We start from the raw sequence: 72089 nt of genomic DNA, 5'->3' as shown, positions 1-72089 counted from the left end.
CTATTTAATAATAGAATGAAGTTTGAACCCTTCATCTTCCAAATGGCACGATGAGACTTTTAAAAAAAAAAATGTTTACTTAGGAAAAATCATATTCAGCTTAAAATTCATATGTTCTACCCTTATGTCTCTAAGATTCTATTTTGCTTCGAGGCTTGGTGGATTTATGATATATTATTCAACTCAGGTACCACATTTGCCATCATTTGCAGTTCAGAATAGTAACACATGGATTGTAATAGCAACCATGTGATTCAAATCTCAAACCCTTTAAATAGTGCTCATAATCATTCATATATATATATATATATATATATATATATATAGTGTGTGTATGTGTGAATTCAATGTTTTCGTGTGTCTAATGTTATTGGATTATTAAAATTTAAAAATTTATCATTAAAAAAAGTACTAACTTGGCAGTTGCTACAGTTTATGATGCAACAACTAATTATGGTGGCTTTAGTGACGATTTAATGGTTTTTCAATGAGAAACTTTTAAATTTTAGTAATTCAGCAACTATTTGGCATGCCATAACACACACATATACATAAGAGAGAGAGAGAGAGAGAGTAAAATTGAAATAAGCCGACTATCTCCTTTGCGATATGGTTATTTTTTTATTTTATGCTAAATTATCATAAAATATGTATTCTGTTGTTAAAAAATATGGTAAAATAACTGACCGTCTCAAATGCACTCTTTTGCAACAATTTTTAATTATACGAAATAAAAAATGAACAATCCGGATATATAAGTAGCCAACTTATTTTAATATATACATATATATTATTTATACACACTTCTGTGTATAGAAACTTGAATTTGTATTATTACTTGAGTTACTCATGGAGAGCCATGCACATGGAGTGGTTCAGATGTGATGCGCGCAAAAGGAGAAAACCAGGAGAAACGATGGTTCAGCAAACCCTTCCAGCAGGAGAAACGATGGTTCAGCAAACCCTTCCAGTTTTCTTGCTATCGTTAGAAATACTGCAGGGCGATGGTTGTTGAATGGTGAGGCAGGATCAAACAGAACGATATTGATTGATGTTGAAGACCGTGAGGATGATGCTCTTGATGACGACAATGCTACGTGAAAATTAATGATCATCAGCAGTTGAGCTGGTACAGCAGCGTTCGTATTAAATTATTAGTTGATCTCTGATGTTCATGTCAAAATCACTATCTATATCACCTCATATGCAGCAGAGAAATCAAAATAAGTAGATCATATATAGAGTTTTGACGCAAGCCAAATCCATTGGTTTTCAATTATAAAGTGGATGTTGTCAAATATCCCAAATATCCTCAATGGGAACAGAAACCAGTAGGCGAGTGGTTTTTGTTTAGAATCAATGGTGGCATCAACCTTTTGTGTTGCAAAAAGATGGTCGCCGACATGCAAACTGAAACACAATAAAGGTGACACCGGAGACATTGAAAACATGGTTGTACACTAAAAGAATAATACACTAAAAGAATGTAATTGGGTTAAAGCTTGAGTGAAAAATCCCGCTCCCACAAAAGAAACGAACTTAGAAAGAACAGTGCATTATCATAAAACTTAGAAGACGAGGATTTGTTTTGAACTTAAATGATTTTTCAACCAAATAACAGGTCCAATGAATGTATTAAATTGATCGAGCTCTTATTCAGCGTTTTTAAAAAAAAGACTTACAAGGTTTTTATCTAAAACAAAGTAAAGAACAATTTCAAACTGAAAAATACACTTTTATTTTTCTTCCTCTTCTTGGAACCCTCGTGACTGCTTCTAAAAAATCTTTAATTTCGCGTTAAATTCGTCCCTACTCTTCCCGCCGAGTTGCAGTTAAACCCGCGGCGTCACAGAAACTGCTCCCGCCTTTTCGGGCCTCCCACGTGCAGGCTCAGGAGGGTGGGGCCCACTCTCCCACCGGAATCCAAGGGAAGGGCCCTTCTCTCAACTCGTGTTGGCGGTGCCACAAGCGTTTGACCATCGCCACGTGGCAAGCTCGCAGAGCCTCTGGTCTTGTAGGCCCCACACTCGAAGGTGGACAGATTTTTTTTTTCTCGCAAGGGCAGAATCTAACGAAAACGCGGATGACGAATTTGGCCCTAGTCTGCGGCGCCGGCGGAGGAGCCGGAGCCGGAGCCGTCTGCTCTGCTCCGGTTGGCACAGGGTCTTAATCACGAGTTGATGGACAGTATTTTGAAGACTATTATTACAAGTTATTTTTTGATGTTTTGTTTTTATAAATGTGACTTTGTTTGATAAGAATCGTTTTTTTTATTAGGATGAATGGTTATTTTTTCACAATTTAGAAGAAAGGCTGGGTTGTAACAAAAATAATGAGTTTAGTGACACAAGTTCGCTTAGAAGTATAGTACCAATTTTATTGCATCTCTAACGCTACGGTCCTCACGATTAATAAGCACCAACCATTGTCTGATCAAAATATCATCAAAATAATAATCTAAACTGTGCACATTTAAAAACAGAAGTTCTGTCTGAAAACAGAAGTCACTTACAGGCAGGTCTTACTTGGATAAATTTGTTGGATCATTTGGCCCAGTCGAACGACCGTTCGGCTCACCTTCTCTCCCCCTGCTTATAGAAAGTAATCGAACTATTCTTCCAACTTAAAAGCCTTAGAAAGTCAATCTGCTAGAACAGTACATAACATTTACATTAAAAAAACAAAAGAAAAAAAAGAAAAAGAAAAACAGTACATGGATAAAGGATTCCTTGTAGAGTAATTAGTTAGTGCTTCTGATAAGAGAAAGTAACGAGAAAGTAACTTGTACATTGTAATTATACTCACCAAGAAAGATTCTTCGTATTCTTGCTCACCACATGCCCTGCCCAAAAGGAAGAAAACCCAAATTCCAAGCACAGATATGTAACTGTGCAGAAAATTTGTCAGTAGTGTTTGGAACTCCTTCAACCATATATGGAAATCAAACAACCAAGTAGCTAACGATGAAGACAACCAACTTTCATGGTGAATTGTAGTTGTTAGCATCACCCATTAGTACTGCAGAAAAGAAAAACACTGTAAGTGGCTGTCAAAATTAAAAGTGCACTGAAAGGCCGGAGTTTGTTTGATGATGAGGTAATTAAGTAGTGGTGTATATGAAGTTGGCAGTGGAAATAACCATGCAAAAACACATATAAGTTTACTTGCCAGCGCCGACGGTGAAGGTTAATTTGAATAAACCGGAAGCTAACATGATACAGACAGTGACTTTGACAGGAAACCTAACAATTGACAAGCAAGATGAAATTTGGAATCACTCTGGATGGCGATACGTGCAATGCCAACTTTATCATCCATCAATTATATTTGTGATTATAGGAAATTTTTCTATGGTTGATCTTGCATCAAAATGAACTAGAAATGGACCTGTGCATTTTTTAGTCCTTTGTACTGGTCGTGGCATATACTGGTATGCGTAGGCAAGCGAAAGCGAAGAAGTAAACATTTTGAAACATGATGAAATTTGGAAAAACGCCGCAAAGGGCATAGCTCAAAACAAGTTGAAGCACATCGACTTCTCATCTTCTGCAACTACTGATGAAGGAGGAGAGCTTCATCTCTCGCTCGAGCAGTGGGATTAATCCACTTACTCACCTGAAATCCGGAAAAGCAGTGTGAATCAGAAATTAAGCAAAACAAATTGGGAGAATGAACTTTGAGAAGGAAGGAAAGTGGGTTTTCTGTATCCATACGAAAACTATGAAGATTATGCATTTTGCTGGATTCTGCAACTAAATATTACTATTTTATTTGGATCTGAACATCTCTGATACAAAATGTTAAGTTATAATAAATGAGTAATATTTGCACATTGATCAGCACCGGGTAACAACCTGACTTTCATCCCAATGACTACCATTTCGTCAATAATGACAAATGCAACCTGAAGGTGAAGCCAATTGCATCAGTCGTCTGACATGTCATGAACAAATTTTCTTTGCAGATGCTCTTGGTTAAGACAAATCCAAACATTTTTTGGTAGTTTGCTGATGATTGAAGTTTAAAGAAGAGCTAGCTTTCTACAGATAGGTCCCTGTCTTATGGGCCTTTTTGCACCACAGTCTTTAGCTTACACAGTTTTTGCAAATTAATCCTCATTTTTCGAGTTGTCAGCGCATAGATATAAGTTCTTCGCCTAGTGTCAAAAATATTTAATCCTTTGTAGTGGTTCTAACTTGAGCAAAAATATTTTAACGTTACTTTTCAAGGAGATTAGACTGGACTTGGTAACGCACGAGTCCAAACCGTCGGAGGGAGCCGGCCGGAATCTCTATTTTTCCGGCGAGAGATTGATGCTTTTAGCCCGGCTTCTGTCATTTAATGGAGGACAGCTCTTTCTATTCATGGGAGTCAGCTCGCCAATTAGTGGACGTCAGCTCTTGAATAAGCAAAATAATTATTAACTTGATATTAGGTCAAAAGGCCAAACCACTCAACGAGCTTCATCTTTTCCTTATGTTTGGTCTTTCTTAAGCATTGAAGGATATGAATTTGAGTTCTCCATGCAACGCGGTTGCTTGTTGGGTTCAAGCTGGATTTGGGTTGTCAAACTCTCACCTAAATGTGAACTCAATTAATAACATAAACAGATCTATCGGATGCAGCGATTATCATATGAACAGCCAACCCAAATCTAACCTGTTGGTCTTTACTTGAACAAGACATGACTTGAAGATCCAAATCCAATGTAAAGCTACATTTTTAGTTCGATATTCATATTAGCTTCGAATGGATGTAGGTCCTGTATTGAATTGATTGAGAAGTTCTTACCAAGAGCCAAGGAGCCCAGTGTTCGTGTTCGAGGGCACATCCCGTTCGACCCCGCCCCTCTATGGGACGAGACCCCGTCGGCTCACTTGCAAGGGTTCATGATATGTAGACCCGGATGTGCGTAACATGAAAACAAGGGTGAAATATCTTTGTTGCATTCAGTAATTGAGTCATGTGACTGTTGTGGGTAATTGCCGACACTAGCCTATAAGATTTATTTTATTTATACATTGGTACTTTATAATATTTTTACTTGTTTACATAAAAATATCGTTCAAAATTTAAAATATAGTGCTTCTTAGCTAAAAATTTCTGACTCCAATTACATTGATCCAATCCGGATCTCACTTAACAATCCAAAACGTTGACCTGGAGTTGAATCTGGATTGAAGATGGATGCGGCTGTGCAGGGTCCGAATTAGAAGAATCCAAGACAAAGATCCCAAACAACGAGAAGGTTTTGTCTTTGTTTTGGTCATTGGATGTAGAGATTGTAATCTCGAACTTGTATATGGATTTTTGCCTTAAAAAGATCCATTATCATCGAGAAAATTGTCGGATTCAGATCAGGAGTACGATCAGACCCGATCCATATGGTACTGTCCAGTAATCGGGGCATGGACGTACGGCGCTTCTTCGGTGGGGGAAAGGTTCATGGTAGGGGCGTTTCGGTCATTTTAGTATTGGGCATTGAAGGCGTAAAGGGGGAAAAAGGTTGGAGGGAAGGGCTTTATGCTGTCCAGCTTTCCCTTAATAAACGACACCTCAGCCCCACTAATATTTTAGTTCTCTCTCTCTCTCCTCCTCTCTCTTACTGTGGCTGCTCGGACGCATACTTTCCTTCTCTGTCTCCCTCTGCTTCCTCCTCTGCGGAAGTACCCTTCCTTCTCCAGTTCTCCTTCCCCTCATTTCTCTCTCTTGTTTGGATTCTGTTTCCAGGTATGGTCTTTCGTTCTCCTCTGTTTTCCGATTTTCCCCCACGCTTCCATTTTTGCAGCGTAGCTGGAGGAAATGCTTCCGCCATTGTCCTTTGATTCTTTTCTTTTTCCCTACATTTGGTTTTGTTTCTTTGTTTTTTATGACGTCCGGAGTTTCGCTTTGTTTTCATGAGGATAATGGTTTTGTGACTGACGCTCTATCTTTATGAGGATAATGATTAGTTTCGTTTTTCCGCGTGGTTTGTTTTTCTGTGAGTAGGCTCTCGTGGTTGTGTGCTTTATGTGCATTTTTCTATGTTTCTTGAGGTTTGGAAGAGGTTGAGATGTTTCTGCTTCATCCTTTTTACGGGATGATGTACGGAGCGTTAGCTTTCAGTGTTAGCAAAAATAGGCTTATCTACGGTTATTTGTAGGAAGCTGGAGTAGAGGATTTTCGATGTATGCGATGATGTTTTGCGATGAGTTGCTTGTCGGAAAGTGGACATCTGTCTTCATCTGTATTTCCGAGCGCAAACTGGATAATATTCGTATTCACGTAGTTCAGTTTCTGGGGGAAATTCCACCAGAAAATTGACTCCTTATCGGTCACGTTTCACGAAGCTGTTAAAATCTGATGTTTTTGGCGTAATTGTTGCTTATTGACGTTTTCCGCATAAAGCAAATGTGGGTTCCTTTTGTGAAGCTGATGCCCAATGTAACTTGACACATCAATGTGGTAGGTGGCAAGTGATGAGACATGGGCAATCATTAGGCCTCTAAGGCTGATGATGCACGTGTACACTTGCAGCCCGATGTAGATGATCAAACAGGAGTAAAGAACCTGCCATAGCTATCCGCTTCTCTCTCTCTCTCTCTCTCTCTGCCTCTCGCATGAAAGAGGGCAATCTGCACCGTCCACCTCTAGTCCCTCCCTTCCGACTAATTCCCTCCATCTTCCTGTTTAAGGTTCTTCCTCCAGCAAAGAGCTGGGAAGAGGAGATGACATGGAGAGAGAGAGAGAGAGGGGGGGGGGAGAGAGAGAGAGATGCACATTGAGCTAAAAACAGAAAGAAGCTGGCCTCACCTAACGGAACCCCATCATCACAGCTACTTGATACTCAATACTGATTTTCTTTCTTGCCTTTTCCTCAAAATCTGTGTCTTCTTAATTCCTAAGATTGGACCTCTATGCATTTTTAGCTCTAACAACAGATGGCGGCCTTAATATACACATACAGGACAGCTTAACATATCCAGTATTTCTTGAGTTAGAAGAAAGATAAACTTAAGGCATCATTAAAATTTGTATGTCATCATATTAGGAGAAGTTACTTGATTTTCTGTGTGAGTTTAATTAGCTGCTACTGAATTTTTATCGTGCTAATTTGCTTTTCAGTTGATAGTTAATGGTGTCCTTCTTCACTGGCTATGTATGGCTGGATTATGCAAATGTGGTGGGTTTGTGTTTATGTGTATTTACAGGACCCAATTCATCATGGATCGCCGTAGTTGGCCTTGGAGGAAGAAAAGCTCTGAAAAGGCCGCAGCTGCGATGGACTCTAACATTTCATCTTTTGCAAACTCAGGCAGTCGGCATGAGGATCAGGTAACCCAATACCTTAAATTCCTTTCTGAAGGTTAATGCAGTTCTAGGATAGCCTATGAATTATGGAAGAAAATTTTGAGTCTCATCTCTTTCTCTTTCTCATATTCTTCTGTACAGTTTAATACTCTAAGCTACAATATTTTACGAGTTTTATCTAAGATTTATGTTTTTTCTCATATACGTCAATCTACAAATCCATTGATCACCATCATGTAGGACTACCTTTTCAAATTTTTGATTTTAGTTGGTCATCAATACATTAAAATAACAATAATCAGAAAAGAATACTTCCAAAGCTTCTGCTAGAGAGGATTTGACAATTGGTCTGGTGGTACAAATATTCATGTTTAACTTCTTCCTTTTTTATAGTATGAACTATGAATGCTATGAGTTATCATATAAAACTATAAAGTACAAATGTGGAAGAGATCATCTGGTGAAAGATCCATGTTTGCTCCCACATCCCCAACTATGCTGATCTTGTTTTACCTTTATTGTTTGTACTGGGATTGTGATCTTTCCTTTGCAGGAGGCTTCAAAGAAAGCAAACTTTGTCCAGGTCTCTTTAGAAACATATGCAAAATTGGCTGAATCAGAAGAGCAGGTGAACATATTGAATCAAAAGCTTTCATCTGCATTCTTGGATATGGCCACCAAGGACAATCTTGTAAAGCAGCAAGCTAAGGTTGCCGAAGAAGCTGTGTCAGGTGCGAGCATATGAAATTTTTTCATTGAAAAATTTGCTGGTTTTTTTCTTGTCTGAAAAAAAAATGCAGCTGATTTGATAGAAAATTAGGTACTTAGGTGCTCTTTGTTCTCTTCCATAATCATCCATTATGTCGTGTGGCATGATGTTGTCCAATCTTCAGGCTGGGAAAAGGCTGAAGCAGAAGCTCTGGGATTAAAACAACAACTTGAGGCTCTAACTCTGCAAAAGCTTGCGGCTGATGATAGGTCTTCCCATCTGGATGGGGCTCTTAAAGAGTGCATGAGGCAGATTAGGCATATCAAAGAAGAAAGTGAACAAAAAATGCAAGAATTGGTCATGAACAAAAACGAACAGTGGGAAAAGATCAAGCATGCATTTGAAGCAAAAATATCAACCTTAGAACAAGAGCTCCTCAGGGCGTCAGCTGAAAATGATGCACTTGCCAGATCATTGGAAGAACGTGGTAATTTGATAGTGAAGATGAAAGAAGAAAAATCTCATGCTGATGCAGAAATTGAAATTCTTAAAGGCAATATTCAGTCTTGTGAAAGAGAAATAAGTTCCATGAGATATGAGCTTCATGTCCTGTCTAAAGAGCTTGAAATTCGCAATGAGGAGAAAAATATGAGTGTTAAAACCGCTGAAGCAGCAAATAAACAGCATTTAGAGAGTGTAAAAAGAATAACAAAACTAGAAGCCGAGTGCCAAAGATTACGTGGCCTTGTGCGGAAGAAATTGCCTGGCCCTGCAGCATTGGCTCAGATGAAACTTGAGGTTGAGAATTTAGGCAGGGACCATGGAGAATATAGATTGCGAAGATCACCTATCAGAAATTCAGTTCCATATCCACCTCCAGTGGCTGAATTGCCTTTTGATGTATCTCAGCAGGACCATAAGGAGGCTGAGTTCCTCAAAGCACGTCTAGCAGCAATGGAGGAAGAAACAGAGATGTTAAAGGAGGCTCTAGCAAAATGTAACAACGAGCTTCATTCTGCTAGAAACATGCATTCCAGGACAGCAAGTAAACTGCATGCTATTGAAGCCCAGAGGCAGTCACTCAGCCACAGAAAGACTTTGCAAAAGCCAAATACTGAGATCCCTGTTGAAGGATCTTTGGATCACAACAGTGGCACTCCTCCAAGCTTGACATCAGTGTCTGAGGATGGAATTGATGATGAGGCAAGCTGTGCTGAATCCTGGGCAACAGCTTTGATTTCAGAACTATCCCAGTTCAAAAAAGAGACAGCTTCTGATGAAGGCAGCAAACTGAACAACTCTACAAATTTGGACCTTATGGATGACTTTCTTGAGATGGAGAAGTTGGCTTACATGTCAACAGAGTCAAACGGAATCACGTACATGCCTAATGACTTGGGTGTTCAGAGAACTGATGAAAGTAGTCCTACATCATTTGCTTCTGCTCCTAAGGATGAAGCTTCTATGGGCTCTGAGATTCCATCTTCTGCTGAAGATTCATCCACCTTAGAATGTGCATCTAATGCAGGCAAAGCAACAGTTTCACAACTTCAGAAAAGACTCTCATTCATTCTTTCATCAGAGGTTAGAGACACTGACCTAGAGAGGATTTTAGATGATATTAGATGCGTTTTACAGGAGATGCGAAATTCATTGCCTCGGCCTTCAGTAAGTTCCTCTGGGGAACAACTGTCAGAAACTGCTTCTGGTGGGGAGTCTGCACCTCAGACTGCAGATAGGGCCACAAATGGTGGGGATTGTTCTGTTCCATGCTTGGGCGGCATGGAAATTGATTTAACAGATGCTGTATCAAAGATTCATGATTTTGTTTTAAGACTGGCAAAGGAAGCTAAGGGCATATGGAAAGAACACAACTCTGTTAACAATTATTCAGTTAACATAAATAAGTTCTCTGGATCTGTTAACAAACTTTTAGAGGGCAAAATAGTTATGCCAGAATTTATTCTTGACCTTTCACATACATTGGCTGAGGCTAGTGAACTATACTTTGTTGTTCCAAGCACTTATGCCTCTCAGGAAGAAAGCAGTAAAGCTGGCAACTCAAGCAACCCTCAGAGCAAGGTACTAGAAAATTCTTCTGGAAAGAATACAGCCTCCAATGAAGCTACTTGTGGTTCTCACTCTAGTTCCGATGAGTGTATGGAAGAAAAAAGTTCAAGTGTTGGCCCAGATGTCAAGGATTCCTCCAGTAAATTGCTTGAAGAAGTTTCTCAGTTGAAAATAGAGAAGGATAGTCTGCAAGCAGATTTGGCTAGGTGTAAGGAAAGTTTGGAGCAAACAAAATCTACATTAACAGATACAGAGAGCCAGTTGTCTGAACTCAAGATTGTGTTTGCCTCTTCTCAGAAGTCCAATAGCTTAGCAGAGACACAGCTGAAATGCATGACAGAATCTTACAAGCTGCTTGAGTTACGTTTTACAGAAACAGAAGGTGAAGTGAGCCAACTAAAGGCAAAAATGGAGAAGTTAGCTGCGGAGCTTCAAGTGGAGAAGCATGGTCACCAGGAAGCTGTAGCCAAATGTAATGATCTTGAGGAGAAGCTTCAAAGGTTCGCTGGCATTAATGTTGGTTAAAACGTATTTTGTGATAGGAAAAACAAGTGAAATCATAAAAAAAAAGCCAATTCTATTTGTTTTATTGGAAAAAGACAGTAAATCCCCTACAAAACCTAAGTTATATAGCATCAAGGTATTTATCTAATTACATGTTTTTCACAAACTTTTCCCTCCCTAAAATAAATGTGTCTAGCAAATATGGCTGCGTATTCTCATGAGCTTGCTTCTGTTCTCATTATGCCTATGTATGCATTTGTGTGGTTGTGCATGTAGGAATGGGGGTTGCACACTCTGTTCTTCAACTCATGGTGCTGATGTAGAACTAAAAACCAAGCAGGTAAGAATTACAAGTCATTATGAGCTGATTCGGCCTTCCAAAATCATAAACTAAAGCAAGTCTGTGTACTGAAGTTGCTTTAACTTTTTTATTGTGGCCTCAAAATAATTTTCAAGTAAGAGACACCTTTTAGATAGGAAAATTTGGTTGCTTTATTCGCACAGGCACACACATGGATCATGTGTTTCTGGGCATATGTGTCTATGCGTGCAGGCATGTGTCGTCTTAAAGCGAAATTTTTCTATTGTTCTGTTGTTTGGAAGCTTGAGCAATTCAATTAGAAAACATTTAGAAGTGTGCATAATAATGTTTCCTTCTTGATGACTGTGTGTAGAGGGTGTTCTCGGCTCCTTTATGTCACTGTAGGTCCATAGCTGTAGGAAAAGTATCTGAATATTTTCTTTCTTTGAAAAAAATGAATGTTAAGAAAGATATAAATAAAGAATAAGATGTAATGTTTGGAATGAGAAAGGAAATAAACAGTTCCGTCTGCAGATTAAGTACTTGTATTTGCAGGTACTGACTAGTTTAGCAAGCTCGCCATTTATCAAATAATTAGTTTATGTAAAGACTGGAAAAGGCAATTACGTATCTCTTAAAGTTTGACTCCTTTAACCTTTGCTAGCAAGGTGTTATCATGTCTAGTGTCCACCTTGCACAATCATTTTGTTCGGTGACACACTCTGGATTAGATCACACAAATGTTTCTTTTAGGTAGATGACTTTCTTTGACCTAGAAATTAGAATGTCTATCGCAGGAGGCTGGTTCCAAGTTGCAGTAATGTTCTCTGTAGAAGACAGGACGATCATCTTCTATATCAAATGTTTTAACATTTCTTCAACCGTTGAATTTCCTTTTCCGTCATTTTGCTTTCTACCAATGCAGACCTGTGATAAAAATGTCAAATTAGTAAACTGCCACTGCTACGGGTTCGGTATACGAATATATCTCATAAAAATAGTTTGGCCTTTTATGGCTATTCCCTTGTATAATGGTGAATATCTAAACTAGTGGCGTATACCTGTTTATATTCCCAACAAAAGTGGTTCATGATTCTGCAGCTGGTGGATCGAGTGCTTAATGTGATAATGCATTTTACTAGTCTCACCAATAAATTTTTGCCTGACCATTTATCTCATAAACTGATCTTCCAACTTTGCTTGCAGGAAAGGGAGATAGCAGCCGCAGCAGAAAAACTAGCCGAATGCCAAGAAACCATCTTTCTCCTTGGAAAGCATCTTAAAGAATTGCAATCTCCTCCAGTAAATGTAGGCAACCCAATTATTGGTAGACGTGCAGACAATGGTGCATTCGTAGAAGACGAAATTGATGTCCTTGAACTTCATGGCATGCATGATTCCCCTGAATGTGAGCCTGCTGAGACAGGATTGGCCGCTTCCATTATGCCCAAAACTGGCCGTAAATCCGATATGGATGCGTATCATGTCCCATTGATTTCTTCAGACACAGAAGCAAGTCCAATTACAAGGTCGCCCCTCAGTTCGAAGCGCCCAAAACACAGGCCTTCCAAATCGTCTTCTTCCCCATCGTCATTCCTAACACCTGAGAAACCGGCACGTGGCATTGGTAGATTTTTTTCTAGAGGGAAGATCAGCCTGTAGTGTCTTCATAATAAGTTTGATGTTCAGAGTTGAAGGGAAACGTGTGGAGTTGATCGTGTGGTATTATTCTTGAGTTCTACTACTTCACTGGGTTGATGCCGTTCCTTCTGGTGACTCCATGTCAGTACTGCGGGGTGCCTACAACAAAGATTGTTTGGATAGTGCATTTCTAGGCAGGATTATGAGGTGGTTTTTGTCTCTTCCAGAACAACATGAAAATTTCATGGAAGCGAGATTTCTCCAGACGCCTTCCCTTTTATTGCTAAGATAAGAGAACTGCTTTTATGTTTCTGCAAAATTAAGGGACACGATGTATCTGAAATATGATATGCATCCCATGTAATTGCAGAACTGAGCTCGTTAGGTCCGAGGGAAGGGTTGTTTGTAAATACATGTTTGATATGTAGGGATGCAGTCCCTTTTTTCATTCTTTCTCAAGTCCCATCATTTCTTTTCCCTGACAAAGTTTTAACTGGTACCCTACCTGCATGTGGCATTGATCTTAATCTTTTGGGGTATCTTGAATAACAACGCTGAACAGGTACTTCCTGCAGATATCTTTCAGCTTCCCTTTGTGGGAGAGCTTCTTTAGATTGGTTGTGTTCAAACTCTTTAGTGTTCCTCTCGATTTATTTAGAAGGTGTTATCAAGCTTCGCCCAGGTGAAGGTGATAAATGAGCACTGGGCTTAGTGCAACAGTCAATGTTGGCAGGTGTTCATGAAAAAAAGAGGAGAAAGGAGAAGAAGATGACTCAAAAATTAACGTGGTTTGGAAAAAAATCTTACTCCACGACTAGGTCATCAATTGTTTGGTTTCCTTTGTAAATTACTATTTGATACACGGTATTGATGAATTCGGCTCAACAATTTTTATCGATTTACAACGTGAGTCCTTGAGTTTCGCCTCCTTGACATTCTCTTTTGGTTTTAAACAAGAGAAACCAACGCCATCCTACTCCATTTTTGTTGCTCGTCTAATTTGATTTGTTTCCATTTTGATTGCTCCTGTTTCGCTTGAATGGTGAGCTGTTGCTAGAGTCTCTCAGCTGATTTGATTTCCTTTTAAATTGGTGATGCCTGAATTGTTGAAGTTATGAACCGTTGAAGTTGAGTCATTGTTTATGCCTGATTTGGTGGAATTGTGAATCGCTAAAGGTGGTGCTGTGTTATCAGTTCAGTTTTCGAATTTGAACCTTCATTGCGTCAACTTTTTCTATTACAAAAGGGGGAGCCATTGATGTGCAAGTTGAAGCACGGAGGGGGCAAGACCTTGAGACATGAAGACAGATCCGTAAACTTTAAAGAGACAAAGGGTTGGGTAGAGTTTATCTTTTTTTGAGTGACATGATGAAATATTCTCCCCCCTTACCCAGAATTAAAGATAAACTTTTCTAAAAAAACTGAAGGCATTGTTTTAGACCTTTGTCCACCATGGGAATTCATCGAGAAAACTTTATGCACTGGAAATAAAAAAGGTTTTCATCCAGAAAACTTTATGCACTGGAAATAAAAAAGGTTTGTGTTTGAATAGGAGTTGTAAAAAAGAATCCTTTATAATTTTGCAAATAAATCTTTGACACACAAAATGGAAGGAAGAAAGACCACCTTATAATACAGAATTGAGAATGGAAAAAGAATCTCTCCTTTTTTCTTCTCCATGTTTCATATTATCCATAATAGTTGATAGCAAATTCTCTCTCAGTTGTTACATTCCGATCGGTGTAAAAAGCTAAGCGATGAAGGAGACATCCTATGGACTTTCAGGATGGCTGGGGTTGTGGTTGTACATATTGCTCAAGTGTTTGACATCGTCCTCCGACCTTTCCCTCGTCCTTCCCTTCCAAGTGGTTCAAAGGAATTCGAGGTCGTAATATCAGCAACATTCCCTTGGTTTTAACTTCGTAAATGTGACAGCTCTTTTTAACCGCAAAAAAGGTTCTTCCAAAGAATAGTCCTGTATCTAAAATTTTTAAGAAAAGAACAATCTTTTAAAAGGCGGCAGGTGAAACGTCAAATCAATCCGGGGCGCGGGATGGAGTGCGCTGGTCAATTTATTTTTCTGACTGAGGAAAGTCCCCGGGCCACTTCTGCAGAAATTGCAGCCTTGGAACAAGGGACTGCCGTGTTCGGTCGCCCTCCCTGTCCAGGGACAGGCAGAGACGTGTGTGGGGCCTGAGTTTGTGACGGATCCACCCGGCAATATTTGGCCGTTGTACAGTTATACCACTCGGTCTAACATCGTTTGGACTAACTAAACGGGGCTTACACTCCCGTGATCCCCTCCTCTTTTTTTCATTTCACGTTGGTTCAGATTCAAGTCCCGTTCTGGTATAGCATGCAAGTCTGAAGCTAATCTGAAATGGACGGCTTGTTGGCCGGCCGACTTTGAACTAATGAAACCCAGGGAACATTTGTGAAAGGAGCCACAAAGAATGAATTGGGATCAATTAACATTATAACAGTTTAGAGCAAGACAGTTGTCATTAATCTGATCCGTTGGGACGAAGAAGAGCGCGTAGCATGGAGAACGTTCGATCTTCAAAAGAAGTGCTAAAGATCAATATTCATCAACTATGCTAAGAGACAGCAAAAAGGGGCCATTTTATCGCTGGTCAATTAATTGATCACCAAATTTGTCAGTTCCTTTATGCAAAATTTGTTCCCTTGCTAACTCCCAATATCTCTAATCCACCTCCCCCTCTCTCTCTCTTTATATATATATATAAGAGAAAGAGAGATTGCTTATGAGGTGCTGCCAACTTTCCAAATTTGCTAAATAAAGGTCGTGTGGCTACTTTAACCATTTTTCTGGGAACTACACGGATGGATTCTGGGTTTATATTCGAAAAAAAAAAAAAAACAAAGAAGCCTTGTTTTCGTCATCATACTTCTTAACTTTCTCAGCTCATAGAATTAAATTTACACATCGTTTTTTCTAATTTTGTATCGAACAACCTGGTCAACCAGCACAGTTTGTTTCAGAGAAATGCTTAAAGGCAAATCTTACAGAATACCTCCTAAACACAACCTGCCTCCCTCTCCCTCTCTCTCGACAGACGAATATAAACTAAAAATTAGTAAGTTAATTTATATATGCGACCATAATTTATATATACGATGTTCTTGCTTTTTCATACATGTATGATAAGAATTTATCAACAGTCCAAGTGTGCCTCTTTCATTTGACAGAGAGAGAAAGAAATCTTTTGAGTTTTCCGGTCTTGTCAGGGAAACATGAGGCATTGCATGCAGCAGCGTGCCATTACTGAAAACAAGAGCGGGGAACAACTGTAGGATAATGGTCATCATACAAAAGAGAGAGAGAGAGAGAGAGAGAGAGCTTGTACATGTTCTCATTATTATGCGGCGTGCACTATAGCAGAAGAACATACATATTGAGCTGTAATGGTGTTTGTTTGGTGATCGGTTCAGGCATCACATGTGCCCATCCCTTCCTGCTCGCCCTGCATCTTCATCCCACTCCATATCCAGATGCCTTACAAGTTCTCTACCTCACAAAAAATCATTAGAAAGCGGGGCCCCATCGAGGCAAAAGGAAGAAGCAGGTGGAACCATGGCAGGCGTGCGTCTGATGCAGACTCAAGGCATAATAATGGTGACACCCCATCAACCACGCACATCACCAGCCCCTCCTCCCCACCCACGGGCCACGGCCCCCTTTTATCTCCTCGTCAACCGGCAGCCACTAAAATCATCACGTGCCATGCACTTCTTTCTGTTCTGTTGGATTAACCTAAGAAACTACGCGTTATATATATATATATATATATATATATATATATAGAACGCCTAGTTTCATATACACTAAAAAGAATCGCTCACATTGCAGGAAAAAAAGTATATATTAAGCTAATGATGAATCCTCAATTCTTTTTAAGTGAGTAGGAGGAGTATTTCCTTCTATCGCTTAGATGAGAGCCGATGCAGTGCCAATTTCCTATACCTCAAGATGCATCCCTTTCCCCTTGTGACTTTCAACTTACGTGTTATGGCAGTTGTTCATACCAACAACAAAATTTTTATTTATTTTTACATATTTTTACATAGATTTCGTACAATTATTTATTTTTTTGTATATGTTGTGCCTCTTCAAAAATGAGAATTTATATAACAGTTCCCATAACCAAAAAATTTTGGCTTTGCCACTGGGTTGATGCACAAGGTTTTGAAACAAGAATTGAAATATTAGATAAATTAATAAAATATATGGGCACTACTCAATTTGAAACCAATCTCTGCCTGGGGGCCTAAGTTCTTATCTTTGTCTTGGGCTGGCCCCGCTGCTTCACTTATTCACATATTCAAGTTGCATTAACTAAGTGCATGGGAAGGCTTAACTGATTTCATAATTATTGACGATGCCGGTAATAATGAAAGCAGACAGTTGTGCTTTTCGAATCGTGTGGGTGAGCTTGGTGTTCGTAAGCAATAGCTACTAGTTCCTGACTGCCATGGCAATCGACTGCCGTGTACATTAATGTCCCGCGACATAGATTTCTATGGTCGAGAGTTGGAGGAAAAGGTTTGCAGTATGGTTCGATGAATTGGGTATTCATCTTGTCTGCTACATCTTCCCTTGATCATTTTCTCGGACCACGATTAAAGGGAAGAAGACGAAGCAATCGTAGATGAGATCATGAAGCATGCAAAAAGATTCTTCTGTAACAGCCATAAAAATTAAGCAGAGGCTTCAGCACAGATATAATATATATATACATGCAACGGGACATGGAAAACTCAGGAGGACCTATCTACCTAAAGTCTTTATGGGTCCACCTGTCTCATAGGCTTCGGCTGTTTGGTTGATCATGCATGGCACCGTCACTTTCTGAGCAGAGAAGTTCAAGTTTTTTATTTACAACAATTTTTTTGTATTTAAGAGGGGGTTGGTGCAATTGACGGAACAGAAGTTGGTAAACAGGCCGTCTCTATTTTTTGGGGTATCAACTTTCAGTGCTGCTTGCGATATGAAAATTAATCAATAGCAGGAGCTACACACTAGAACCATGACTTGATACCCTGAGGGAATGGGAAGGGTGGGGGCTTCGGTTCAGTGAGACTGTAGAATGAAAATACTCCTATTACTTGCTCAACATTAAACCTCATTATTGATATGTCCAGCTTGTACTTCTTTGGTAAGCTGAAACTAAATGAACATGAAAGATTAAAATTTTGCTCATGATTTAATTTATGGAGGTAAAATCATCTATCAGGTCAGGGTGAATGTTACCAACAATTTGTGAGAAAATAAGGTAGTTCTGGCGGACACTTGGGGCATTTTGGACGCACATCTTCATCAACTCAAACTCACGAGAGGTTATACTCCTGTACCGTAAGGGGTGTGCGTTTTATTGAAGCAAGCAAAGATCTTGCCACTTGATACTGACATAGCTTAGGAAGGAGAGTGGCTTTGGCTCTTGCATGGGTGGTGGAACAACCATCTCGCTCACTCAGAATGCAAAAAGCTACAATCAAATAAAAAACTGAAAAGTAACATAGACTGTGGTACTCCTTAATGTATAGCCTCTTATCTTCAGAATTTCGAGAGACACTGCTGAACAATTAGTAATGGTGGTGCCTTTGGTGTATGAAAATGGAAAAGCTACTAGTCCTCTGGACCTTTTGTAAATGGTAAACCATAACATCCATCCATCATAGCTACCCACTTTCATCTTCGTCTCAATGCTAGTTCTCCAGTAAGAAAATTTTAAATAATCCGGTAAACTTTCGACCATCTCCCGAACTTCAGATGTACATTTTCTAGAATTGAAGAGTAACATTGAATATTTTGGCCACGAACTTTTTAGAGATAAAAAGTACTGATTGAAATTTGGGTAACCATTTTAAACCACCAAAAAGAGTTACAGCAAATCATATATTCTGCCAGGAGGTCACCGGTTGAATCATATACACAGTATATGACATATACATGGCACCCGGCCCATGGAAACTTTCGCTATAATGGATCCTTTTTATGGCAGTGGTGGATTGTATCAATGGTAAGTTGTGGGATGTAGACATTCATGTAAGAGGAGTTAGAAAGTACATTGTTTATTCATATGTGCACTGAAGTACGCACGGCCATTTGTTCCCTTGATGGAGATAGAAGTCCAAGTCAAGGAAGACAGAGTTATTATGCAATACCTGGAGTATGAAGCCATCGCTGTCTCAATGTAGATCAGGGAAACCTTGAGACCCATTTTCATTGCTTTTTCGACAAGTGAAATTGAAATATTCAATACCAACTGCTCAGTTGTCCCTGAGATCCAATTAGCAGCAACTATAATTCATTTAAACACAATCAGCTCAAAAGCATTTAATGAGATATTTAAAGGCAAAACAACAAGTGGGAACACATACGGTAGGCGATTACATCCACGAGAACAGTGGCTTCTGTCACTTAACAATGGAGAGGTAGACCACGGGTTTCCTCAGTACACTTTGAACAAGATAATTCCTTGTTTTCAAGAGATTGCTGTGATACAACATTGATTTTTTTTTCAGCTTGCGTACATGTGTCAGCAGCATAATTTGTTTCAGCAAATCCCTTGTAAAAAATCTTTCCCGTCAGATTCTTTGTCCTTATCATCGCGCATTCTCAAGTCTTCCTTGCCCACCAACTTAACATTTACCAAGTACGTCCGATTCTGGGAGATTCATTGCTGGGAAGTAGAACTTACCCATTAGCAGTTGAATCTGAAACTCTCTTCTAAACCTGTCTCAACTGCTGTATAAACAGATCCCTTTCACAGTCTCCTTGTATATGTTTCAAAGTGTATCTCAACCGAGTGCTAGAGTTGGCAATATTAATTGAATGACGAGAGTGAGAGAGTTGGTAGAGGATGCGATCATGTAAATCTTCTTGAATTGAGTTTTTGTTCACCGGCCACCGCAGAGTGAATTACATTCTCACAAACCTCTGGAGGGCCATTACAAAAGGAATCACAAGCGACCAGTTGAACTAGCACTAAGTCGATGCAGCTAATAAAGTAATTTGAAAAAGATATTGGGAAAACAATTGGTATAGGTCATACAGAATCAGCCCGTATCGACATTTTCGAGAAAATCTTTTTTGGTTAAAACTTAAAAGACTAAAAATATCAATATTTATAGCAGGGCTGTATTAATCATTTTGCTAAGGTGCCATTCGGTAATAAGAATAATTTAATCCTTGTTTCAAGATTCTATCCCAAAAATTGAAGTAAGTTTATGAAACACTCTGTTATAGTGTTCCAGTTGATGAGACAGATTTATGGGACAATTTGCTACTGTTCTTATTGCCAAATGGGGTAAACGTGCATCCATACTTAGAACAGAACTCGTGTAATCTTCAATTTTTCAGTTTGGATACCACAAATTTAGATTGAGAACCTCTAGGATCCTTGGATCAATTCAGTTGATAATCAACTGCATCAATATATATTTGGTTTCTGTGTGTGCTTTTACATTTAATGGTACTTCAAATGCATCTTGGATCTGACAAATGTTCCCTTAACTAGTTCTGTAGGAGTACCTGATCCTGATAGCCATCAAGTTGGCAGGGAATCATGAGTTCAAAATCCACAGTAGCCTCCATTCCGGAGCTTTTATCAACTGGAGGTAAGCTAATATGCGGCTGGTGAAAGGATTTTTCACCTACTTCTGCCTTACATTTCCAATAGGGAGAAAAAGGCGGGGGAAAATCCACTCTTAAATAAACATTCAACACCCAAGACAGGCTATGAATCATGACACAGAGAGAGCAAGAGGTTCATATGGTCATTAATCTTTTCCCAAGTCTTAGAAAGGAGACCATTCTCAAGTTGTTCTCAAGCCTGAGATGTCGCAGAATGTCCATCGTTTAACCTAAACACCAACAGGAAAAAACTCGGACCATAGTTTGGTTACCACACACACACAACACACACATATATATATATATAGTTTTACTTGGTTATCATTTGTGTTTTCATAATGTCATCAATACTTCTAATAATCAATCCTAAGGTTTACCTCTAGAGTTTTAACGAACATAAGGATGCTAATAATTTAATAATGGGATAGATGATACCTAGTGGTTCCATGGATACTGAACATTTTGATTATCAGAGGACCAACATGTAGGGTCAGGGGCCTTTTGAAGACTGTTCATGTTTTTCCTTGTATAGATTAAATGACCAAGTTCAGCGTTTCGGTTGACCTGTACCGGAGGCTCTACTCTAAGATGTACTTTCTTTTCAGAAATAAAGCAAAATATAGAGTGGCCTCAGGATATGAGGTCGCTAGTGTCCAGCCCTTGCATTAATTGATCATGTGCTCATGAAGGTATAGGTCGGTTAGCTAACTAATGTTCCTTCCTTGGGGTCCATTTGTTCATACGGGGAATACGAGGGCAAGCCTTCTTGGTGAGAAGTTCTTAAAGTGGACCCATCCTGAGTTTGTTATAGGAAGATAAAATCAAGGGATTTCTAGTTTGGAAAACATAATTATTTCCTTTAGACGATCATCTGGCAGTAAAATAGTTCATCAAATTAAGAAAGAAGAGAAATCTTTCTGTGAAGCAAAACGAAATCAAGTTTGGTGCTCCTGGATCTTGGCTGATTCTTCTTCTGTCCTTTTTTAATGCATGATGGCTGGTTTGATCTTGATTAGTTAATTCACGAAGATACTTATGCACCGGTTATATAGCAGCCACTAGATCAATTAACCAGTGCTGAAGCAAGAAGAATGCTGCCAAAAATGAGAAAGGCCAGGAGTGTCAGCAAGAACAGTTTAGTTCAACTTCACCTACTTTAAGTTTACTGTCAGGCCTCAGGGTCTCAACGACAAAAAATGAACTTCTCCAGCCATGGTTGTAACTCCGCAGTACTTCTACAGGCATGGTAGGAAGCAAATAAACACTAAAATCAGAATCTGCGAATCAAATATTATAATGTGCTATCTCAATGCTAGTGTCCTTATTAAGATCAAGGAAAATCGAGCTTTCTTGCAACTTGCACGAACATTGGCCCATTTCTAGGCTGTCATCTTTAATTTAAGTCAGCTAAGGCCGGGGGTACATTACGTAAGCTGCTTTAGATTCAATGGATACTGCCGTTAGCCTGTTACTGCAGTGCTCTTTTTCTTGAAGAAAGTTGCCACTGGTTTTGTATGAACCTGACTTTTCTGTACCAAGAGGCTCTCATGCCTCCACTAGTTGGCATATTCCAGGAAACATGCCATGTTCTTTGAGCATGGCGTGGGTCAGGGCAAGGCAAATCCTTTCTTCTGTCATTTCTCTACGTGGCAGTCCAATGGTAAATTAATTTTCTTCCCTCCTCCGGCAGCCACTGTACCCTCTTGGGAGAAGCTGCAGAACTGCTTGTGTGTAGCAAGGAACTTCACTCATGAGGGGAGAGAAAATAGAAGGAAATTAAATTGCTCTAGATCCTGATCTAGTCCCCTTAATATTGCATGTGATACAACAGTGCTTCTGAATAATTTGTCAAGTTGCATGTTGGGATATTGCTGTTGGATAACAGATTATTATTCTCTATTATGTAAAATTAAAGGGAAATCATGCTGCCCTGCTGCTGGGTCCCCTGAAACATGGCGGGCGCTTAAAAGTCTGCTTCCATTGAAGCCCGTGAAGAAAAAACTCAAGGGTTTAAGCCCTCTTTATCTATACTCCCACTGTAATCCCTGGGGTTTTACATTGGAAGAGATGCTTCTATCTGCACATGGTAGACATTGGGGTTTTACATTGGAAGAGATGCTTCTATCTGCACATGGTAGACATTCACCTCCATGATCAAGCCTAGTTGAATTGGTCTTTGTTGAGGGCTGGCCTTGTAACTCAGAGTGCCCCCTTTGGCGGGACTACCAACTTTTGCTGTTGGGGCAAATGGTTGAATGTTCCTCACTGTATCTAATTTGTTGTGGATGTTGAGGCGTTGAGATTTGAGTTCAGGCCTTGATTTTTTTTTTTTGCAGTGACCACTGCATCTTCCTCCTCTTCAATTGTCATTTTCATAAAAAAGAGACAAGCAGTACTGTGAAACACCAAATTGGAGATCATACTGGGGAATCCACCCCTTCATTTTTCCCTTTCTTAAATAGTGTCCCTTCTCCAAAAGACAATGTACAAAACCCTGTGTCCCTTGTCGAGGGCCCTGTATTAAAGAACCAAAGGTAAGTGAACATGTGAGTGAACAAATTAAAATGGGCAAGTTGAACATCATATCGTCATGTCAAGGTCGCAATAAAGTTGTAAAGAATGATCTTCCCTTTGACACGGGAATGAAAGGGAAGCAGGGAAAAATAAGCAGGAATTTTCCCTTCCACGCAGAGACAAAAGACTTCGCTCACAATCAGTATTATTCTATGTTTCTTCGCTCGACAATCTAAAATATCAGCGACAGATGTCCACCGCCATGCAAGTTGCTTCTAATTTTTCTGTTTTTAATCTCCTTCCGCTACAATAGCACAGTGCAGATAAATGAACAAAGTGCGGACGTGTAAATGACTGGGCGGTATTTATTTCCAACAAAGAGTTAAGGAAAAGGTACCCTTGCAGGACCATATATAAATGCCCAAGATACGGTCGAGCTCATACGACATGTACGATATAAGGTTCCAAATTTGGAGTTTTCTAGTGTAATGTGTAGGTGAAAGACAGGAATTCACAGTATTGGCGCACGAGATCCGGGCAGTGGCTGTAAGTGGCCGGCTACCAGTTGGGCGATATGGCCATCAACCCTTAATTCCTCTGTTAATAGGTGCAACCAGTGTACTAGCTGATATATATTAAGGGTTTCTGTTATTAATTGGGTGGTAAGGTACTCCTCTCAATCACAAGAAAAAGAAGAAATTTAAACATGCAAATGCACACAGACATGCACACGAAAGAAAACAAAGAATGTGCACAATGGGTGTTGAGAACAGTATGCATCATTCGAGTATGCATACTATTGCAAATTTACAACCCGAATTGTGATATATATATATGTATTATCCGTCGTCTGGAGACCAAGCATTGAATAATGCATGCTACGGTGCTCACAAATACTTACATTCATATCATGGAGAGCAGTACAGTTTCCTGGTATATGAGCTCAATGTATTCTATTTAGTTAATTAATAGAAAAGTTTGTTTAAATTATATTTTTGGACATGAAAACATGAATTTTCAAGTCTTAGTATTAAGATCTTCATTAGATATGTGTATCGTTAGAATTAGAATCTAAGGTTTGCTGAAAGAAGAACCCATCAATTTATTAAAGAAAAATGTAAACAAATGTTATTAGGAATGGGAAGATCGTGGATTTCTTTCTCTGAAGTGAAGATTTGCTTTTCTTTCAAATGCCAATGGCATGGCCTAGGGAGACTCTAATTCTAGGAAGAAGAAAAAAAGTTCGTAGCTGGTCTGCAGACTCAATATGAATCGAGTAACACAGAGGATTATGATTTGTAGCGATCCACTTCAGGTGAACATGAGTTTAACAACTCGTCGCCTCCAAAAGAAGCCCAAAGGTCTTCCATTCATGGTAGTCTCAGTGTCTTAAGTTGCATCGATGACTTAGACGGATGTCAGTATACCCTTCAAGGAGTGTGGCGATACCAATGGAGTAGCACTAAGAGAAACAAACGGACGACATACTTTCAACACACCGTTTGCTCGACCAGCTATATTACCCATTGGGGTGATTTCTACATATCCCTCAAAATCCCCAAGTTGAAAGGAAAAAAGAGTTTGATAGCTGCCAAGCCATGAAAAAACTTTGTAAACACTTTCTCCCATAACTTAGACAGAGAATGTGAAATGCCTTTTCTTCCCTTGCAACATCATGCTATCCTAGAGGCAGCTAAAAGCGAAAAGAGTCACTACTTCCCAAGCGATTTTTAATTTATGGAATCTAACGATAAATCTTTTATGAATTTATTTTTGTTGTGTGGGAAGTGATCCCCGTTTCTTTTATGAAGCGGGTAAATGGTACATGGCGTACCAAACATGTCATTCATTTAAAACAGTATTGAACTTTCCAAAGCTTATTATATGTCCAAAGATCTTCCTACTTGACCTTTATAGATTACAAAAATTGACCACACTAGAACCTAAAGACCCGTGTCATCAGCATTTATTGTCTATGGAGTAACTTTTCCCGTACCACCCGTTTGGGAATCTTCTTTTCTCTTGATTTTTTTTAAAATTATTATATCGAATATATGATCCTTTTAACTTATCTGTGTATATTTTAACTCATAAGATTGAAAACTAACTACTTCTGTTCTGATGCCGACGGCAGACCTTAATCTTGGTACTTATTGTATATATGTGAAGTAACTTTTCCGGCCCTACCCTTTAAAATTATTACACTGAATGTATGATTCTAGTAGCTAAGAGTTCAAGTTAACTGTATATATTTTGAACTGATAATATTAAAATAGCTTTTGTTCAGTTGCCGATTGCTGATCTTACCACGTTGGCATTTAACTTTGCTATCTTCTTCGTCTCGTAGAAAGAGAAATCCGACTTGGTTAAGTTCTGAAGGATGAAAAGTATCTAATGGAAAGGTGCCCACCAAAGGACACACAAAAGAACCGAAGGCAGTGGTCCTGCAAGGGAAGCATGTGGCTGGAACAGCTCTTCTTTTTAACCCTGCCCGGCCATGGTAAAAATTTATTTCTCCAGGTAAAAAAAACTTACCATGTAGTTTTTTCAGGTTCTCGAGCAATGGCTCTGTCGGCCGTATATCCTCTACTCACGTGATCGACTCTTTGATTTGCAGAACTTCCGGTAAAGAGTTGAGTCCTTTGAAGAATGCAGTTAAAGAAAATTAATTTCGGACCCCATGCTAGTGTGCGATCGCGATGGTGTTCATACAAAACGGCAATGAAGGGGAAATCATGCAATGAAAAGGACAAAGATTACGATAGTGTGGTCACGATCCAAGTTGCAGAGCCATAAGCTTCATGGCGGAAGCGATTACCATCTCACCTGGGCTCTTTCTAAATCCCATCTTCACAATTGCTGCTAGAGCGCGATTTACCTCTCGTTAATTAACCAAGCAAAATTAGAGGTGCCATTTACGTGTTTGAATCCCTCTCTCACCAACAAAAAATGAATCTTTACAGGAAAAAGAAGGAAGAAAAAGTGATGGTGGAAGAAGAAATTAAAGAGACTTCAACGTCCATGAATGCTATACATTCTCTCATTTAGCACTAGAAAAAAATTTACAGAATCAACCCAGAAGTATTCCATCGGTTGCTGGTTATATATAGAAACCAAAAAGGAAAAATAAGAGAAGAAATTCTTTGTTGTTCCCACCAGGAAAAATGGAGAAGGCGGCATCAATCCCCGGACTTCATCTCAATGCAGAAGTTAAGGATCTGAAGACCATCTCCTCGCAAGGAATCGTCAAGCCCATGTCGTGGTGGAAGCCAAACTCTTCCTCCGCCATGTCCAGAAGGCTCTGAAACTCGGGGTGGCTAAGAAGCGAGATTGGCACTATGAATCTGCTGCGCTTCTCCCCAACGTACACAGCAAAGTGTCCCTTGGGCACGTCCCCCGGGAGCTCCCCGGACTCTTCCCCGGTGTTCTTCTTCCCCAGGCTGGAACACCTCTTCAGGATCTGCTTCACTCCTTTCTTCACGGCCATATCGAGAGAATAAAGATGTTGGTGGTGCTAAAAACAGAAGAACAGGAGTATGTATCCACAGAGCGGTGCAGAAGCAAAGCAAGGAGATCAAAGGAGCCGTATAGAGATAAAGAGAAATCTCTGCAGAGAGAAGAGATTCAGAGAGAGGGGGGTTGGTGCAGGAAATGGTGCCTGGATTGGGGTATATATACAGGAGGTGGTGGTGGGTAGACGCTGCTGAGCAAGGGCATGTGCAAGGTAAGGACAGGCCACGGGCTATTTGGGTTGTGTGTAAAGAACATGCCGGGCAGTGAAACGAAGGAAGGTCTCAGTTTTCGTGTACATTCCGCAGGACAGCTTGGCCCCATCAGATGCAACCTTGAAATCTCTTGGCCAGAGATTTCTTTCTCTCTCTCAATTCATTTATTATGTGACCTCTCGCTCTCTCATTCATTTCCGTTCTTTCTCTCTCTCTCATTTATTTATTCAATTCTTCTTCCCCACTTGTCATTCCATACAAATGGATTGCTCTGCCGTGCTATGCTTTTGCACGGATCCCATTCAGTAGGATTAGGTACTACCTTTATTTCCTTCTGAACTCAGATCTTATGGCCGACGGCAAGTGGACGGCCTTGGATTCATCTTCTCAGGAACTGTGTGGACGAGTTTTTTTTGGGATAATTAATCTTGAATGGTTATTCGGCATAAGCCTTTTGCTGTTCCCGATGAATTGATTCTTTCTTTAAATCTCTCTTTTTCTCTTTCGGTTTCTGCTTGTGAAATTCTTGTGTGGAAGTTCGTGACGGCTAGCGGTTAAGAAACTTGCCTTGCCTGATTCAGGCCACTGAACGATGAATAGTTTCTTTGGCAGAATTGCCAACAGAGGGACAGTGGCAAACAAACGCACATATGCATATATATAGTGCGTTGGGTCTGGCCGGAGAGTTAGAGGTTTCATCCGTTAGGACCTTCGGACCTGCTCGTTGGCAGAACCGGAAAATTTAATGGCGGAATTACTCATTTCTTTTATCGATCAGATTCATATCCACGACCGTAGGTATATTTTCTGACGTTGATGTTCTTGATATTTAATATTTAAGAAATATTCTATTCAAGTGAACCATGAGTCCATGAATGAATGTGGTAGTTGTTTAGATTTTTTTATTTTTTAAAAGTTTTTTTTGATTGAGCAAAGCCGCCAAAATTTTTTTATGAAAAAGACCAAATTAAAGTTTCTAAATTTTAACACCGGCAACCCTACTCTGGACTTAACACCCAAATGCAGGCCCTCTATTTAGTGGATAAGTCGTGGACCCTTGGGCATTTGATATACTTAGAATCATTGAATTTTAAAATCATAATACTTATTTTAATAAATTAGAATGATTAAACAAACAAGTTATTTTAATTCCAGAACTAAGAAACTAAAACCCTGAAATTTTTGATTCTGGAATTTTCATTATTGAATCAAACGACTTAAAAGTGTATTCTCAAAGAGCTTATGAGGCATTTAGAGAGTTCATGCACAGCTTTTAAGTTATGAATATTCCAAGGATTTGCCTTCTAAGATAATATTAGAAGTAATTAAGCAGTAACTCTTAAATCACAACGAGCAAAATCCGTAGCAGCACATAAACTTATAAACAGTTACTATCTTAAAATTCCTTCACCAAAAGATTTGGTGAAACATTAGTGCTTTGTGCAAAATATAGAGAAATTTTATTTAATCGAGCAGGGGCATCCACTTTATTTTTGGGTCTTTATGGTTTTTTAAAAGTTCATGGATCTTAATATATGACGATTATATTTGGTAGTATTCTTTAGCAATTTTTTTATAGGGTGAGTGATTCATTTGCATTGATGCTTTTTGCTTCCTTGTTCTTTTTTGGTCGGGATTTACTGAGCATGCTTTGGGAGTTGGGACCTTACTAACATTAATACGATGGACTTAAAAAGACATTCTAAAAAACTTATTTGCATTGTAAAACCTGGTTTTGCTTTTAAAAAAGCATTTAGACGACATCAAAACTGGATTTAAACTTAGTTTTAACAAAACATGATTTTCTAAAGGAAGCGCAAAACCTAACAGTCCCTTCTATGTTATAAACAAAAGATTGGATTTCGTGTATGTTAAACAAACACGCAAACAGAGATTTCAAAAACTCATTAGAAAAAACTTTGATTTTCATAAAATTAAATTTTCACAAAATTAGATTAAATGAGTTGGCGCATAATATTATAATTAAAATGAAAATAGCAAAAATAAGGGAGGACTCATACACAGGCTCGACTTTGCCTCTTCAAGCCACATCAACAGAATAAATAAATAAATAATAAATAATAAATAAATAAATGACGGGGACGCCGGGGGCGCCCCCGGTTTAGTCATTTAAGGCTCAGGACACCATTAAGGACATGAGCAGTACATGAGCCAACAGTGGACCGGACGGTTCTTGGCGTTTGGCAATGGGTACAAACAAGGTGCTTCCGCTTTCAAGTTGTCCTGTTCTTTTCTTGTTTGCTCTGCTTAGGGGACAAGAACGGTTCTGACTCAGTTTGATTCTCTATTTCTTTACTATATCTGGTGCGGCTAGGTCTTTTTTTTTTTTAAAGTTTCAGACTCGGATCCAGAGTTGCAAATTTTTGAAACTGAATATGAACCTAGCTACCATGTAACCAGATCTTTTTAATCAGATCCAAGTTTGGGCTTGAACTTTCTAAAATTGAATTCAGATCCAACGGGGAAGAAGAGGATCCGCCTTCTGCGTGTAATCGGATCCGATCTTGATCATCCTTTGGACTCTGAATAAGATCTGGATACTCGAATCCCTTACCAAGTTTGAGTTGCTTAAGATATGGATATACTCCTTTCTGTTACTGCATATCTGACTAAACAGATCCAATTTCAGGTCAGTAATTGCATCTCACCGTCCAGATCGACCGTGGGCTTCGATTTCCAGGAATGTTGGACAATCAATAGAAATGGGCTCCCAATGGAAAAAAAAAAAAGATCTCAAACACGCATAATATAGATTTAGTTGAATCAGCTGTGAATTAGCAAAAATATTAAAAATTATTTAAAAAATACAAAGTTAGGCTGAAGTAAACATTAAAAAAGTTTTTTGTGACTATTTTTTAAAAATTAAAAACGACACATGATTCCCTTGAACGGACTACCAAATTTGTGGGGCATATATATATATAAATCAAATACGCCAAATGCTGAATGTTGTCCGATAGCAAAAAAAAAAAAAAAATCCATTTTCTGAAAGTACTATAAAATGTTGTCACAATATAAAACATTGCTAATACTAATGTGATGACTATTTTGTAATGTTATATTTTAAATTTTTAGACATCCGACAATATGAGATATTGATACCATCTATATATATAGGTACACTTGTACCTATCCAACCATCATATACCCGATTTTAATTGGAATCATACAAGCTGTTCATTTTTTAAGAGATCAAACTGGAGAGATAACTTGCGAATACAAAAGCGCTCAACAGTATAAAATACTCTCTAAACGAAGCGAGAAAAACAAAAGCAAGCAAATGAGTTTACTTAAATAAAACCCTTTCTCTGCTTTGAAGGGTATTTCAAAATCCGGAAAAAACAGATTAACTTTTATATTTGCAACTGTTCGAGCGCTTAAGGTCTAGTCGCAGTACCGGAGGAGTTTAGGCGTCTAACCTTTCACAGGGTGAAGAACTGGTACGTTTGCGATATCATGGACAAGTGGGTCTTCCGTTTGTACTGGGAGCAGCGTCTTCCCCTCCCCACAAGCCTGCAGTAGCTTTCCATGCAACTGTTGGGAACGTGATGGAGAGGAAAAGATCCAATAAAGGAAGAGATAGGAGGCCATGGCAACCGTCCAACCAGTTGAAGACAAGCCCCATGTGATTCTGCTTCTGCTTCTCGATTAATGCACACCAACGCCATTACTGCATTTAACTTCAATGCTTCTTTCACACAGAAACACACCCATCTATAGAAGCTACCTACTTTGTCTTCAACTTGCTTTCCCTTTCTCCTATCTCTCACTCTCCTGTATTACTTTGTCTTCGACTTACTCTTTTGTCTTCCTCAATGTTATCCTTGTTGCTCGGAGCCTGTGTATCATATTAGTATAGTATGTTACAAAATTTATACCAGCTGCATGAAAAATTGAATGGTGAGTCTCCCTTTTTAAAGTAATCCAGCCATCTAATAAGCATCATTTATCCTTTGTAGTGGACACTTAAGAAAAAAATAAAAACAAGGAGAAAAAGATGATGAGTACTACTTTGTATGAACAACCCTGGTTAGATGGTTGAGGGACTTTGAATAGTCATGACTCATCATTCACTTATTTCTAGTTATATTTTTCAAAATTTCTTCAATGAACCTAAAATATTATTAATAATTTTTAAAATTCATAAAATGAGAAATGTGATCTAGTAGACATTTGCCGATGCATCGTGAGCACTTATGGAAATCAAACAAGAATATGACACTCACGGAAATCAAACATGAGACATGCTGTCCATGTGCCGCAAGTTCAACCAGCTACACCATACACTAGTTGGTGTTATCACATCCTATGACAGTTTCTGCTTCTGGCCCTTCATTGATTTATCAACAGTGAGTCTTGAATGCGAGGGATATAAAGGTAGTCGTTCGAGTTGTTACCAAGGCATTTGTTTATATATATATATATATAAAATGAAATTTTTATGATTAAAAAATATATATGAATTTGATAAATGATTGACTTAATGTACGTTAAATTTATTAAAACACTTTTAAGAACACGTCTTTAAGGGTAGGTTGGCACGAAAACTACATTAAATGGTACAAAACACATCTTTTCCTGTACAAACACAAAATGAGATCCAAAATACTAAAAGCAAATATGAATTGCTTACAAACATCAACCTTAATTTTCAATAAGATGATTCAACATTTCCATTTGATCAACATCATGCTGCCGATGATGACATGAAAGGAATCCAAAGGCTCTAGAAAAAGATTTCCAAGGGGGGTTGTGCAAGAGACAGGAAGGGGCGCAGGAGCTGATAGACAGTCAGTCTTTGTTTTGAGTCCTTGAGGTGTCAATTTTTTATACTATGATGCACAAGTTGAAGGTTGATGGAGGCAAACTCTGACACCAAAAGCAAACCCTGTACCTTAGGGGGAGGAGTGGTTAGGTGAAGGCTTCAGCTTTCAACCGCCGCATGGTAGATCTCCCTAACTCACCCAAAAAGATTCTACAAAAACATTTGAATTCATGCATGCATGTATCCTCTCAACCAACACATCAACGAATCAAATGAAGCTAATAATGGGTTGGATGACCTGCAAATTGTATCTGGAAGGTGCTCCACTTTGTAAAAGACAGGTTCCTTTCAAGATACCAGAATTTTTTCACCATCAAACAATGATGATCTAGTTTTTCAAACATATTATTTCCTAGCCGCAAAATGTGGGATAAGAAAGCGAGACTGGAATTTTAATTCTAGCAATATGATTCTCGGAATTAAGTTTTTGAAATTTTAATTCTAGAAATTTAATTCCTGGCCGTCAAACGGGCCTTAAAAATCAAATGGTGCCAATGAAATGAAACAGAACATTTTATGTAAATACCCTTTAAGATTAAAAACACTATGGTATGTTTGATTACCCCAGACTTTAAATCCGTGGGTCTGATGTTAATGGTGTGACCCATTCATAGCAGTAGAAAATTTAAGCTTTCAGAACCACGAATATAAAATCTTCCGACTTGAATTGAGATTCATGGATTTTAAAATGCAGGGACCAATGCAATTAATGCATTTTTCCAAAACAGATTTGATATCATTGTCAAAAATTGAATGTCACATTTTGGAATCTAAAATCCCAATATCTCATATTACCTCCGGACATCAAATCTAAAGTAATCAATCACCCTTTAAGAGATCATGAGTGCAGGTCCAGTTCAAATATTAAAGTGCTTATGAGGATCGCGAACAGCTATCAAATTTCTGTTCAATGACTTTAAATCAAGTTCTTTCTTGTCATTGTAAACGAATTTGCCGCTGATTAATACATTTGACCTCTCTCAAGGTTAATTTAACTTTGAAGATCTCATATTAGTACAAACTTTCGTCGGGTCTTACTGCAGGGATCACCAACTCAATATTAAAAGTTAGTAACCTTTGGCAATTAAAATTAAATTAAATCACATCCTATGCAAATTTCTTGTACACACATTGGTTTATGGTTGATAGAAATGAAAAAAAAAATTGCGTGAGCATGAAGAGTATTTCATCCTATCATTCAGAGGAGAGTCGAAGCTCCCACCCAACCCCTTATGCCCCTAGGGTTCAAATGAAAAAAAGATCATTGGAAACGTTAAAAGGTAAAAACTATTTCTTCTTGTACTATTTTTAATACTCCTCTTAACTAGATTTTAATAAATCATCACCCTTCTCAAAGTGATTGAATGAGTTTCATGTTTCTCGGATTAAGATAAATCTGAATTAGACCAAGAAAGTTATCAGTGAGGGGGTTGGTGGAATGGTCGAGGTGAAAGTTGGTAAGCTGTCAGTCTTTGTTTCGAGCCTTCATGATCTCAATTCTTTCTCCTACAAAAAAGAGAGCCTTCATTATCTCAATTCTTTCTCCTACAAAAAAGAGACATTGATGTACAAATTGAAGCACAGTAACACCGTCACCCTAAGACACCTAAAACAATCCAAAAGCAACTTTGGACTTCTTGATGGGGGAATAGGAGAGACTTCAACGTTCATTCAGTAGTGGCATTTCCTCTGCGAATCATATTTAGAAAGTTAGTACAATATTAGATAACCCTAAGACTTGACATGTAATGTTGTAAAATGAGCATGTTGTAAAATGAGCACTAAGCATATGTTCAAACTGATGATGCTAATTTATCATTTCAAAGCTTTAATTTTTAAAAGACTCAAGTAGGGATGTATAGGATTTGGATCGGATATACTTACTCTGAAGTATATATGTTTTTTCAGATACTCAAATGTTGGGATTCAAATACAAATTGAAAAGAAGTAATATCTAAATCTAAATCCAAGTCCGAAATCATATTTCACAATTCAAATCCAATCCATATCAGATTTTTCGAATCGGAATTTTGAACCTAAACCAAATTTCAAAATATAAGGGCGTTGGATATAAGATATTAATTTGCTTAGAACTAAATCCAATTCCAATCTGATCCGGTTCCTTAAAGAGGATATTAAATGTTTTTCATATATGATTTTTTTCAAAATGGGATACGGGGTCTAAATCAAATATATTGACATCCCTATAGTGAAGACTATGTCATTAGTTGATTTGCCGGTTGCTGGCTTCTGAGAATGAGGTTGGGTGGTGATTGGGGAAGGGGACATCTGTCAATTTGTCATGTTAACCTGCATTTAACCCTAGTTATATTAAAGTGGTAAGTGAAAGTGGTTTTTGAGAATTTTAGTAGAAAGTCATAGCAGTGATCCGCAGAAAGTCAAAAGCTGACCGGTGATATGTAAACCACTCAAACATTAAGCAGCTTTTAATAAATTGTTTTGAACTGAAAAAAAAAAAAAAAAAAAAAAAAGTCTCGGAGGGGACTAAAGCTGGTGATCTTAGAAGAGGAAGCATCCTCTGTCGCCGCATACATAGAAAATATGACGACTTGACAACCGATTCTAAAGAGATTTGGCCTGCAGATCAATACACATGGCGTCCATGATGAGCAGCTTTTCATTGTCAAGCAGAAAGAGAAAGGTGAAGCGCACCATGATCACGAAAACTTCAGCCAGGGCCAATGAAATCGATAGGAAATAGACAGCGCTGGAAAAGAAAGGGTGACATGGCTTCTGCAGCACAGTTATTTTTACCAGTCAGTAATGACCAGTAAATGCTTCCTTCAGCAGGCGCAGTAGAGAGGGAGGATGGAGAGAATTAATGGCGGCAAGGCAAGGACGTGAAAGTAAGTTGGCAGCGATGCACATTACAAAAGGCGGGGGTCCTTCGAGTACAGCTCATTAAGTAGGACCACCGGCAAACCATAGGCGGAGGGAGAGGGAGATGAAAGAAGGCGCCCTTCTTCCTCCTTCCCCCATGTTCTGAGGCGTCCCTCCACCCCAGCAAACGCCTCCCGTCTCTTTCGAGACAATCATTTAATTTTAGAGGCGTCGACAGGGGCGATGGAGATGAATGCCCGCCGCGGCCCCAAACTCCACGGTGCTCGGTCGCCCTCATTTCGCGCCACCGGCTGCAACAGTTCCCGAAATTTGCGTGCTACCTCCCTGCTTGGCCCGACTGCACGGCACCGCTGAAGGGACCACCTGCTCCCATCTACTGTTTAAGCTCCGCTCCTTTATGAATATTGTTAAGCACCAGCACACACTCGCTCTCTCCACAGTGGCTGTGAACTTGTGTGGGCAATTGCCCACTTAAATATATAGTTTCATTTTTATCTCAACAATTCATTGGCGTTAAATGAAGGATTTTATATATATATATATATATATATATATATTAAGTGAATGATGACTAACTACCCTGCTATTTAATAAGAACTATGATTGGTTGATATTATGACCTTTTTTGCATTGTTTTATTCTTTTAACTGTTCATAATGATAAATAGCTGGGCAACTTTCACCCTGCAATTTTGATTAAATAGACGACCTGATTTGTCAGATTCCCCACATTTTCTCACGGTCCCACAACCCTAAGGTCAAACTATAGTTTCAAAATTTTAAGAATTGAGATAAATTTTTTTAAAATTTATATATATATTAAACTAAAATTTTTTAGATTTATATATAAATTTTTAATGTTTTGAAAATCTAAAAGAAGGTCAAAACTGCTTGCTGATAAAGTCTGGGGTCGACTGTAACCTGAAACACTCTTGTTTTAAGCAAGTGTTCTCCTCGTTTTTGTCTGTACATATCCATTTTTTCGTATTAAAGGATGGGGGTTTCCCCCAGCAGGTCTGGGGCGGAACTTTCGCCCTTCAATTTTATTTAATTTAAACACATATTATCATAAGCACAAATACCGATTCCAAAAACGTCCTGTCAACTTAATTGATTGTTCACATGGTGCTATGTATAAACTTGCTCTTTTAAAAAAGTAATGACAATTTGTACTTTAACTGTAGCGCCGTATGAACTGTTATTTGTATTTTTTATGGAACTAATTTAGTGGAAGGGTTTCGAGTTTCCACGGTCCAAGTTTCCCTTTCACACTTTGAGTCATTGGTTTTTTACGTCCTCCAAAACTACTCGAAGGAACACAGAAATGACTAATCAAATGCATATTTTATTGAATACGATAAATGCATTAGAAATAAGGAATCTAATCCATATCCTATTGAAGATGATACCAATTTCAATTTGAATAAGAGCAGGGGCGGAAGGAGGGGGGTCCCCTCGGGCCATCCCCCAGGTGAGCCAAAAAAAAAAAAATTATATGTAAAAAATTAAATTTATTTTTATTTGGCTTCATCTATTGTTCTTTTTGACTCGACCCGCGAATGGTTTAACCTGCTCCTAAACAAATCCTAACTCCATCCTTAAATAAGAGCACTTGCCAACTCGAACTCGAACTAGAAATAGTGATTGGAAAGAAATTATCATTTTCAAATGAGTGTGTGTGAACTAATTCGGAGTTGCGTTTACTCTTTTCTAGTTCGTTCCCCGATTTCAAAGATTGGCCTAGGAGAAGGACTCCGAGGCCATTGTTCTTCCTCGCTTATTTTCTTTGTTTTTTCTTTTCCAAGTGGAGAACTGTGAAATAATGTGATTTGGAAAGAGTGATGGGGACTTCTGCTCTTGCTTTTAGCACATGGCTCCCACGTTACTCTTGCCAAGCTCTTCTCCATCTGACATGACATTTCTTTCTTTGCCTTACCACACGTCCCTCGATATCTACCGTCCTTGCATCCCAGTGAAAAAAAAAGGCAAGGAAAGCTCCAAAAGATCATGCCATAAGTAAGGCAAATTGGTGCTATGTCCTGTCCTGTCCTGCTTAAAGAACAAGACGTGACTAATTCTCTTGATATCATGCTACCGACATTCTTGAAATTCATTTCCATGTCAGGAACCCGCACTCTCAGCTATCTTAAAGCAGATATAAAACAGGAACACTAATGCCAATGCCAACTTCTGCGGGCATAGTATTTTATCTTACCAATCAAGACAGAGAGAAGAAATTCCCTCCTCCCTTTGTCCCCAAGGTTCAGAGCTGCATCAACTTGATATCCATTGCTTCCCTCCATCGACCTAAGAGTTGAGCACCCATGCCAGTCGAATGCGGAGCTGCTAACTCTACATGCCTCGAGGCTAACGCTAACGCTAAGACATTTGTCAAACTAATATGCAACCTATATATATATATTATATATAGAGTGCACCTTCGCACAAAATGATTGAGAAGTTACCACTTCTCTGAAATTTTAACATGCATGTTATTGTCGAACAGTTGATTGCTGCAGAATAACGACAGAGAAGCCAGTTTCCACAAGCATAAGCTTCGTTGGTAGTCAACATACGCAATGAGAACAGGGATTTAGACACTGCAGCAAGCCATGTGAGCAAGTTTAGGGTCTGCAGTGGCCAAATGTGAAACAGGAAGGGACAGCAGACATCAGGTGACCAGCTGACAGGCCAAGTCAAGCTGAGGGCACTTGACGCCAAAATAAAGGCCGGAGGTGCCTTGCTTGGCCGTCGAGGACTTTGTGTGTTTGCGTGTACCTAACGAAATTTTGTCTTTGACTTTGTATGTATTTTTCTAAATGCAACGTCATTAAGAGAGCAGAAAGCATCAAAATCAGGGTTTTTAGGATTTACAAGTCAAGATTTAGTAACTTCTCCGACCGCTCTCTCAGTTTAACAAAGGTCATCCCTAGCTAGGGGTGTGGCACACCAGCTTGAGCTAGTGGGAGCAGTGCATTAATCGACATGCAGTTCAGATGACAATGTAACAAAGACACCAATGCAATCTTAGATCCTGCAAGACGGGAAGAGTGTGCATCAGTTTTGGTCAAGTGATTGGAGTTCGTCCGCTCGCCTGAATAAGGCATATGAGTGTGAAATCAGAGACAAGGAACGGCATTGCAGAAGTAGAGTGGAGAATAGAGCAGAAAATGGAGAGCAGAGGTCTGCCACAGAAAGACATATAACAACTGTCGCACTTCCCTGCAATTATGTGGACTGAAGCTAATACCCAACTTTAATACATATATATACAATTCAAGCTTCTAGAAATTATTATAACAGATAGTTAATCCGTTGAATTCAAAATTTTGTCTTCTTGTATATCATGGTACATTATGTTCAACGGACTCTATGTATATAAGAATGGATTTGAATGAAGTCATCCCAAAAGAAAAACTAATCAATTTCATTTAGCCACTACAAAAGAAGACGGATTCACTGACGCCTGGGAAAAAGGGACGTTGGTGAAAGGATAATTTTACCAATGTTCGGCTTTAAATGTCAATGAAGTTTAAATTTAAGCCTTCCCAGATGCGTGCCACTAGGATATAGTTGAAGTGGGGTTTTTACCAATGTCCGGTATGCCAACGTCGTTAAACATGATACTTTTAGTGACATTCGTTTCACAAAACATCAATAAAAATGCTTTTACTGGCATCCATTTCATAATCATCAATAAAAAATAAGTTAGTTTTATCGTCACGTGGTCATGTCCATATGTGTGTTGCTAAAGTCCTTTCGCTGACACGCGTCGAATGTCGATAAAAGTTACCGAACAAATTTTACTGATGCTTTTAAGTATGGCCATTACTGATGCCTTCCACGCGTCGTAAAGGATTCCCTGTCTTTATAACTCCTCCAGAGCCCTTCTTCTCATTTCTTCTTCTTCCTTTCTTTTTATTTTTATTTCCCCTTTTCTTCCCACCAGTGTTTACCGAAGTTATTGGGTGATTCACTAGGTGTTTTTCATCAATTTTTGAAGTCTAAATGATAACAAGTAGGTTGCTTGAACTTAATGTCAAGTTTTTCTCTTTTTGTAAATGACTTTAAGATATAATATTGTTTTAGGGAAATGATTTTAGGTTTTTTGCTTCAAGTTCTAGGGTAATGATTTTAGGCATTCCATAGATAATTGTACATCCATTCAGTTCCTTATGGTCTGCATTTTCTGTCATCTTTTACTATGATTACATAATGTAGAGGAATCTGCTGAATGTAAGGCTGTTGTCAAGGATTACTCATCCTTCAAGGAAGCCATGAAGAAAGGAGAATAGAACACATGGATCTTGTTACCGTGGACCCATGAAATGATCTTAGATACTTGCTTAGTTGCTTATTTCTTTTGACCGAGTCATTCCCTTATGGATTTTATTCTATTTGTATTTGAAGACATACATGTAATTGTTGACATGCGGAACATGGAGGTTATTGAGTTTAAAGACGGCAAACTTTTTCTCTTAAGAAGGTACTCTTAATTCAATATGCCCTTCTTAATCAATTACTGATTTAGTATGCTGCATATTGTTGCATTAAGAAAACCAAGTATAAACTGATATTATTAATTTTCCGTGAAGGGTTGTGACTGTTTGGGGTATATCAAGTTTTACAAATTTCAGTGGTGGTGTGGAAACAATCGAGAATTGTGTCTGTTTGCGTGAGAAAGATGTTGGAATTTTGTGGAAGCATCAAGATCGGAGGACAAGATTAGCTGAAGTCAGGCATTCGTGGATTAAAAAAAAAAAAAACAAATATTCACCATCGCATGAAATTGTGTCGATAAATATATTACTGACGTTCAACTGTATGTGGAAAAAAGTTCTACCGACGCCCATCATGTGTTGGTAAAAGTGTTATTACCGATATCCCAGAACATCGGTAACGGCCATCAGTCATCAGTCAAAATAGAAATCTACACGGCAGCAGCGTGCACTAGAATGTCGGTAATAGTTTTCATCGACATTGTTTTCACCATCGACTGCTTCGGACGTCAGTAAAACTTTTACCAACGCATCGCACCATCATGTTTGAATCCTCTGTTTTTTTTGTAGTGGGCTTCTCTTCATCTGAAAATAACTCTTGGTGAAAACCCAAAAAACGTTTTTTTTTTCTTCCTTGAAACAAAGAAAGAATTGAAATATAAGGTCGCGATTGGATTGACCGATTTCAAATGACTGCGATTCTTTAGAAGAGCCATCTATCGGTTCAAGCCTTCTCTTGTTCAATTGGTATCTATCATTCATCTGGAGTTTATCATCTTCACAGAGGGATCAGGGTTGTGTTGGTGCCTGGGTTGATATCAAATAGATTTACATGAGGGCGACTTAAACCAGGCCCTCATGCAATCTATCTGATTTCAAATCTCTTTTACAATTTATAACAAGCTACTCTAGCCGTGGGCGGCCTAATGTTTATTCATATTATTCTTTTAATTTCAAATGTTCTTAATTTCCGAACGGGGCCCCCTCACGTATCACAGAATGGGATGGTTCTGTCACTTTCGTGGTTAAAAAGCCTTCATATCTTCATGTTTCCTCGTGGAATAGACTGATGGCTTTTCCATTGCACAAACTAGATTTGTTGACCAAGCTCACTTTCGGCACTCTTTTATTTACCTGTACAACTTTCTTGACCTCTCCTCTACCAAGAAAACTTGGCTAAACCAAAATCTGGTACTAAAAGAAAGTGCTTGGCCCTTTTTTATGTGGAGGGCCGGAATGGAGGACACTTTTGTTCCTTTGTCTTGGTTGTAACCTATGCTGCGTATCAAAAGAAGAACAAGTCACTAAGACAAGGAAAAGTGTGACGTAGAAGAGGGAAAAGAGGAGGAACAAAATTGTATATGTGTGAGAACTACCACATTAAGGTATGAAAGACCAAACAAGTTCAAGGAACATTAAAGCTAGAACAACTTAGATCATTCTGAGAGTTGTCCTGTGTTGAAAGTAGAGAGTCGATCTGTTATGCATAAATACCTCTCTTATGCTCCTTGCAATGCAAAGTTCCTTATTCAGAAAGTACATCTAGTTTCTGCTGTAAGAGATTTGTTGGTTGATATATCCTTGGACTATTGTTGTAAATTTGTAATTGCATGTGTATGAGCCTTTGGCATACTGTCTGGGCTATGGCACAGCTCATGAGCTTGATGAGCCCAGGTTCATGACCTTGCTTATGAAGACATAAGTTAAGCTCCAATACTTAAAAGATTGAGATTCGCTTTCCAGAAATCAGATTCTAATGAATCCAAGCAAAATGAATGAAAATATGCATCATTTGCAATATAACTACCAACATCCAATTTGTGGACATCATAGTGCAAATTTAGGAGCAGATCAACAGTTCTTTGAACATGATGATTGTGTTTGTATGGCTATCTTTATGAAAAAATTTCCAGTTAGTATGGGGTCTGAGTCTTGCCACAGTATATGCAATGGCTTTACTGCTAATCGTATTTGGAGGCTGTGAAGATTAACCAACTTAACTGATATAATAGAAAAGAAACTAGTACGCTTCTAATTAACTACCGCCATAGAACGATTAGGCAAAGTGTCATTACAGGAAAAATAGAAGCCAGTAATCTTTTGGCGTCTACCATCCTTCCTATTTTTCTATCATATTAAGATCAGATATGATAAGCTAAAAAACGAGCAATGGTTTTAATTTCTAATATGAGACCTTTTCTTCTTTGCATTACGACTTATTTTTTTGGTTATGTTATGGATACGAGATTGACTTTGGCCTCTAGTTAACACGATCCCGAATAAAATTCCACTTAAAGATAGTTTCAAGTAACTTATTAAATAGAAAAAGAAGACAGAGCACAAAGTAATGAGTTGAAGTCAATGGAGGCCCAATGGTTGCTGTTTCCGGGTATTCTTTTTCTTCTCACTCTCTTTCTCTCTACTTAAACACACACACAGACACATTACTTTGCGATGTATAAATGAATTTTCGCTCAGTTCGCAAAACTTTTTCCTTCCTGAGGGAGAAGTTCAGGAACTTGAATTGTGGATGAGGATTCTGGACAATGACATTGCAAGCAATACAGTATTTAACCTGCCCATGAAGTGAAAGGGAGAAAGACAAGAAATAAGAAAGTCAAGACAAACAAAGTTGATTACATGTTTGCATTGTTCGTATCGTTATGGTGTCCAAAAGATACCCAAAATATACAAGCATATTCATTCTTGAAAACAAGAAAAAATAAAGTTCTTGTGATGAATCTTGTCACTCCTCTATCTGGATGACAGTTGTGCAGGAAAAGCGTGGATATATAGCACTAGAAGGTATTCTGAGACCCTCGTGAATCTTGCGAGTCCAACCCCTCTGCTCTTCTTTGTACAGTCCCTGAAATGTAATTTTCCAGGAAGTACCTGATCATCAGAACCGCTTCTCTGACCTATATATACAGAGCACACAGACCCGTAGGCATCCCTGGGAATGCAAATGGTTCAAAAACAGCATTTGCCCAACCAATGATCTTCTTATCATGCACCAACTGCAACAGCGGGGATACCCATTATGATGGTTGATGCGGAGACATGACCAGCATCCTCTGTGATCATAAAGAATACGAGGAGAACACAGTGATAGAAATAAGCTAGCTGTTCGGATGAAAAAATTAGTATATCTCGTGTATATATAGAGAAAAGAAAGGAGTACAGGTCAGGGGACATGATATTGTTTCCATATGGCTGTTTGGGGCATCCCACTAGACTATCCATGTGGGTGTGCCCCCTCTTGATGTGACACACAACTTCATCAAGGACTTTCCCATGTGAACTTGTTCCTTGTCAAGAGTAGACAAGGATCAAGTAAGATTTGACAAGAGGGTCCTTCTTTCTGGCTGTACAAATTGTCTTGATTGTAAGATGTCTAGAGCAGTTGTTATCCAATTTGACATGCCGGTACCTTTTCTCAACTTGATTGTTTGCTGTTACTTTTCAAGAATCTACAGTAAGGAACTGAAGACACTTTCAATTGACATGCCACTGACTAATGTCAACTTTGTTTTGGTTGCATCTTCAAGAACTAGGACCACCGGGGTCCAACATACGCAAGAAACCAAGAAGGCAACATGCATGGTACTGTTGCTTTCTTTGGTGTACTGATAATGATTTGAGTGGAGAGCATTAATAGTGGCCCCCCAATAAATTGGCAATATCCGAAATATATGACCTATATTATGATTTCACATACTGTGCGCCATGGAATTTTGATGAATGGCATACGTGATACGTCATGTAACTGTAATCGAACTGAAAGTTCTTTAGTAAGAGTGCCATTGCCTGGTTGGTGGTAAAGCGATCGAGCAGTGAGGTGAAAGTTCAGGAATCGACTTTCTTCAAGATGTGGAAAGGATATGGCTTGCATCTAAAACACTTGAAATAGGACCAATCGACAAGGCCCCATCAAGTGAATAGCCTTTGTTGCAGAGAACAATGACTGCAATTACAGGTTTACCTTACAGAAATAGATGGCTCAAAAATTGTAGCTCACAAAGAACAGGAATGGCTCCATAATGCAACATCAAGCTGAACATGACACGCATGTTTGGAGCCAACACGGATATATGAGGTGCTGCTTCTTGCACCCGTTTACTTCATCTCAACCTAACAAGTGCTTGTAAGTCCGTGAAGTCCTCCGGCCAATTCCTGTTGCAGATATCCTAATTGCAGGAGCTATATGAACCACGGTCTGCTTGCACCAACCTGACTTCCGACGACAAGAAAAGGAAGAGTTCCGGTTGACCATAATTAGCGGACATTGGAATTTCCTGCGGGGAAGACAATTTTGCAAGACTTTATTTGCAGTTGTTGCCGGACACGGAAGGGATGAGGAGTACGAGGAGCACCTCCGAGAAAAGAGAAGATACATAATTAAGTTCATGTAATTGCATAGATAATAATGGTTAAGTAACTTGTAAGTTTTAAACTATAATAGACAATATTATACCGACGTGCTTATTATTCTAATTAATCAATAGCTAAGACTTAGGCCCTGTTTATATGGAGGGAAAGAAAGGGAAAGGGTGGTCATTTATGTGTTTAGTTGGCTAATCAGGAAAGAAAGAAAAAGGCAAAAAAACCTGTTTGGATGCAAAGGAAAGGAAGAGAGAGAGACAGAGAGGGAAAGAAAAAAGAGATGAACATAAATCCAATTCCTCTAAAATTGGAGGCATTGAGATATAAAGGAAAAACATGACATCCTTTCTTTGTGTTTTTTTAACACTCTTTTTCATCCCCGTTCTCTTTCTTTTCCTTTCCTTTTCACCTATTTATTTTTGGTTCCTTTTCCTTCATTCCATCCAAACAGGGTATTCAGTGTCGATGTTGAGGGTCGACCACAGAAATTGGTGGTCAAGTCTTTACAATCCCACCACACGGCTCTGTAAAGGGTATTTTAGTCTTTTTGGACAGTATTTTTTTTTAAAACACCTTATTGTTTCCTCTTTTTTAGTAATTTGAGCACCCCAGTGTTGACTTCAATTTTAGGGCCAGTATTAATAGATCATTTGAGAAATTGATGGTTCAAACTCAAGCAATCTAATTTGAGAGAAAAAGATCATTTGCTATGTTCTTCCACTGGGATCAAACATAGGGCATACATTTATGTGTGTTTGTGTGTGGGGAAGGAGTGACATATAATACGTGAACTAAGTAAATATGTGGGTTACGTGAATTGATTATTAATCATTTGATATATTTGAATGATGATTCATAAAATGTTGCATGCAATTGCTCACACCAGCTTCAACGTAGCTCCCACACTGAGTCTAAGTAAACGTAAATAATCTAAATGTTGCCACGAGAGAAAGCTAAAGAATAATGAATCTCTCTGGCTCATCGCCCTGGTGCCATGATGGGCAGCAAAGCCTCAATGCTACCTTTCTAATTTGCAATATCTAGAATGGAATCCATGTAGTGATGAAGTCAGAAATTTTTTACCAAGGGCACTAACTAAGCCCCTGATCCATCAGTAATTTAGTATGTATATATGTGTGTGTGCCTACCTGTCCTAGATTCAAATCAAATGCACACTCAACCATATTCGCTTCTTCGAATGTTGATTAATAAAAATGAAAGAAAGTCTTATACCATATCCGAATTTGAATTCATGTGTCCGGATATGCTGATATACCAGAAAAAAGAAAATCCATACATGCACATAAAAAGCCGCACTCAGCTTGCATTTTAGAAACTTGTGATTTCTGTACTTTTAATTTTTAAGCTAAATCTCGTATCGGTTTTTATTCATAGTACCATACAGCCATACAGCCAGCTAGAGATCAATTAATCGTCAACCTGTTATTGTAATGACTTTTTTTTTCTCTCTAATTCATCTGTTTATGCACTTTCCTCTCTCTCTCTCTCACTATTCATCAAACTTTCTCTGGTCAGAAACGGTAAAAAACGGAAAAATAACGTATAATATGGGTATTATACGGGTATTAAATGGATATTATACACGTTTTTTGTTTTTTGACGTTTTTTTAAAAAAACGGAAATAGTACGGGTATTATACGGCAGAACTGTTTTTAGCGTTAAATAGGTGTTTTTTTTTTAAAAAAACGGAGTTTTTTGTGACAATGGTTCAAACTCAAGCAATCTAATTTGAGAGAAAAAGATCATTTGCTATGTTCTTCCACAGGTGAAGGTAGCTTGGATTTGGTTAGGTTTCTTCCATTCATAAAAGGCAATTCCTGGCCCTGAATCATACGTTAGTTAGAGTGAAAAGATGCCTCCTGTCATACTCATGAACTCTCCTATCAACTTGCTGCCGTAAACGACTCGTATTGAACAGAAGGCAGTTCCTGTGGTGGACCTTGACGATGAAAGTTACAACACCCTCATGAGTCATGTCTCCCGCTTTCCCAAGATTCCCTTTCTGCAGATTTGCTGAACTCGACCAAGATATATAATTGCAGAGACTTGCTAGAGTTAGACTTCCAAAATGTCTGAGATGCTTCTCCCTGTAAATAATTCTAATGATGTATACATGGTTTATGACCCGAAGTGAGTGCTGTTCGATCAATTCTTTTGTATTACAACAGTAGAAATTCTAGTGCTTCGAATTGTACACAAAATCTTATCTTTGTAACGATCTTTTATATCTTTGGACAAAGAAGAGCACTGCGGCTACATGATTCTGAGTAGGAAACAATATGATGAGGCGAAACTTCTTCAACTACTTTATGTATACATATAAACTATACAAAATGTCTGCATTTCAATGGCACCAGATGTCAATCAATTAAAAGAAATGTCATTTTGGTGATGAAGCAGCGGCCAAGTAGGGGAGTTTCAGCATTCTGGTTGGCTTCAGCAATGGTAAGTCTTATTAAATGGGAGCAATCAACAGGAAGGAAGGAGAAGAAGGACACGAATAATAAGGTGGGTACATAAGAAATTGCTTGTTGAAATCAATACACCTTTTAAGCCTTAAAAAACTGGAGAGTGGAGCGTATGACGACGGGCCATTGGTATCATTTCAGTTAGGACAATATTCTTGGCTTTCACTAGGAAAGACAAAGGGAATCGGAAAATTAGGTGGTCATGAAGGGGACGGGCAAGAAAGGCCCTTTGTTTGATCAACATCGAGAATTTTACAAGCCTTAACCAACTGCTCAGACAGACATATATATATATATATATATATAAGTGAATGGTAATCTCTTGCTATTTTAAGTCAGGTACCTCATTCATGAGGGATGTTCAATACATAGTATTGAGGCTGAAAGAAAAACAAAGAAGCAAAAAATTGCGAACCAAAACTAAATGACAGAATGCCCATTATTTTTTTTTCCTTATTTCTCTCTCAACCATTTATTATGATGGATCAGACACTCTTATGGATAGCTACAACTCTTGGTGTATGTGTGTGTGTTTGATCAACGTCGAGAATTTGACAAGTCTTAACCAACTGGATGCGTAGGATCGACTTGTGCATATATACGACAATGTCTTGAGCTCTTTAGTCAAAACAATATTCCATCTTACTTGCCACGCATTTTCGCTTTTATCGTCGAGACTTTGGACGTGATTTCTTGGCGTTTTGTTCAGATTTTATCATTTTACATGCATTCAGTTTCTTGTTATTGCTATGGCAGTATTGTCGAAACCAATCCCGTTCATCTTCAATAAATGAAGACCATTTTTCTTATCATCTTTCTATTTTTCTGTTCTCCAACTATGAATGTGCTGACCTTAACTTTCTTGGTGCTTTTGACAACTATAAAGAACCTCAATGCATCCTACCGTGGAGTCGCATCTTCTCAAGAAAGCACCAAGATCCGCATCTATGACTGTACTGTCAAAAAGTTTTGGTTTTCTTTTCAATTGAACACTTTACGAAAGCATTCAACTTTTGAACCAGTAGTGAAAACACGCACAGCGAATTACTTCAGAGTTTGATCTTTTGAAAGAAAGAAATTCATGAAACTCGTAAGTGTGGCTTTGTTATGAAACTTGGGAATCTTTTCCTTAAATTTGTCATGTCACAATAACTATTTCACAATAAGAATTCTATCACGCAAAGGCATGTATCAGACTTTACAGATTGGTTTCTCGAATCGTCCAAATTCAAGTACTCATACAATAAAATTGATAAACTTTTAATGAAATGGGTAAGCGATTTGTCAGTTGTTTTTTGTTTCCTAAAAAGCAGTAGCTGTAACTAAAATATGAGAAAATCCAGATCAAAACAAGGAACACCTGCCACTGGTAGCCATCCGTAATGGCTTCTATTTTGAAAAGATGCTGTGCATGCCGTAATGGCTAGGGAACCTTTAATGGACGTTACCACATGGGCCCCTTGATGAGGCGTCATGCTAACTATTTCCATATTCAGATTACTAAAAGTGCATTCAGATACAACTGAAAACTTCAATTCGATTATATTTTGTAACTTCAATTTGGAAAATTGTAGGCCAATATTGCAATGCCTTTGATTAGTATTGGAGACCAAATCCCACACAGATTTACATGTCACGAGTTTTAATTTGTCTCGTCTCTTTCGAATCCTGATTGAACTCAGCAGTGTAGAATTTGATACAAATTTTTTTGATGTGCTGTTGTGGTTGCCTTTGTAAGATCTAATTTGAGATTGATAATTTAATTTAATTATCGTATTCAAATCCAAATGGGTATCTTCTTATTCAAAGAGTAAGACTCGTTAAATATATTGGGAAGGAATCAAAATGTAGCTCTATGTTGGTAATTCAACATCAATTCTCTAAACATTTTGGAGAATTTAAAACAAATAAGTCCGGACAGCTTTGCATGTGGCAACGGAAAAGTTGTTATGACGTCAAGACCTTTCAAGTTTCAACCCCAACCGGCTGGGTCACCAAATGATTTCCCACCTACAAAACAAGATTAAAGAATTGAATAATTTATCATTAAGAGTTTTGGTTTTTCTACTCAAGAATGAATGTAACAGTTGTAGACTGGACCAAATTTCCCAAAATAATCAACAAAGAAGATGAAAACTGTCGGATCAAATATAAAAATAAGTCCATACATCTTATGTCTCAGGGGTTCAAAGATAATCGCCATGTATGTGATCAATGTATTGACAAAACCTCTAATTAATAAGTGGAAACTCAGTCTCAACAGCCTCCCTATCTTCCTTACTTGCAATCTCTTAATGCGTCTTGCTCTTTTTGCCAAGATTGTGATGTTGGTGGTGTGAAGATCGAGTTTCTGAACCGATTGATCGTTCCACTCCATTAAACTGAAGGAAATTTTTATGCAAGAGGAAAAAAAGATAAACAGGGGGGAGAGTCAATGTCGCCATTTGAGAGGGGCAAAGCGGGCCATATATAAATACAACGACCATAGGGATTCACGAAAATGACCAAATACCTTCCCGCGTCCGTCTCAACGGGCAAAGAGAAGGACGCTTTTGGACGAGAGAGCCCCGACCTCGATTCTTAATACCCAAATCGCCCTTCGGGTTCTGAGGGGCAAGAGGTGCGAGCACGAAGAAACAAAAATATCCCGATTCCAGCGGATGGGAGATTGGATAGAGTAGTCTTTTTACAGATAGCGAGGGGTATTTTCGAAATCAGTTACTGGAGATGGAGATCCGTTTCCGGACCCGTTGACCTAGCCGATGGAATGCCCGGCGACGGCGTGGAGCAGCGGCGTCGAGTCCGCCCAGAACTTCGCGTCGCAGCACCGGCGCTGCAGCTCCTCGCCGGGTGAGCGAGAGCACGGCCGCTTGGAAGAGGAGTCCTTCTGGCCGTTCTCGTCTCCGGCAATGGCACGGAGGATCTCCTCGAAGAGCAGCTCGTCGCAGGGTATGGCGATCGGACCGGCGTGGTCATAGCCGAACTCCTCCTCTGCCTCGATCAAGAGCTTCCGGAACTCCGGGTAGTTGAGGTAGCTCGCCCGCACGACGAACCTCCTGCGGCTCTTCCCTACGTAAACCGCCAGGTGGCCAGCCGGAACGTCCGGCGGAACCCCGCCGCCGGCGCCCAGCGCCCGGGACGGGCTGGTCGCTGCCGCCGCCTTCTTTCGCCATTGCCTCAGCATCTGCCGGATCCGCACGATGTGGCGGATCTTGTTGGACTTGCAGGGGCCGGACATTTTCCCGTCGCCGGAAAAGTGAGACTGGACGACGTCGGAGAGCGCGCCTTGGAGAAGACCAGGAACGAAGGTATGATATAGGAGGGTGAGGCAGTTAAACGCCACTGTATTCGCCCCTGAATTACATGGATACCACAGTCCTGGGGTCGTCGTCGTTGAAAACCTCAAGCCATGCTCTTCTAACTAAATGCTTTTGAGTTGTATGATATTGGATAAAACACCAGGATATTAAATAAGGCCGCCATGATTGAAGCTGCCATTGCTTGCTCCATTAATGGATGGACAAATGCTTGAGCATGTGCCTGTTCCTTTCAGTCACATTATATATTATATTTATAAATGTTGTATATTAAGTGGGTCTCAATACTTACTTATATTGTCAATCTATCCTCCAACGACGTTGAGTCCCATTCCAACCATCAGGTTGGAATAGAAATTGGTTCATGCGTTCCCGTTTTCTAGCATTTTCCGTTGAACAAGGTGGAGTTGGCGATCGACTCATGCATACCAGATCTGTTCATTTGTCCAGACTTTTGTATAAGAGAGGCAACTTCCACCTTCCACGTAACTCATCGCATAAATGCACATAGTTTCTAAGATTATACTAACTTAATGTCAACTAATTCGATTAGCCGGAACTGAAAGAGACGCGCGGCGAGAAAATCATTGAACAAAAAGAGTGAACAAGTTAAGTTTTTTATTGTACAACAAAAATATAATTTTTTCCAAAGATGACAAATAGTCTTATTATTGATGGTTTCTCCTTGAGAGAAACGTACTGGTAGATATTAGATGGATAAAAACAATCTCAGTTTTTGATTTTTTCTTAATCTATAACAAAACATGTGTAATAATACTTACTAGATGACGAAAATCATATTTTTCTATTTTTTTAGCATATAAGTGTCTCACACCTACCAGTTTCTCTCTCTCTCTCTATTAATATACATATATTTTATCTAGTTCAATGTAAGATCTAAAAGATATAAACCCTAAATAAAGAAGAGGTCTCCTGATGAGGCAAATCTATTTTGCCGACTCTCTAGTGATGAAAACAATGTGAGGGTGTTGCACGATCGACTTTCCATTTACGACCAGGTCCACCAAACCCATATATATATATATCTTCAAATTATTGGTCAAGAAATACTAAGGTGAAATCATATTGGAGTAAGTTGACAGCGCTGCTTATTATCCGAAGAGTGATGTATGGAGAGAACGAATTTTGAAAAATTAAAAATGTAACAGCTTTTAAATGAATGTTGTGTATATGCCACTCTGAAATTAATCGATTGAGATTTCGTTTAATTCCAATGTAATGGGCGGCTCTACTCAGCTTTTAAACTTTTTTTTTTTTACAATTTTTCATTGCATTTTAAAAGTATTTTTTATTTTAATGAAGATATTTTAGTCATTGTAAACTTGGTGCATGATTTTTTGTGCACAAAGGTGTGCTCATGATCTTCAGTGTGCGCTTACAAACTAATAAGATAAATTGTGTTCGAATTTTAGGAAGTGAGTTTGGTGTGCCATCTTGTGTACACAACGAGTGTATACCAACGGGTAGACCCTATGAACTTTTAATATTGATTTTCCTAACACAATGTGTATATTTACTTTAATATCATAATATTATACGGGCACAATATACATTCTTAACATGCATAATATATTGTTTGAGATTACGAAATAGGCATGACTAAATAACGTCTTATAGCATTCATTTTAACAAACTAATAGAACGCTCTTTAACATTTGAGATTACGAAAGAGGTATCAGATAATGAAAGAAGCGAAACTAAATAATGCATCTCATAACATAAACAGCTACGATCTTATTAAATTGGTATTGTCTTGTATTTGTTGCTAAAAGTTTATTTAGTCCATGTGTGTTAGGTTGGAAATGTTATTGCTTTGGGTTTGGGATGACAATTCAATTTTTAGCAGCATCCAGATTTGCAACAAAAACTTGGTGCTTTTTATAGCCGTTTGTAGCCAACAAGCATAACAGCTTCATAAACAGAAGAAATTTTACGAATAAAAATGCAAAAATGTGGAAATAAATTGTAGAAATAAAAATGTCAAAGTACGAAGAAATGTATTTTCTCTCATTTTTAGCATTTTTTCTGTTTTGACGTCTTTTGAAAAAAAAAAGTGTTTTTTCCGGCTGACCCATTTTGACGCGTCTAAAATGGTTTTTTTTTTTTTTTTTTCGAAATAGAAGGGCTTGAACGATGGTTTCTGCAACCCCACCATCTTCTCTGACAAACATTCTATTTTCTTAAATCTCCAAAAGGTGTCTGAAAAACAAGTTAAGTTGTTAAATCCCAGCTCCCATATTGTAAAAGATAAAACTAGGAATGGAAGAAAAAGAGAACTACAAATCTTCAGGATAATTAAACCACCAAGAAGGAAAGAAATGACTTCTTTGCAGAGAAAATAAGAAGCATAGAAAGAGAAAAAAAAAAGAGAGTAAATGCCTTGAGGCCCTGAACAAAGGAATCGTAATTCGAAACCGCAAAGGAGATGTGGTGCCCTCTGGGTAGGTGTCTCGGGTCCATGATGATCGCCTCAGAGGAACTCCATGGGCTCTCTGGAAGCCTGGACTCAAGGCTCTTCTTTATGATGTGCAGAGAGAAAGACGGTGGCAGCTTCAACCACGTTACCTCAATCCCAAGGTCAGGATTCTCAGTCCTTTCGAATCCCAGAATCTACAGGATAAAGATAGACCACAGATACTCAAATGAACACCGAATATCTGTTTCCTTTTATCTTCTCTTCTGAGCTCTATTTGGCGTACTCCAAGAGCTTACATAAGCAGAGAAAGACTACATATTGTTGAAATGAGCCAGAACAAACTAGTTTAACATGAACTAAACGCTCCAACAGGTTTATGAGGTCTGAATTGTAAACCCAAATAAACCAAAATGTCGATAATATACTGTTTCATGAACTTGACTCAATTTTGATGCAAGTTTGTGTAGGGCTTTACACGAGCCAACTTAAGCTCGAGCTTGAATAGCTTTGACTAGGGCTGCACAACGAGTCGAGCCAGCTCAGGCCCGACTCGAACTCGCCCGGTTAAACTCGGCTCGAGCTCGACTCGTTTATAAACGAGTCGAGTTCGAGCTTACAATGAAACTCGAATGAGTAAACGAGTCGAGTTCGAGTTTTAAGAACTCGACTCGTTTATACTCGACTCGACTCGTTTATATGCATTATGTCATATTTCCATTTTGTTCAGTTGTTCAGTCATCAACTTATGATTCTATAATAGTTAATAATGAGAACAGTCTAATACCAAATGGTGTCTATTTGCAGTTCTAAACTGTTGGCAGGGTTGACTTGGTTGAGTGATTCACAAATTTCATCCCACGTCATGAAATTTACTAGATATTTTAAAAAAAAAGGATCATATTTTATTTAGACGAGCTAATCGAGTTAATCGAGTCGAGCTCGAGCTCGACTTTATTTAATCGAGTCGAGCTCGAGCTTGTGTTAGGTAGCTCGACTCGAGTTCGAGCTCGAGCTCGACTCGGCTCGTGTGCAGCCCTAGCTTTGACTCTACTCAACTCATGTATTGCTCAGCTCGAGCCCCAGAGTCGAGTCTAACTGTACAAGGTCAGCTCGAGCTTGGCTCGATAGGTTGGGGGCCGGATCAATCTCAACACATTTAAGCTCATTTACCAACTCCCCATTTGACTTTATTTATTTCCTTAGCTTTAAGTTTGGATTTTTTTTTTTTAAAAAAATAAAACCTAAATTAAATGAGCTTACTTGAGTTTAATCGAGTCCAGTTCATGTAACTTGAACTCGACTTGTTTATAAGCTCAAGTTTTCAGCTAAGGTTAAGCTCTACTTGTTTGCAAATGGATGCAGCTTGAGTTGAGCTTAACCGAGTGAGTTCAAGTCAACTCGTGTTGGCTCAACTTATTGCATAGCCACAGGTTCATGGAACAGTATGTTACTGTTCTATTAGCCAAACGATCCTGTAGACACCATCTTCTAGCAGTTGGAGACTCTATTATTTTCACTTACAAGCTCCAAATGAAAGGATCAAGTTTTGCTTGGGTCTGTAATAAGCAATCCAACTTAATCGGATATTTTGAAACTCAGTTTGTAGACACATTCTATACAAACATAAAACAAATGAATACCTTTAGAATGAATGTTTCCTCTGGGTCATGATTGAAAGCACCAAGTTCCATGCTCTCATGTCTACTTCTAAGAAAAAAAATGTCAAAAGAACTTCTTTATCAACCATCTCGAGATCATAATGTTTGAGATTTTAAAGCACCATTGGTTAGTTAACAATTAACCATATTCGCTTTTTCGGATATTCACATATTCATATCCAAATTCGAATAAAGAAAAGTCATATCGAAATTTGAATCTAAAATCTGATTTTACAATCCAAATCCGATTGTTATATTTATATCTGAATCCCAATTTGAATTTTGAACTGTTTTTTTTTTTCAATTTTCAAAATTTAATAGCATTAGATATAGGATATTTGTCTAAAAATGAATTTGATATGAATCTCTGTATGAATTCGATCTGATATATATTTATGTATATCCGAATCCGATCCTAATCGGATATTAATTTTTTTTCATATCCGACTTTTTTGGATCAGTTCGGTCGAATATCCGATTTAATTCAGATATATTGACATCCCTACTCGGGTTGTGGAGATCCTTCTTCCACTCTGCCAAACCCCAAACATGCACCAATTTAAAATAAATGAAAAAAAAAAAAACATAGCAGCCACCGAGCAATATAGTTTAATAGGGTTTGAGGAAATGCATCCAAGACGCCGAAGCCCCTCCCTCTCTTCTCAAATCGTTGGGGTCCGAAGCTGCTTTATGAGTCTATGACTTAGGAGTCTGTTTAGATGAATCTGCTCCATTTTTGGGGCAGGTTCATGGGTACGGTAACATAGTGGTACTGTTACCACTATGTTAACAACCCACCACACTTAAAATAGAGGTTTTAAGGCCCAGCCCCACCACCCTTCAAATTGGTTTTGGGTAGGGTGTGGTATACCCATGAATTAAAGTATTACCATCCCACGGTTTACAGTCCAACGGAATATTACCCGTTGCACTTGCTCTTGCTTGTCTGACCAGTTATGCTACGTCCTTTGAAACCCTTGCTTTAATATACTTGAGATGTTGCCTTTTTTCATGAAAATCGCGTGTGTGTGCGCTTTCGTGATGTTGGTGTCAATGTCACATCTTTTTCAAGGTTTTATATGCATCTTTTGGATTTCGAAATCATGAATTTAAAAGGTTAAATAGATATTTGAAAAGATTCGGAAAAACTCATAGTTCTTGATGCTCTCGATTTTTGAAACGTAAATGCTTCCACCAATAATTTATTCTTCACCAAAGGATCAAATTTTATATATGATAAGTAGGGTTCTATTTTATTAGTATAAATTAAAATACAGACAGCATGACCCCTATCCATAACATATGGATGTTGGGAGGCACAAATTCGCGGTTACATATAGAGCAAGTAGAATATGTATCTAAATACGCCAAACAAGTACAAACCGAACCTATGGAACTAGAAAATAATATTTTTGCGAATCTATTGATGATTGGTTGTTCTGGATCTGTTCGGTAAGCGTAGGCACTTGACCATTCATGTTTAATATTTGTTTAAAAGTATGACTTTAAGGCATAAAAATGATCTTAAAAGGACTGTTATTTAATGTTTTAAATTTCAATTTTGCGGTCTAACGATTTTTCCATACGACTCAATCATATAAAATTGCATCCAAAAGGCATATTTCAACACACATATATATACCACTTTGGTTTTGTCTCTGCTGATTATTTCATATAGTTTTGATTTTCAAAGTAAAAAGAAAGTGTGAACTTGAAGATATACAATAATGGAACTAATATAGATCACCATCTTTCGATGTAAATTCGGTATCCCCTTTCCGAATGAGATGAACTTATGACATTTTAAAGAACTTAGCTCCATTAAAAAAGAGAAGTGGAGCTCTTTGGATCCAGCTATGACCTGCCAACCATTAATTTGATCACTTTCCAACCAATTCCAGCTGCATTATAATAGTAATAAACTGTACTTTGATTCAAATTAGTATTCAGTTCCATTCCTTCTCTCTTTATTGTATATGTGGTCATTGGTTTCTAGGGCTGCACGACGAGTCTAGCTCAAGCGCAAATGTATGCTTGAAACATTAAACAAGTCCAGTTCAAGTTCAAAGAACTCGACTCAGATCGACTACATATATAATGATTGTTGAAATATGATGAGAGAATAGTTAAATGAGTTAAAAGGGATGAGATAGACTTAAGAAAAATGAGTTAAATGAATCGATTTCGAGCTTGATGGTGCATTGTCCAGTCACGCTCGAGCATGTTTTATGGAGCTTGACTCGAATTTGAGCCGAGCTTGAGCTTGAGCTTGAGTTATCTAAGTCGGGTCGAGCATACTGGCTCAAGCCAGTTGCTCGTATGCTGGCTCGAGTTGCGTTAGTGTCATCCCTCCTTGTACCAATGGTGTGGAACTAGTGTGTTAGTTGATGTACATTGCATGAGAACTCCACATCCGTTCAAACTGATTTTCCTCAATAAAGTAATTGAATGCACGCTCATGGCATCGATTGCCAGCTCTTGAAACCTTGTTGTATATTATTATCCGTAAGTGTAATAAAAATTTTCAAAACCAAAAGACAAGAAAGGGGAACGTTGTTTAAACAATTATATATATATATATATATATATATATTAGAAACCAAACATTTAGGTCAATGATAAAACCAGATCTTTTGATTTTGGTTTTTAAAATACCCCTTTTACAATCTAACCTTGTTAATATGATCTTAAGAATGGGTAGATGCAAAACATATACTAAGTTTATCATTTATTAGAAATTAATAGTGTTTTATAACAAGAGAAAATGAACGGCCCCCATGGCATGAAATACAAAAATCAATATTTTTCATTAAAACAACTTGAAATAAAACCCTTTTATATCAAAATAATCTTTATAAACATATTAAGATGTTTGTAGTTTTAGTTTATTTGAAATAGTTTTTTAACCAAAAATCGAAAAGTTTTGTTTTATATATATATATATAATATAGTTGGTTAACAGAATAAAAAAATATAATATCAAAAACTTTTGCAGCTAGAATATCTTCAGAAATATTGAAGTATATCTTCATATGACCCACCTAGATTTACCAGATTAAACAAATGAGGCACAAAGTATCCCTAGTTATGACGCACTACCCCTCCGTCTTCTCTCACTAAACGAGCATCTTTTTTTTTGTGTGTGTGTTTCGATGGAAGGTGAAACCACATCCCTTCGCATGTATAAGCATGTCTGAATTTTTGAGATTGTGGCTATTTCATGCAGTGCTACTGCCTGTTTTTTTTTTTGTTAATATTTTTTTTCAGAGAGAAGTGGATCATGAAAGTTTACTTATAAAATTCTCAGAAGTTTGTTAATTATTTATTAGTCTGTCTGAAACCTGCTTGTCTTTGGGGAACGTTCATTCTCCGAAGTCAAGTCATTCTAAAGATTATCTGATCTTCTCGGGAGCAATTTCACGAGTTATGCTGAAACCACAAGTCCAACCATGACTGGAAATCTTGAGACTCGCAGTCACAGGGCCGGAGCTGGGCAGCCGGCAGGGGTCATGGGTATATATATATATATATATATATATATATATATATATAAGTTTTGCATTTAGTCTATCTAAAAATTTTGAAAAAATTATATTTTGTTCCATGTTAAAATTTTGAAACTATAGTTTATCCTCCAAATAAAAAATTCTTAAGGGTATTTATTTGTTGGCTATCGGTCTCCAACAGTATATTTAACCTTGGACGGAATATACCGTCCATATCAGAAACGGAAACCGAAATGCATGACCCGATGCACAGTTTCCAAAGAAATCCAAATTTTCTGCGTTAAACTTTCGCAGTATGTGGAGAAAAACGTGAGGGAAGAAAGATATCCCGCTCATTTCGGATAAACTTTAAGCTAACTTCTAAATTTATCCCAGAACTAATTAAGCGGGGCCTTATTAAGAGCCAACAGTGCTCACATGTTGCACAGTCTCTCTCTGTCTCTGTGGAGATGTGCCTTCATGCCAAGCGCGTTCCTAGCAGTTTTTCTCATATATTGCTTGTAACGTCCCTCACGTTGTTCGCTAACACGCCCGCGCGCACACACACACACACAGATGCCTCTCTTCAACTATAAAACTCCTGCAGCCCAAGCCAAATGAGTTTGATAGAGCTGAGATTTTTCTGCTTTGTAATAGAAAATAAAAGGTTATACTGAAGAGCATGAGGAATCCATCAGTATCATGGGTTGGACTTATCCTCTCCCTCTCAAGAATAATCTTCATGGTTTTTGCAGAGGAGAGATCCATTTACATAGTTCTATTGCATGGGAAGGGAACAGCATTTCAGGAACATCATCTCGACTCTAGCAGGTAGCTTCTTTGTTATTCTTTTCTTCTTTGGACAGGCAATATCCTCCACATCTTTTATTAGGATGAACCAGATCATCACAGCATAGGAAATTAATATATATATATATATATATATATATATATTCCAATATTGAGCAAGGGCACGGGATACTCACCTAAAGGCCTTGGAGTTGAACCATCTCGAGTTTGACTCCAATTAAACCTGCAAATTTTCATGTAAGATTAAATATGGGATGCTAAAACGACACTCCTAGTGACAAGTGAAGAACACCTGAGAATTAAAACGACCACAGCTTTGGATCCTTACAGTTTGTTTATTTCTTTCTTTTGGCAGTGGAAAATCTACCATTACAACGGATATTAGTCATATGATGTTGTCTAAAATCCTTGCACTAAAAGAAGATTGAGAAATTTCTGTTGGGGTCTTAAATTTTTGTGCCATGATTCCATGAAAATGCCTCGCTTTATAGGATTCCCTAATAAGACCACATTTTTGCTAGAAGTACCTGTTTATTTACAAATGCAACCGTAACTTTTGTAATTTTACAAATTGCACGTCTGAGACCACATTCAGGTGGAGATATCGGATAAATGAAAGCCGTTTGATCGTGAATGGTAGTGGGAAAATGCAGTATAGCAAATTTATTAACACTAATTCAGCTCAAAGCATGATCGGATAAGATATCCAATTCGTCAAATGTGGTAATAGCTGTATCCAATCTGAGTCTGATCTACTCACATTCCTAGCCACCTCCTCTGCTATTCTTGAACATGCAAGATCCTGTAACTTGCTAAAAAAAATAGAAATCCATGCACAGGTTCATTAAAAAAACTACCAAGTTCTCGAATGCCATTCTTTTCTATCAAATAGACAGATTTTGGAATTTATTTCAGAGTGGTGCTTTTCTTCCTGCGAGATTCAAACTGGAAGAAAAAATAACCAGAATAGCCAATATATTTCATTTCGGTTCTTCTAAGCAATCACTTTTCCTGGTGGTGCTCATCTTAGGAAGGTGCAGAGTGAACGTGTGCAGGAGGTGGTGGATCATCACGACCAGCTTCTCAAGAGCACATTGGATACTGCCAGCTACCAGAAGCTTTATAGCTTCTACCACCTCATCAATGGCTTCGCAATCCACACTACTGTTTCTCAGGTTTTCATTCTTTCTAACACAAACTGCAGAGACAGCTCATTGATCACGAAAAGCCAATTTTGCGAAAATCGGAGCATATCGGCAAGATGCTGACCGATACAAGTGTTTTATTTTCTATTTTTAAATCCATTTAAAATATTTAAAATTGCAGATTAATCAGAAATACTTGCAGTAAAAGAAGTGAGGCTGATACTTGCAGGTTGCGAAATTAAGAACAATAAAGGAAGTGAGGACGATAGAGAAAGACAGAGGTGCAAGGCTAATGACAACATATACACCAACCTTTCTTGGTCTTCCAGCAGGAGCATGGGCAAGGGAAGGAGGACCGCAGAATGCAGGCGAGGGAATAGTAATAGGACTAGTCGACAGCGGCATCGACCCAACACACCCAAGCTTTGCAAATACAGCATCAGACCCTTTCTTGCCAAACATTCCCCGTTTCTCTGGCACATGCCAAACAGGTCCCTGGTTCCCAGAGAATTCCTGCAATGGGAAGATAGTTTCTGCTCGTTACTTTTCAGCAGGAGCTGCTGCATTGATGCCTCTAAATGCATCCAAGGATTTCTTGTCACCCTTTGATGCCAATGGGCATGGAAGGCAAGTAAATCCCCAGCACCACAGTGTAAAGAACGGTTATGTTCCACATAATAGAAGTCTGAATTCACATGCTTTGAGCTTCTTCATGTCAAATGAACAATTATCTGAACCTTTGGTAAGGGTGTCTGATGATGTCCGTGACTTGTCAATTGAAGAACGACTAAAATGTAGAAGCATTTATTTTGCAGCCATGTTGCCGCCATTGCTGCTGCAAACTCTGGTGTCCAGGTCATCGTGGATGGCTTTAACTATGGCAGTGCAAGTGGAATGGCCCCCCGAGCTCGGTAAGCCACGATTGGCTACCAACTTTCCAATTTTTTTCAACTCAAGATTTTCTCTTCTCTCTCCAGGATAGCTGTGTACAAGGCATTATATCCAGACATAGCAACCCTAGCTGATGTCCTTTCGGCAATCGATCAAGTAAAATTTCTCATATTTTGGTCGAGGCAGTTTTGCACGCGCACACACAGATGACTTTGTCGAGTACTTAAAATATCAAACAGACCTAGATCTGCATGCAACGCTATCCTAGGGTAATGCTTTCTTGTCTGCTGACATATTGTTACTAATGGGTGATGATCACCTACACAGGCCAGCCAAGATGGAGTGGATATCCTGTCACTGTCAGTTGGACCTGATGAACCTCCCAAAGATAGCCCTTTTACAATGCTGAATGTGTTTGACGTGATGCTCATGTTTGCACAGAGGGCAGGTATTTTTGTTGTTCAAGCAGCAGGAAACAAAGGGCCAGACGCAGGCACTGTCATTTCTTTCAGTCCATGGGTGATGGGGGTTGCTGCCTGTCACACTGATCGAACATATGCACCATATCTGCTGTTAGGCAATTATCTAAGTCTGCCAGGAATTGGCTTGTCAGGCAAGTCCTCTTCATCCATTTACTTTTTAAATTGGTGGAAGGTTTGGAAATATTATGTGTCCCAATAAAATGTACAGCCACCGTGCCACTACATCTACCAGGAGATCATTGTAACTTGAAATTGAAACCTTCCCAAATCGGCCAGGATGAATTCAATGGTTCTGCATAGAATTGTACGTTTCATTAGTTTTTCGGAGAGCCACTCAGACAAGGAGTTGTGTGATTTTCACAATGCTTGGGGTCACTAGATCAACAGTTACTAGTAAATCAAGTTGATGTCTACTTGTATTTTTTTTTAATTCTACTTCCTCGATGACAAAAGTCGCTCCTATACTCCAGATGTAACCCAAGTATCAACTGTGTGCTGCAGCCTCTACCTTGACAGATTACAAGCTTGTTTCAGCAAAGGATGCTGCAGTCTTGCCTAATGTTACAGCTGAGGAATGCCAGAACCCAGATGCATTAACGGCAGAGGTGGTGCAAGGAAGAATCTTGATTTGTTCCTTCTCTGCTGGGTTTTTCCAAAGGAACGCAACAATATATGCAGTTCTCAGGACAGCCAGTAAGCTTGGTGCCATGGGTTTTGTTTTGGTTGCCAACCCACTCTATGGAGATTTTACAGCAGATCCTGTTCCTTTCTCAATTCCAGGCATCATGATTCCCAGAGTCTCTGACGCGCAGGTATAGGGACAATAACTTTCTTTTACACTGCTGTGCTCTTGCAATATCTCAATTATAAGATCGCATGCTTTGTATGGTAGGCACTCATGGAATACTATGAGAATAAAACACACAGAGATGAAACAGGAGTTGCGTATGCATATGGTGCAGCAGCATCAGTCAGATCAGGAAGGGAAGCATCATTTAATGAGAAGGAAGCTCCCATTGTGAGCAGGTTCTCGTCTAGAGGTCCAGGAGTCATTGACTTGAAACTAAGCCCATCAGACATCCTGAAACCAGAAATTCTTGCTCCAGGGCATACCATATGGGCAGCATGGAGCCCAATTAGCATGGTGGATCCTCTTCTTAAAGGTTGACGCATCTTCCCCAGTCATCAATTTTGTCAGTAACCAAGTAATTGTAACTATATAGGACACTGTTCTATCCACCAGCTATAGATCATCTTTCACATTTTTTATCAACTTTGCAACTTGTAACAGGATACAGTTTTGCACCATTATCTGGGACTAGTATGGCAGCACCACATGTAGCAGGGATTGCAGCATTAGTTAAAGAGCTACATCCATCTTGGACTCCAGCCATGGTGGCATCTGCACTTGTAACCACTGCCTCTAAATATGACAATAAGGGTAATCCAATAATGGCAGAAGGTTCCTACGGCAATACAGGTAATTTATATCCTGCTACACCTTTTGATTATGGAGCTGGCCTTATAAATGCAGCCGCAGCTATGGATCCAGGCCTTGCTTTCCAGTCCGGTAATTTTCCTTACCAAATTTTAGTATACAACTATACATATATCAAAGGAAAGAGAAAAGTAACATGCTTTCATTTGTCAGATTTTGAAGATTACATTAGCTTCTTATGTGCAATGCCAAATATGGAACCCCAAGCAGTGCAAGATGCCACTGGTATGCAATGCAGCAATTCATTAGCCTACCCATCTGACCTCAACCTACCATCTATTACTATAGGAGCCCTGAAAGGAGACCGGTCAGTATGGAGGAATGTCACAAATGTCGCGTCAGGGACAGAAACTTACTTGTGCTCTGTATTGCCACCAAGGGGAGTGGAGGTTCAAGTGCTACCATCTTTCTTCACAATAGCTCCACAGGAAACCCAAGATTTAGAAATCAAACTGAGTGTGGTTCAAGCACTTAATGTTTTCAGCTTTGGTGAGATTGTTCTAATAGGAAGCCTTGATCATATAGTGAGACTTCCACTAACAGTATTTACTCTTCCTGTACACTAAGAACAAGAAGATCCATTGATCATATACAAATCAGCTCCATGTACAACAAGCATGTATTTGTACAACAAGCATGTATGACAACCGACGGGGCTTCAGAGGATGTAAGCTACAATCTGGCTATACAAGCATTGGAAAATTTCACATGTTCTAGTCATCCACTTCGGTAATGATTGACAACTGTATATAAATCTCTAACAAGCCGAGCACCTAGGAACATCAAGCCATTATACATCAACCGCACTCCATTCAGATAATGTCAACTTAATGCCGTGAAACAGACTAATATTTTGTCACAATTGACAGCTCTAGATGCACCATACAACAGCTATCCCAAAACGTAATATGACTTACCAACTCCAGATGATACAAGTTTTAGTACCCTTAACAATCTGCAAGTCATGGTCCCCTTTATAAGCTTCTGCTGAAGTTTTTGAGTTTCGCGTTTCTAATAATCTAGTTTGACACTTTACATCTGAAATTACACGTCAACTATATTCTCATTTGATCAAGCATTATAGACTAAAACTCTGATTGTGAACAGACAGAATCACAGGTTCACAGGCTTCCATTTCGTAAGTTTTTATGAAGAAAAAGAATCTCCACAAGCAACGTGTAGGACAGTTACCTGGCTTCCTGTCATTTTCCAACAGGAGACAAGCTTTAATTCACTTGAGGAAAAAGCGCATCACCGAAAAGCATAACAATGAACATGGATTACCAATTTACCATCCAGGAGGGATTCCTTCAGTTGAGGAACCCAATTTCTCTATCACATCCTCAGGTTTGATAAGAAAACCACTTTGTGAGTGTGTGAGAGAGAGAGAGAGAGGGAGGGAGATGCTACCAACATTAGTTTCTGAGCATAGAGCAGGAAAATTCGGTCATCAGCTGAATCAAATCGCAAAAGGAATCATTTTCGAATCAGCAAAAGTTAACATTATTCTTTTAGAAAAACTAGCTCGAAAAAATAAAAGTTTACAAAATATAAAGAATAACAAGCATTACTGGGGATGACAATTGGCACCAACGAATCAGGTGGTGCATGTTCAGATCGATTTTGGTAACACAGAGAAGAAGACCCAAATATGCAAAAATGGCAACTGCATGCCAAAGATTTGTAAGAATTTTTAGGAAAAAACGTATAGTACTGAGTACGTCTGTACTCGAAGGATTACAGCAAATCTCATTCACCTGAAACAAAAGGATCGCATATATCATTCGGATAAGTGCAAATGACAAAAGTCATCGTTTCTCCATATATCAGTCCTCACCACGTTCTCCTCCCTAAAACTCCCAATACGCAGGAAACCAGAGAACAATAAACTTAGGAAACGTAGAAAACGAGAAAGAGAATTAGATTTCCTTCTCAAGATCTCAAGGTGGAACCCATCTGAGAGGTCCAACAGTTTTACATTTCAGAAAGTGTTAGCACAGCAGGTGATTACAGAGCAGCTCTTCACCAACTCTTAGTGCCAAACGTTCCTCCCTCCTTCCATTTCTTGTCGGACAAGGACTGACCTTTCCGAATGAAGTACAACAAAGAGAGCATAAAGTTGTAGTTATCTCCCAGATGCATACATATGAAAGTGAAAGGAAGAAAGGAAGGTAGAAGAAGACAAAGAAGTAACATGGATCCTCGTGGGACCGACGTTGATCCAATTCAGAGAGTATCATACCTTGAACTCAGTTTCTTCTCATTCGGACCTCAGAGCAAAAGAAGAACAAAAAGAATTCCGAACCTTTTATGCTCTCGGTGGCTTTTGAAGAACGGCAGACAAGTAAACGTCTGTCCGGCCGGTTGCCGACGCATCCCCCTTCGGCCCAACGACCCATTTCAGCTTCTTGTACCCGAATTTCTCGATCAGACCAACATAAGTCTTCTTCAATTCCTCCTCGGCGCAGAAGAACTTGTCCAACCAAAGAAGACCCCCCGCCCTCAAAACTCTATCGATATCAAACATCAGAAACTCCATGGACTCGACCGGAATCCAATCACTAAGCAAATGCATTGTATGCACCAGATCGAATGTGCCATCAAAGAAGGGAAACCTCTGTCCCAACGTCAAGAACAAGGGAAACAAACCCCTCGCGGCGACAAACTCGTTGAATGGAGCATTGAGATTCAAAGTAGAGGTAATGACAGTGACGTTCCTCTCGGCCATCCTCGCCGCAAAAGTCCCCGTCCCGCCGCCGACATCGAGCCCAATCCTTATACCACCATTACCCAATGCCAAGACGTCGTCGACAACGAAATCGTTCCGGTCCATGGCCTTTATCCACCTCTGGTTCTCGACCCCTTTAACAATATCGAAGCAATCAACGCAATCATCTGCCGGCTTAGCCTGGCCCTTCCTCGCATTCAAGCACTGGAAGCTCTTGCACCTATAGCGACTCCAACTAACGACCTTATCGGCGACGGGCTTCCACAGAGAAGCAGGGAAGGGGAGGAGGAGCTCCACCTTCGGTGCTGGCGGACGCGATAGGCAGCGCCGGCGAGGCAACGGCTCGCACCCTCTAAGCATAAGCTTCTGAGCGAGGTCCCAATCGTCGGGGCAGGTTTGACCCACCTTGTAGTTCATGTACCGTGCGAGCAAATCCAGGGAGTTGGAGCAAGGGTGACCGATGGAAGCCACCATTTCCGTGATACCCATCTTGGAGTCCTTGCCGAGGGGGAGGGTCTGTGGCTGGAGGTAGAGCTTGAGCTCTCCGGGGATGTTGGGAGCCCAGAAATCGAGGGACTCGTAGCCGCTGAGCTCCTTCTGCATCTGGGAGAGCTTCTTCTGGGCTGCGCCGATCTCCCTGAGGATGAGGGAGACGTGCTCGGAGATGACAGTTATGTTCTTGTGTTCTTGGAGGGTTGGGTGCTGCAGGTGAAGAGGCGGGGAGGTGAAGGCGTACAGAGCGAAGAGATTGGTGATGAGGACGGAGATGAGCATGACGATGTTGAGGCCGGAGGAGCAAATAGTCGATCTCTTGAACTTGGCCGTCCCATCTCCAATCTTGAGCGACACAGACCCCATTGCTTCTGCTTCTGTTGTTTGTTGATTCTCTTGGTGCCACAGTCGAAGAAGTAGCAGAAGAAGAAAGAGAATAGAGAGTGAAAGCGAGGTAGCCTCTGTCTGGCTCCCGCTTTACTGAAACTAGAAGACTTTTGAGCTCTTCTACATCCGATGATGGCCTGAGATCTGGAGCTGCAGTGACTGCTAGAGTAATTCACTGGTCTATTCTATTATCTAGATTTTCATTTGGACTCCAATACTTTGTCTCTAGACAATAATAGCACTTGAGCTTCCCGTTTTTTATATAAGCCATATCTTTGCTAAAGGTCCTCACTTATTTTTTTTTTTTTAATGTGCAAAACTTTGTATCTTAAGTCGCATATCAGTATTTAGATTTGGCTCCATACCAATTCCTACGTTTATTAATTTATTTTGATAAATAAAACATAAATGCTTTCCTAAGTCTCTTAAGCCCTTTGTTCAACGACTGTCTACATATCAAACGCAAAAAAAAAACCCAATAAGCTGCTATTCTAAATTATGTCTAAGAAGTTGGGGCTTCAATGAAAAATTTTGCTCGTAATTTGCACTCACATAATTAATATATGAAGCTATTTGTCCAAACGCGGGATCTTCTGAAAAGCCGCATACCTTTGTTGGAAAGCACTTAGATCTGAAGCTCCATGAGAGGTGTCAGTTTGTCGATCACAGCAAAGAAAGTAACGCGGACAGTTTCCAAAGAGATCTCACAATTTAATTTTCTTTTACCGAGAAAAAAATATGCAAAAAATGGTATCTCAAAGTCGATTATGTGATAGGTTCCAACTGGAATCATGCAAAACTTATTATTATACCATCAGTTTTCCCTATATCAAGTTTTGATTAAAGAAAATGAAAAAGTTATTAATCTTTGAACGCTTCCATAAACTTTAAGTTTCAAGTAGATTGGAGATAGTTTGTACAGTTTTTGCATTGGCATCCATCTAATAATTTCTCGAAATCTTTTACATCGAAACCTACATTTAACTGAAAATCAACAAAACTCGTTTGTTTAGGCACAGAAATATGCCAAAGAAGGTGGTTAGTTAGGAAACCGGGAAAGCTAATCTTAATGGCAGATCTTGGATTATTGGTACCTCGTGTCTCCGTCGGTGGATGAAAAGGCCATTTAATAAGAGAGACTGAGAGAGAGAGGCTGGCAGGCAGCAATTTAATTTAGCATGTGGTGCCCAACGTGATTCATTGTTCAAAGATCACAATTAATCACAATCACCAAATGTCTTACTTGAATATGACATACTAATAAAACACGGACCTGCATAATTAGAGTAAGACTCAAACACGGGAGTTGCGAGGAAGAGATTGGTGAGATGTAACTGTTAGGTAGGTAGGTAGCGTTTGATAGTCTTGGATCTTAAAATCGATGCTGCAATTTGGAAGTTTCTCAGTTATGTCAATAACGTGAATCTTAAATTCATTGTTTTTGTGTCTGTCTCCCAAGCATTTCAGTCAAGTCATTCAGGGATTTAGATCATCAAAATAAGATCCAAGCAGATATTTTCCAATCACATTGAGAACAAGATCCAGTGGATTTTAGATTCAGACTCCGGATTTAGGAATCCCCGATCATAGGATGTGGACAGACCTGCAAATCAACTCTATATGATTGGTCCGGTCGGTTTTCAGTTCACATGGTCTGAGTTTTCGATGTAACCAAAAAATTATTTTGGGGCGAAATAAATGGGATGCCCGACAAAATGGGAAGGCGATTCGTAAGTTGTAGAAAGATTGCTAAGATCATTATGAGAAGACATAGATTGATTGTGTACGCATATCTAATGACTCAGTGAGTTCTTCTCTTTTGTTTTTTTATTTTGTTTTCGTGGTTTGTTCGTGTGTTTAAGGGACTTCTTGTTTTTAAATTTTGCTTTGTAATTTTATTTTATCAACTTGTGAGAAAAAACCATATCTTTGAACTTGTATTATCTTTTAATAAATCTAACTTAACTATAAATAACAAAGAAATCCCATTTACAAGTTTGCCGAATTACAACTTTGTCCTGAAAAATGTTAAATAAAGCAGTTTGGCAGGGTGACATATTATTATTGTATTATGAATTTGTTCTAAAAAAAAAATTAGAGCAGATTTATGAAACATAGTATTATAGTATTATGGTGACTCATGAATTTGATACAAATTTTTAATAGATTCATGAAACACTAACAAATTGTTCGACAATCAATGACAATGACATATTGTCATGGTATAGTCATGGACATGCATTTCATAAAAAGGCGAAAAAATCGGTTCCTCCCTTGTCATCGTTACTTCTGCCTTTATATATTTAGGAGTGTGGTGTCAAGTGGTTTTGAATCCTTAGTACCTCTTTAAAATTTTTGCATATTTAAAATCCTTAGTTCTGTGACTGGTCACAAATATCTCCAGATTTAAGGTGACATTGGATCTGGTGAGAGAATGGTATGTTCGATCTAAAGCCAAAACTTTTGCATAAATTGTTAGCAAGCGTAGGCTCTGATTGTCTTGCTTCTACTAATCAAATGGTAAAGGATGCTTGATCCCAGCATAGATTTACTTTTTTAGTTCTGCAATGTCCTCAAAAGTGAAACCATCTAAACTAATAATGCACAAAGTGCGGCTGGGCATCGGCCCGGACAGGTAAAAAGTCAGGCTCGAGCCAATCTACACCCTATGACCATAGCCTAGGCCCAAATTGACTGTCAGAAACTCAAACTCCACGCCCAAGCCCAACCCGGCCCGGCCCAGCCCAGCCCAGCCCAGCCCATTTGTTTGTTTGTATCCATAAAAGCTTGAGAACCTGACCTTGCGAAACTTGGGCTTCAGCAGTATCCGGGAGATTGGAAGTTCGATTGAATATCTGATATATTTGCTCCATTGGTTGTGAGCACTGCCAACCCGTTAGCGCGCTCCATTCTTGCGACTGCGCCTCCACGACGGTTGGGATTCTTGGGAACTTAAGAGCTGCCGGCTGGTAAAGCCAGCCAGCCAAGAGAGGGAGAGAGAAGGATGGGAGCGTCCGAATCGAGGCAGGAAGCGACACAGGACGTGACGAAGGACTTGGAGACGACGGTGGCGACGATCTGCCACCTCCCAACTCTCCGGGATGCCTTCACCCGACTCTGCCACGGCAACAACGACCATCACCCTCCTCCTCATTCTGATGATGCTATTCTCTTGCAGACCCTCAAGGTATTCTTTCCCTGCATATATGTCCTTCGACTTGCTGTGTTTTCTTGTGCGTCTTACCTTTTCATAGAAAAGCAAGTGTTCCAGATTTTGTGGTGATGTGTGATTTTGAGAGATTGAATTTCTCCAGACAATTTGAGATAATTTCAGTGTCTTTCACTTTTTTGATAAGTGGCTGCTTCCAATAGACCTTTAAATGTAGCTGAAATGAAGGAATTTCTTCTGAGGGAATCTTCTTCTCTTTTTCCTCCTTTTGCTCATTGCAAGTTGCTAAGTCTTGTTATAGTCTCATTTTTCTGAATTTTTAGATTAAGATATCAAGAATGATCATTGATTCATTATACTAGAGAGTGTTCTTTGATTCTGTAACTCGCTCTTGTCTGTTTTGAAGCGATTAGTCTGTTTCCTTTCCTTTTGTTAAAAATTTTTGCGATTAGGATTCATGGTTGTCCATCACCTTTAATTTGTTCTGAGGTAGCTTAACACTGTCTTGGGTTGTGGAAATACACAGGATTGCTTCAGCTTTCGATTCAAAAAAATTGAGTCAAAATCGCCAACGGAAGACCATTTTCTGAATTTGTTGAACAATGTAGGGGAAGCCATTGTTGACCTATTTTTCACCTGTGAAAACGGGCAAGTTTCCTGGATAGAGTTTCTAAAAGGCTATATCAGGTGTTGTGGAAGGGCTCCAGCGTCAGAATCCCTTTGTAATTTGTACAAGCTACATGCCGAAGCAAGTAGAAAAGCAGGCATGCCTTCAAATTTGGACTTTGTTTCTGATTCCGTCGACTGCAGGATCAATGGTTATTTTATGTTAAGGGATGTGCTTACGCTTCTGTGGCTTTGTTGGATCATGATGCATGATTCAAGGATTTCAAAGCTAGAAGTGGTCTTGGCTCTACCGGAAGTGAACCACTTATTGTGGTCAGTCATATTGTCGAACAATGATGTTGGTTCTGAAATTAAACCTATGGACCAGGGCAATTTTGATTTGTCGCAGCAGGTTTCCTTTGACAAGCTTCATAAGTGGGCACTAACAGTGGTGCCTGGGCTTTCAAATTGCTTTACCCAGTATGTGAACGACAGAATGCAAACAACTAATTCAGTTGTGCAGGTATCTTCTACTGTTTTTGTATGTTGCTCTTGTTTTGGTTTGTTGTTACATCAATTCTTTAGCATAACTATTGTATGATTCCTCCGGGCCTTCTCAAAGGTATACGTAGCTCTTCTAATAGGATAATGCCCTTCAATTTTCTTTTCTCAGATCCAAAAAGTTGAGAAGTAAAAGTATTTCATGTCTCAAGTGGCTTCATTTATTTGACATTAATGAAAGGCTAGACACTTCCAGAAATTTTGCATTTTAAGGATCTCATGGACTAAATTATGTCATACATGTAGTGATCCACAGTGGGAGTGTATAGCTATGCTTTCTGCTTAGATTCTTATTCATAATATTCCTTTCTATCTCCATAAGAATGTCTCGTTTAGATGAAGCTTTACTTGACAAGTGAAACTGTGTTTCACGCCTTGAAAAGCACTAAGAAGATGCACAACTGAATTTGTGTGACAAGTCGACAATGTATCCTATGCTCTAATGTGGATAAACTCGTGATTCATCTCGACTGAATTTCTTCTCATAACTCTTGATGATATTATTACCATTGCACATACATCTGGATCATCTTTGTCATCACATATGTCATGGTTACTTGTTCTTCTAAAGCATGAAGTTTTTCCAAGTTTTTGAGGGTTTCATGTAATTCAGATTAAGATATTCCTATATTAATGAAATTAGGCATCCTTGAGGGGCTTATAACCCCTGGTCCCTTTCTACTGGATGTCTTGGTTTGTGGCCCTTTTTTTGGTGTGAATGAAATCTGGCCGCAGGGAAGGTTGGGATCCATGATCCATCATATAGGGCATTTGGGTTAGTTCTGCATTTTGGTTAGTTTTGGGTCAGCTTTTTGCAATTGGTTTCACAGTCAAGTTCAACACTTTGACATGAGGTTCAACATGCAATGACACATGTTTCTTAAGGAGGGCGGATTGCAAGATCTGATATGAGAGGACTTAAGAGTAGTATTATATTGATTAAATTGACCATCCTTAAGAGGTTTGTAAACCTCGGGGTCCTACTAATGGTGTCCTAGTTAGTAGCCCTTTCTGGGTGCAAACTAGAGGAGCCATCAACAAGGCAACTAGGATCTGTCATATCAGCAGTTGATTAGTTTTAGGCACGATTGTTATACTTCCTGCACATTAGACTAGCCTATGCATTTAACTGAACATGTATATTACCATGGAATAGATGCGACCGGTCCACCACTTTTTCCCAGGCACATGTGACTAGGAAAACACTGAAATATCAAAATTACTTTATAGGATTTTAAGAGCATGCAAGTTTAGCTACTATAATGTAATTGTAGATCGAATCGAACTTATCTTGCTCCCCCAGCTTGTGTTTGCAACAATGAGAAAAGGGTTTTAGGTGTCAATTGTGTAACTTTTCTGCTTCTAATTGTACTGGCATTCAGCTATCAATTGTCTTGACTTATCTGCTTGCTATTTATGCATTTAGATAAAGAAGGTATTTTACATTTTCTAATGGGTGTAGCAGGCTGTCTTGGAACCTTGTACTCAATCGACTAGTGATTGCCCTCCTAAAGAGGAAAACTCTTCATGTCTGCTGACAAGCGGACGTGCCTGGTCTATATCTCTTACTTTAAGAAACTTCTTTTGTGAAGAGTTAATGGAAGCATGTGTTTCTGGAGGAATTCTTGGGACATCTGAAAACCTTCTCTACCGGTTTGTGGTCTCTTATGCTTATGAAAAGTTTACAAATATCTTTTTGATGTAGTTAAGTTGATAGAAGCTTATCACCACAATAACCTACATTAAGGAATGGGAATTGGAATCGTCCTCACATAATTGAAGAAACCAGCTCTATAGTTGAACTTTTGCATGTTAATATGCTATAATTCGTCACTCATAAATGGTGTTAGAAGCATGTAAGATCAACTAATGTAAGGAGAGAGAGAGAGAAGTCCTCCCATAGTTGGGTTAGAGACATGTTGGTGGGATGTCGTTAAGTGGCACCAACCTTGCTATTCTTCCACCACATAATCTTAGAGAAAAAAGAGCGACAAGTGACGTATCCATACAAGCAGGTATTGGATGAGTTATGACTTTATAACTTCATAGACTTTTTGGGGATGTAGGTTGTACGTAGTTTATGGAGTGTTAATGGATGTGCAATATCCAGATTGGCTAACTTCTACACTTTGGGGAGCTGTCAAATTAGTTGATGGTATTATAATTACTGGCATTAGTTGGTGCCTAAATCTAAAACATGGTAGGTTGCTACTGTGGCAGGTTGGATCTGAAATATTTAAGATTAAGGCTTCCTTGCTAGTTCAGCTCGTGTCCAAGGGCCTACAAACAATGTGTTTTATGAATTATGATGTGAGGTGTTAAGGAATTTGAAAAATCAAAACAAAGCTTGAAAGTTCTTCAAAATATCAAAGGACCTCCATATTGAATTCTTTCATAATATACATTGGCTTAGAGAATGGTTGTCTCTATAGCCCAAGTTATTGCAGAATTGTCTAAGCCTCTGCTGCATCACAAAACCAATCTGAAAAGGCTAGTTGAGGGATACATCTGTTCTTCTTTTGACTTTTTTGTAAATGGCATTTGAAATTTTTGAAATGCTATGAGTAGAAAAACAAAACAGCAAAACCCAAACTTGTGTCTATTTTTTTTTACCATTGGATGATGTATCTCCCATGGACTACCTTCCTTTATCCCAAACCAATGTAAATCATTGATCACACTGCAGGGCATCCAGTGAACAACCAGGGCTAAAGACTTAAAACAGAAGAAATCTTATTCCTACCCACTCGTAATGAGTCTGGAAACCATGTTCCAGCTTGTTCTGCACATACTATGCATATGGAGGCTGGCTTAGCTGCCTTGCTCTCTCATTTGACCCTGATAGATCTTCATGGTGATTTGCAAAGTGATTCCTCTTGTTTGTAACTTGTTTTGCTTATCCTAAGAGAAATTGAACTGCAGGACCCACTTGGA

General features: G+C 38.9%; 6 protein-coding genes across 8 annotated transcripts in view; 3 read left to right on the top strand and 3 right to left on the bottom strand.

Moving 5' to 3' along the window:
* The first annotated feature begins 5573 nt into the window (after positions 1-5573).
* LOC116260335 (filament-like plant protein 4) lies at positions 5574-12963 on the top strand. The gene is made up of 6 exons (XM_031638589.2): positions 5574-5730; positions 7191-7314; positions 7844-8021; positions 8184-10569; positions 10850-10913; positions 12081-12963. The coding sequence occupies exons 2-6, from the start codon at positions 7204-7206 to the stop codon at positions 12534-12536; spliced, it is 3195 nt and encodes a 1064-aa protein (XP_031494449.1). The 5' UTR covers positions 5574-5730; positions 7191-7203; the 3' UTR covers positions 12537-12963.
* Positions 12964-25672: 12709 nt separating this feature from the next.
* On the bottom strand, positions 25673-26569 carry LOC116260837 (auxin-responsive protein SAUR50-like). The gene has a single exon (XM_031639352.2). It carries the CDS (start codon positions 26171-26173, stop codon positions 25880-25882), a length of 294 nt encoding a protein of 97 aa, XP_031495212.1. The 5' UTR covers positions 26174-26569; the 3' UTR covers positions 25673-25879.
* A 20746-nt stretch (positions 26570-47315) lies between these two features.
* Positions 47316-48945, bottom strand: LOC116260124 (auxin-responsive protein SAUR50-like). Of its 2 annotated transcripts, XR_007574296.1 has the most exons (3): positions 48002-48945; positions 47771-47870; positions 47316-47499 (listed from the first exon to the last, which is right to left on the bottom strand). XR_007574296.1 is itself a non-coding variant. In XM_050079663.1 (1 exon), the coding sequence occupies exon 1, from the start codon at positions 48725-48727 to the stop codon at positions 48245-48247; it is 483 nt and encodes a 160-aa protein (XP_049935620.1). In that variant the 5' UTR covers positions 48728-48945; the 3' UTR covers positions 47899-48244. The 2 variants fall into 2 exon arrangements, 1 of the variants encoding a protein (XP_049935620.1); XM_050079663.1 differs by lacking the exons at positions 47316-47499; positions 47771-47870 and having other exon boundaries at positions 47899-48945.
* Positions 48946-56350: 7405 nt separating this feature from the next.
* LOC116260631 (subtilisin-like protease SBT2.4) lies at positions 56351-62967 on the top strand. Its single transcript, XM_050079608.1, is given in 9 exon segments — positions 56351-56414; positions 58196-58371; positions 58571-58968; positions 59157-59252; positions 59319-59388; positions 59560-59886; positions 60185-60526; positions 60607-60877; positions 61006-62967. Coding segments are annotated over 9 exon segments (2517 nt in total). The 3' UTR covers positions 61779-62967.
* A 135-nt stretch (positions 62968-63102) lies between these two features.
* On the bottom strand, positions 63103-64986 carry LOC116261066 (probable methyltransferase At1g29790). The gene has a single exon (XM_031639671.2). It carries the CDS (start codon positions 64796-64798, stop codon positions 63521-63523), a length of 1278 nt encoding a protein of 425 aa, XP_031495531.1. The 5' UTR covers positions 64799-64986; the 3' UTR covers positions 63103-63520.
* Positions 64987-67652: 2666 nt separating this feature from the next.
* The window catches only part of LOC116261421 (uncharacterized), a 6907-nt gene continuing 2470 nt past the window's right edge, over positions 67653-72089 (top strand). Inside the window, exons 1-3 of one of the 2 annotated variants that reach the window (XM_031640160.1) lie at positions 67653-68006; positions 68515-69117; positions 70621-70808. In XM_031640160.1, coding sequence (XP_031496020.1) covers positions 67824-68006; positions 68515-69117; positions 70621-70808 — 974 coding nt within the window. In that variant the 5' untranslated portion in view covers positions 67653-67823. Of the gene's footprint in view, positions 68007-68514; positions 69118-70617; positions 70809-72089 lie in introns of both variants that reach the window. The other variant, XM_031640159.1, reaches the window with a different exon arrangement.

This window comes from Nymphaea colorata, chromosome 9, assembly GCF_008831285.2.
Source record: "Nymphaea colorata isolate Beijing-Zhang1983 chromosome 9, ASM883128v2, whole genome shotgun sequence".
Classification (NCBI taxonomy): domain Eukaryota; kingdom Viridiplantae; phylum Streptophyta; class Magnoliopsida; order Nymphaeales; family Nymphaeaceae; genus Nymphaea; species Nymphaea colorata.
This window is presented reverse-complemented; position numbering and strand designations above follow the sequence as displayed.

Excerpts from the sequence above, each read along its gene's own strand:
- LOC116261066 (XM_031639671.2), bottom strand. The coding sequence starts at position 64,798 with ATGGGGTCTGTGTCGCTCAAGATTGGAGATGGGACGGCCAAGTTCAAG.
- LOC116260124 (XM_050079663.1), bottom strand. The coding sequence starts at position 48,727 with ATGTCCGGCCCCTGCAAGTCCAACAAGATCCGCCACATCGTGCGGATC.
- LOC116260837 (XM_031639352.2), bottom strand. The coding sequence starts at position 26,173 with ATGGCCGTGAAGAAAGGAGTGAAGCAGATCCTGAAGAGGTGTTCCAGC.
- LOC116260335 (XM_031638589.2), top strand. The coding sequence starts at position 7,204 with ATGGATCGCCGTAGTTGGCCTTGGAGGAAGAAAAGCTCTGAAAAGGCC. Across the intron at positions 7,315-7,843 it reads GCAGTCGGCATGAGGATCAG|GAGGCTTCAAAGAAAGCAAA; the intron begins GTAACCCAATAC and ends TTTCCTTTGCAG. Across the intron at positions 10,914-12,080 it reads TAGAACTAAAAACCAAGCAG|GAAAGGGAGATAGCAGCCGC; the intron begins GTAAGAATTACA and ends CTTTGCTTGCAG.